The 62,550-nt window shown below is 38.4% G+C and overlaps 4 protein-coding genes across 12 annotated transcripts; 1 reads left to right on the top strand and 3 right to left on the bottom strand.

Annotated features, from left to right (window-relative positions):
• Positions 1 to 9,209: 9,209 nt before the first annotated feature.
• On the bottom strand, positions 9,210 to 12,819 carry LOC112451585 (vicilin-like seed storage protein At2g18540). Its single transcript, XM_025011283.1, has 5 exons — positions 12,028 to 12,819; positions 11,349 to 11,661; positions 10,863 to 11,272; positions 10,399 to 10,539; positions 9,210 to 9,985 (listed from the first exon to the last, which is right to left on the bottom strand). The coding sequence occupies exons 1-5, from the start codon at positions 12,230 to 12,232 to the stop codon at positions 9,825 to 9,827; spliced, it is 1,230 nt and encodes a 409-aa protein (XP_024867051.1). The 5' UTR covers positions 12,233 to 12,819; the 3' UTR covers positions 9,210 to 9,824.
• Positions 12,820 to 12,902: 83 nt separating this feature from the next.
• Positions 12,903 to 28,719, bottom strand: LOC112451584 (GATOR complex protein DEPDC5). Of its 8 annotated transcripts, none has more exons than XM_025011274.1 (25): positions 28,518 to 28,719; positions 28,005 to 28,376; positions 27,794 to 27,919; positions 27,244 to 27,715; positions 26,968 to 27,164; positions 26,585 to 26,868; positions 26,190 to 26,407; positions 25,889 to 26,107; positions 25,454 to 25,621; positions 25,220 to 25,363; positions 23,826 to 23,834; positions 22,081 to 22,298; positions 21,786 to 21,991; positions 21,195 to 21,369; positions 20,893 to 21,117; positions 19,462 to 19,557; positions 18,577 to 18,650; positions 16,567 to 16,677; positions 15,984 to 16,191; positions 15,506 to 15,611; positions 15,219 to 15,446; positions 14,869 to 15,029; positions 14,617 to 14,785; positions 14,213 to 14,526; positions 12,903 to 13,962 (listed from the first exon to the last, which is right to left on the bottom strand). In XM_025011274.1, the coding sequence occupies exons 2-25, from the start codon at positions 28,353 to 28,355 to the stop codon at positions 13,765 to 13,767; spliced, it is 4,677 nt and encodes a 1,558-aa protein (XP_024867042.1). In that variant the 5' UTR covers positions 28,356 to 28,376; positions 28,518 to 28,719; the 3' UTR covers positions 12,903 to 13,764. The 8 variants fall into 8 exon arrangements, with proteins under 8 accessions (XP_024867042.1, XP_024867044.1, XP_024867047.1 ...); XM_025011276.1 differs by lacking the exon at positions 18,577 to 18,650 and adding an exon at positions 17,459 to 17,529; XM_025011279.1 differs by having other exon boundaries at positions 20,893 to 21,093.
• Positions 28,720 to 29,536: 817 nt separating this feature from the next.
• On the bottom strand, positions 29,537 to 31,661 carry LOC112451587 (partner of Y14 and mago). The gene is made up of 3 exons (XM_025011286.1): positions 31,474 to 31,661; positions 30,986 to 31,079; positions 29,537 to 30,889 (listed from the first exon to the last, which is right to left on the bottom strand). Exons 1-3 carry the CDS (start codon positions 31,502 to 31,504, stop codon positions 30,367 to 30,369), a joined length of 648 nt encoding a protein of 215 aa, XP_024867054.1. The 5' UTR covers positions 31,505 to 31,661; the 3' UTR covers positions 29,537 to 30,366.
• A 2,027-nt stretch (positions 31,662 to 33,688) lies between these two features.
• Positions 33,689 to 57,673, top strand: LOC112451586. Of its 2 annotated transcripts, none has more exons than XM_025011285.1 (8): positions 33,689 to 33,952; positions 37,139 to 38,128; positions 38,841 to 38,919; positions 39,036 to 39,198; positions 54,653 to 54,850; positions 55,918 to 56,110; positions 56,183 to 56,481; positions 56,973 to 57,673. In XM_025011285.1, exons 2-8 carry the CDS (start codon positions 37,888 to 37,890, stop codon positions 57,528 to 57,530), a joined length of 1,731 nt encoding a protein of 576 aa, XP_024867053.1. In that variant the 5' UTR covers positions 33,689 to 33,952; positions 37,139 to 37,887; the 3' UTR covers positions 57,531 to 57,673. The 2 variants fall into 2 exon arrangements, with proteins under 2 accessions (XP_024867053.1, XP_024867052.1); XM_025011284.1 differs by having other exon boundaries at positions 38,820 to 38,919.
• Positions 57,674 to 62,550: the final 4,877 nt, after the last annotated feature.

Raw genomic sequence — 62,550 nt, 5'->3', positions numbered from 1 at the left:
CGAGAGATTGCACATACGATCGCAAAAGCCGAGCTCTAACGAAATGCAATTGGCGATCTGTCCGAATGATCTCGATGGATGCGCGTGTGTCGTGTTGCGTGCGTGTTGCGCGCGTGCGTGCGTGCGTGCGTGCGAAGAGAGATTTGCTAAGATGCGTTTGCCACTACGTTTATTTTTCTCAGATGTAACAACGGAACGCGCGAGGAAATCTTTTTATCTGCGCATTACATAATTTTGTTCAGATCCACAAAATTGCGTCGCGCTTCGTAATTTAAGCTTCAATAGCGTTAATTACGGCATCGAGTGCTATCTGTTACAAATTGTAATAACGCGTAATTAGCCTCGCGAATCTCCGTTGCAGTTATATTTTTTTTTTTTTTTATCGCTTGCGTTAGATAGTCCCGTTCAAGCGCGCTCGAGAGGACCGATGAAGGTGAATTGTCGTCAATTCGAGGAGAAAATTCGCTCGATAGTCGGTCGGAATGCTGCCTTCCGGACACCCCACATCCCGATAAAACATGCGTCGCGTAAATCGAAGCTCCATCCCCCTACATTCCGAGCAACTTGGAAACTCGAAAAAGAAAAAGAAAAAGCGCGGAGGAACGTGAGAGGAAAACGTCTCCGTTTCTCCCGTTTATCCTTCCGACTTCTTATTGCGTGCCTTTTTGTACACCGACCGACTTCTCGAGAATTAACGCGCGTGCTTGTTTAAGGGAACGCGAGCGATCCGCCGTGTCACACGCTCACGGAGCACACACGGAGGGAGAGAAAATATATGTGTGTGTGCGTATGTGTGCGTGTGCGTGATCGAAATTTACATTTTTATATCCGGCAAACATTTAAGAATACCGACGTATCGGCGATACCCCGTTCACGGTAATAACTCCCCGAAAATAAAAATGTCTCTAAGATGTTTAGCTCTATAAGTGCAGTCCACCCAACTCGGGGTGGACTCGATATGACTGTTGGATGAAAAAAATGCGAACGGGGGAAATTTAGCTATACGTTCGGCGTTCGAATGTGCGGTACATGAATACGGTTTCCTGCGAAGCAGCATCCCTATAAGCGCGTCGTGGACGCGCGGAGAGAACGAGCAAGCATGTAACGCGCGCTAGAACGTTTGTGTGCGTGTGCGTGTGGGGGTGTGTGTATGTGTCCACCTGCGATCCGCCGTTGTGTCGTGAAACGGCACGGTAATCTCGACGATTCCTCTCAGCATTGTCTTAATTTTAAATTCTCATTCTCTTATGTATACGCGCCTGTAACGAGAGATCGACGTTCTTTCGCAGGTTGACATGGCAATAACCAAATTTTATTTTTTCGTATTAAGGATTCTCGGAGGATCAATATTTATTTTTCGGAATTTTATTGGCAAGCCTTCGATCATGATATATAATACATATAACAATATTATATTATTATAGTTATATTATTATAGATTCATATAAAATTGTATAGTTATATATAAATATATGTAATTTACAATTACATAAATTTTTCTGTATAATTGTAAATTATTATGATATATATACATATATAATTCATTGGTCCATCGCTTAAAGTTTTCGTAAAACTGTGCTTGTTTCATAATCGATTAATTTTCGAAGGTTACATCGCTCACTCTTACTTTTTGCTCCATCTGCAAATATTGATCGTCCGAGCCCACCTCTTGAACTCGACGTAACTCGTCCGTGCTCTACCGCATATACGTAACGAACTATATACTATACTTTCTAGTAGTGTCTAGTTTCTAGTGTCATACGGGTCCTAACTTGTTGTCGCGTGTGCCGCGGGAAAGCGCCAGAATTCTATACTTACCCCACACAGAAATATCAAAAGTCTTGCAAAGGCGACAAGCGAGCGAGCGAGCGCGCTGAAGAAAGCCGCTGTTAATCCTTCCTAGATGCGTAAGAAGACATATCATTTTTTTTTTGTTCATTGCGCTAAGAACGATACGCTGTCTCGCGTACCTCGCTTTCTCTCCCTCTTTCTCTCTCTTTCTTTTCCTCTCCGTCGCGCCGCGAAGACAGGCGAGAGGCGAAAGGAAAAGTCCAAAGACAGCTCATTTTCAACTAGCTTATGCAAACCAGCAAGACCGCTGTAACGGGAATGAACGTTCGATGGGCAGAAGACAAGCTGTCGATCTTGCATAACGTAGAAAAAAATTCCGCAACTTTCGTTGATCTCGCGTTTAGGCGAACTTAAAAAAGCAAATCCCGCATAATTCATCGAACAAATCGAGTAAAATTGCTTTGTCGTTAATATTCTCTTATTTTAAAAAACCTCACGACGTGTTTCATCCACATATCTACGAATTTAGTTCAAATTGCGAGATTACGATCGTGCGAACGATCAATTTGCCGTGTAAAGAGAAACGAGGCGTTCTTGCGCGAATTTTTCGAAACTGAGAATAGCGACCGATGACAGAGATCGATGGGATTCCTTTAATTGCAGCAGGCCTGGTCCATTTACGCGACGTTTTTCAGTAATCCTAGATTAAGATGACGTAATTCGTCAGTAATTCTTAACCGCATCAGTCGCAGTGAAGATTATGATTAGTCCCAGGAAGTCTTACGAAACGAACTTGACGAAATTATTTATAATTACGCTCCGCGTATATTTTTCGGAAGAAGAATTTCGTCGTGTGTAAGGAGAGAAATTTTCTCGCAGAATTCTCTATTTAAAAAAAGGAAAAAAATTTTATTGTGGTTAAACTCGAGTCCACTAGTCATATAGCATGGAATTAATTTTCCGAGAAAAAAAAACTGCTTTCGCTTCCGTACTCCTGCACGTGCATACCGAAAATAACAGTGCATCCTCAACGCAAATATAGCCTTTGCGCGATACTGGAATTCGCCGGGCATGTCCGGAGACATGCGGGAAAGTCTCTGGACATGCCCGGCGAATTCCCGTATCGACGAAAGGCTATATTTGCCTTTCAGGATCCGCTGTTTTTTTTCGGTATGCACGTACAAGAGTACGGAAGTGAGTGCAGGTTTTTTTTCTCGGAAAATTAATTCCATGCTATATGGCTCTGGTGGAGTCGAACCTGGTTCCACAGATTGAAATATTTAACGTGCCGTCAACCATTGGACCGCTAGGGTCCTTAAGGCACTTAATTGAAAAAATGCCTCAATTTTTTTATCCTTTACGAATCTTAAGCCTTGCAGATTGTGAATCCTTTCCGATTCCCAATCGTGCAGACCATTAATCCATAAGGATCTTAATCGGGAAAAATTTCTTAACGAAGTATATATGGGACGAAGGCCGAGTCGGATTCGAACCACAGACCTTGGTGTTTCTAATTATTCGCGTAGGCACTGAGCCACGCGTCATCTCAAATATATTTATTTCAATTATTAGTGAGATAGAAGAAGCGCGGAAGTAACTCTCCGTCCCCGTTTGTAAAATCGATTGTTGAACAGTATTAAAGGCGATTATTCTGTTATCAGATTAACAAATTCGCGAGCCGGATTTAAAACACTCTAAGACTATATATATTTATATATATATATTCATATATATATATATATATATATATATATATATATATATATATATGAATAAATAGGGACACGTTTATACACTACGCGAACGATAAATTTGAATTTCTCACCTCTAACACGTTTTACGAAAATAATTTGACTCGAGGTTACACGGTTACTTGATATTCATTCCAAGAAAGGCTCGCCTTGGCAATAAGCAGGTAGGGCGTTTTCTTTCTTTTTGGAAACCTAGTCTTTTTCTCAAGTGGCTTTTATCCTGAAACATACATGCGTTATAAAAAGGATTATATGAATATTCGCGTTTTTCAGTCGTGTAAAATTCTTTTGTGCTGAATCAAAGAGAGAATCAGGGCGAGACCCCTTGGCCGCGCTGTGCTCGAACAAATCCATTGCCACCGGTATAATTATCGCAGTAACGCGTAGTGCAATTCCGTCACTTACAGCTAACGTCAACCTTACGAAGTTGAGAGAGAAAGGAAGAGAGGGGGGAAAGAGAGAGAGAGAGCGAGAGCGCGAAGGCTCGCAATTCGCCGCCCTTTCAACGATAATCATATCAAGTGACCTGACACGATAGAGGCTTATTTTTCATATTCCCGAAACAAAGACGTCGCACCGAGTTTTGGAGGATGCGGGAGCATTCAATTCAATCAAATTCGCTGCCCGTTTAGCGGAGGTAGAGGAGACACGACTGGGTTACCATATGTACTATACGTAGCTACACCACGCTTTAGTCGTTAAATATTACGGATTTATTCTTTTTTTCTTTTATCTCGCAATCGGAACAGAGAGTGGTTGTTTCCACGCTCTATTGTACCTTCTTAAAAATCGCAGATTCTTCGGCGGAGATATGTAATCGAGGATTATATTTAGGAACCGAAACCGAAAGATTGTGCGGCATGTTAAGTCTCAAGGCACAAATATACGACGTGTCATTTTTTCAATTAATGCTTGTACATATACACAAACACAAACACACACACACACCAATACATGTTTACACGCGACACAGTTGCGAGATTAATTTAATAAAATCTTAATGTGGCGTTTAATAATCAAAATGTAATGTTGCAAATTAAAAGCTTGTCAGTGATGATCTCGACAGGTTTTAGCCTGGAATTGAAAGTCTGACAATGAGATTCTTCTGAGAATCTTCATGTGAAAGAAAATGCGATAGTTCGGAGGTACGTCCCGCCGCGAAGACAGTTTGTTACATATCCGCGGAAAGTCGGTCTATCAATCCTTTCTGGAGCGTCGTAGACCGTTCGTCATTTTCTAGCATAAAAAAACTTGACTTAGGATTTTGTAAATACGTAAGCTATATCTTCCTATCGTTCATTTTTCTTTTTTTTTTTTTTCTTAATCGGAGATCGTTTCTAGTGTGAATATGATTCTCGATAGATCGTTTCGTTTTACGCTGTGGCGTTAGGGTTTTAGGACTTTGAGGAGGCGCCTCATCAAATTGCGTGATAAATCGTGCGTGAACGTTGTTAATTCGTATAATATCGTGTTGGCAGGGAGAGACGAAAAGCGATTGTGCAAAGTTGCGCAAGGGAAAGCGTGTCGTCGTCGCTTCTGGCACGCTGTCTGGCGAACGAGGGAATTGTTTCTCTCGGTTAACTAACGAGCGCTATAATATTTAGAGCAACGACATAGAGCGGTCGCTCGACGACGCTCGACTATCTTTATCATTCGCCGCAGCTGCACGATAATCGCCCGCCGTTATTACTGCGTTAGTTACACGATATTTAATTTGTTTACTATGTTATTGTTATCGCAGTTGCGTATTTTTTCTTGCTATCATTTTACCCCTTGCAATTGTCGATCGTCACACACGATCGTTATGACTATTACTTGCGTTATTATTAATTAATTAATTAATTTTGCAATCGCCGGTTTACCGTATTAATTATTATGCCGCATCCGCCAGCCGGACGAATAAGGCTTCACTCGCTAATCTACAGTATATTAATTTCGGTATGTATACGTGGGGCGGTTCACGATCCACGAAAAACTCGACAAAAAACACCGCAGAAAATAGACTATTGTACATACACAAACACACAACGATGCCAAACATTACATATTACTAGCATTACGTTTTATTATTATTATTATTATTATTATTATCATCTTTATAATTATATATATCATTATTATTCTTATTGAACGGATTACACATTTTTTCATATTAAACTAACATTGAGTTGACCCTCTTTCGTATTGTCATTTTTGTTTTTAACTTATTTGTACCCTGTTATTCCCTACCAACGTGTTCCATCTTTTTTTCACGCGTCACTGATCGTTTCTCGTGGAATTTTTCAAAAACGGAATATTCACGAAATATGTATACCGCGTGATTCTCATCTCGGGCAGTACGCGTTGGGGCTTAATTAAAGCCCCGGAACGCGTGTGTGAATTGTTATTATCTAGTCTGCAATATTTCCTGGGTCTTTAACTGTTTCGGTGTCGCTTTTATTGGCGTGAAAAATATCAACTTATTTATATCGGTGAACTATAACATCGGGCGTGTTCGTTCGGTCTCTCAAGCTCCCGACATTTCTAAAGCGGAAAGAAGGGGGTGTGCGGGGCGGGAGAGAGAATTGGCGCGCGAAAGCAAGAGGAATGAAAGCGAAAAAAGGGGGACGGCGAAAGCCGTCGGGGGTGTGGGAAGCGCGAGGGGTTGTTTCGCGCGCGAATGTGCTACGCGAGAGGGTGACGAGCGAGGAAGGGGGAGAAGGAGGGGTTCGAGAGAGAGAGAGAGAGAGAGACTCGGTCCGCGCTCCCGAGAGAATTTAAGACGGATATGCTCATATCTCTCGGGAGTGCGGGGCGGCGAATCACGGACCCCTTCATTCCCTTTAAAGAGACGCTCTCTCGCGTCGATAGCTCGGCTTTAACGAAGCGCCTCCCTCCAGCACGTAGAATTTATGGAGGGTGAAGCCACGGGGCTTTGGAGTATCGAGAATTTCTCCCCTTCGGGGGCTTTCTCCCCTACTGCACGTCGGCGCGCCTCGCTCCACCTTTTCCTTTCGTTTTCTCCTCACCCTTCGCGTGCCCGCAAAAAAAAAAAACACGTCGGTTTTTTCTCCTTTTTCCCGTTGTCTTCCCTTTTCCCTTCTGTTGTCCTTTTCGCCGCGAATGATTGCTGGCTAAAATCGAACGTGTTTTGAATAGCTCCACGTTTCGCTTTCCTTCCTTTCTTCCCCGGTTAGGGTGCATCTCTAGTGGCCTGTCGAATTTATTTAAGAGATTGTATCAATTCCTGCTTTTACTGTATATTTAGGATATCTATACAACCTGTGTTACCGAAAGATTCTTTTCTCGCGATCGTTCTTAAAACGTGTTATCCCCTGTCAATCTTTTTTTCCGTTTATGAAAGAATGTGAGACATTTATGAAGAACGTTAACTTTTGCCTCCAACTTTTCGGACCGTACCTAGTTCTTCACCCGCGATATTTTTCCACTCTATGCGTCGGTTTATACCTCCATTCTTTCTATACAGTATTTAGTTTTGCGTCATAATATTGATGCAACGAACGGCAACAAAAAGAGAAAGACAGTGGGAGAAATAGAGAGAGGGAGAGAGAGAGGAACAGCCTGGCCAAATTCAATCTCTACGGGATTAAAATATCCCTCAGAATTGTATCGCGTGGGTGGTGACGCAATCACGAGACACCTCTCTAGAGAACCGGTGAACTCTGAAGGAATAATTGAAATTTATCTTTTAAACTTTTGTGAATTTCTAATCCTTTCGCGATCGAGGACTTTCCACTCAAAGACTTTCGGATACATCCCAATTTTTTTGTACGTCACCCTCTCAAGTAGAACATAAAACTCATAATGACATCGTGATGACGTTGTCGTGACTTAAAAATCACTTTAACGCCACTTTGACCTCACTATGACTCTTTGCTCTGCTTGGGCTTCTTCCAAGGATTATAATTCAATTTAGGCTCGGGATTATAAAGTTTGAAAACGTACAGTTCTTGGAAAAAGGGTGACATATTAACTTTATAATCTAATTATATATTATTTATTTTTTACAGAGATTGTGTTAATTAACGATTTTTCCCTCTCACCCAATCGTAGAAAAATTCCGTAAAGAGTCGGAAATCAAACGCGAAAGATTAATTTATTTTGAGCCATATACACTTTTATAAATACCTATAAATTCAAACACACACACATATACTCATACATATTGTATATATAAATATATATATATATATGTATATATATATGTATTAAAATTCAAGACTTTTGTACGTTGATGCACCCTATAAAGCCGAAGATGTAAAGATTTACACAAATACATAGATCGAGAGAACATACACAGAACATACGCAGAGACGGATATATTATGCGGATATTTTTCTAGTGTCTCGTCAGTATTACGTCGAATTGAATTTCTTTCGTTTTTATGGAGAACATACCCAAATTTTGGTAATCATCTTTACGGAATTTTCGTCGTAACGTTCTGCCATAATGCATGGTGCTGCGAACACGGATACCAGAGAATCTCTATTAAATCTCCTGTAAATTACATTAGTTAGACGAATTAGAGAAATCTGAGAAATTCACTCTATGACGTCTTAATGTCTTAATGACGTCTTTAGACGTCAATTAGACGTCTTTAGACATTATTCTGCTACCTGGATAACGTCTACGACGAGTCTCCACCATCTTCGAGACTCTATACAGAATTTTTAATTTTTTTTTTCGCTACAAGATACTAATTGAAATATAATTAAAAAGCAACGTTTGTATACTTTCATAAAAAAAGGGATTGTATTCTAATGTTTATTAGGTACTAGAATGTACAGTCGTGTCTCTTTCTGAGTACTTATAAGTGTCGCTGTATTTTACTCTTCGAAGACACGCGAAAGGAAAATGTTGTATTTTTTAAAGTAATTTCGAAGACGTGGAATTTAATTCATTCTCGCAGAATGAATTCTTATATCATCGATTCCTTCTTAGCCACGTACTTTTTTTCAAAGGCATATAATTGGAGAGAAAAATATTATAAAACCGCAATAGAACTTCACGAAAGTAATGCAAAGCGCAATATTTATATTTTTCGTCATACGTAAGATCAATTTAACGCAGGTGACGTTGAATCGATCGACTTGGAATATTGCGTTTAGCAATGGGACAAAGGAAGGTACTATCGCCGCCCTTAAAAAAAATATATATATGTATACACATATGCGCATTATCTTCACAAATCGCTGCTTTATTGCCTTTCCCTCTTCGAAAACGGTCAGCGAGGCATTGCGTGAAGAATAAGGAGCGTTAGGCTATAAGTTACGTGTACATGTGTATACCAGAATACAATGTACAAAAAGCAATATTTACCGCATACCTACATATATGATTGTTACGTACACACTCGTACGCATATACGTAAAAACGATTATAATGCCCACCCTTCCCCCCTGCTCTTCTCGACTCGATATTGCTCGATTGTCGGAAATTTGCCATTTCGATTGTAAATTACACAGGTAGGATGCGCTTTGTAAGGATGCAAGTATTGTGTATATTGTATATAATCTGGTGAGAGACGAATATGTGTGAACGAAAGCGACTAAGACATTATTTAGAGAAAAGGTCGTTGTCCAAGGAAGATAATGTGTCTTACGTATGGCAAATAGACGATGAGAAAAGCTCTCACGCGATATTTCTCGTACTATACAATTAACGGTTTACGAAATAATAGGTGTGTTCTTCTCGCGTTAGAGGAGCTGAAGGTGTAATAGTTTGATAATTATTTGAGAGAGAAAGAGAGAGTGTGTGAATGAGAGAGAGAGAGAGAGAGAGAGAGAGAGAAAGAAAGAAAGATAGAGAGAAAGAGATACCGATTACAAAGTCACGAGGTCTGCTTTGTCTTGTTATAATCAAATACTTTGTATTATGTAGCACAGGTTGTCATTAAACGTGTGAACAAACCTATATCATTAAAAATCACTTCAATCAAATTGACATATATCAATCGAGATGTGATATCTTATCACCCTTTATATACCCTTATACTCGCTAGGGGAGAAAGTGGAATTGTGGGATCCGTACCAGTAGAAATGTATAATTCCAAAATTTTCTCTCGCGAATATAATACGGGAAGACATAATTTTGTCTTACCTTGTATTTTTGTAATCAAGTATTTTGACACAATTGAGGCCCCGAGTGAGACTTGTGATTAATTGACAACGGCGAGAAAATCTAGTGAAAGATTTTTTAAATTTATTTACGCTAATAAAACTACAAATTCTCCTGTATTCAAATCGTATTTCAGGTGTCCCGATTGGATTTTCTCGATCGCAGTTATTGATGGGCCGCGATCGTTTTTCTGCCGCTCATCTTCAATTGATTTATATTCCCCTTTTTCTCGTGTAACGTCTCCTCCTGCGCTTCATCGGGGTCGATCTCCACGATCGACTGCCAAGGAATTGGATTTACGTACGCTGGCTTCGCTTTCTGATGAGCTGGAAGACAACGCGTTAATTCATTTTAAAATATTTGTCAGTTATCCGTATGAAAAATTACACGGCATTGAAAACATATACAGAAAAGGGGTGATTTTACATTAAAAAAATAAGTCGAAATGTAGAAAAAACTTTTTTTTTATGAGACTTCGTTTTATAGACATTATCCACCTTCTTTTATGTAACGGAAATTAATCCGTTTAAATTACGGCGCTCGTTAGTCATAATTACAACACTAATTACGTAATTATTATCTCTAGCAGTGGCACGATGCGAGACATTCTGCAGAGAGTGATTTTTAATTATGTGCCACTATAATTGAAGATATAATAATAAAGAATCATCCTGCGCACATTTCATCTCTGCGCTCGCATCGATCGTTTTGTTATTTAGCTGCATTGTATTTTACATACGAAGCAACCCTTGCGTGGCGGGCTTGGGTTTGTTCTTAGAATTCTCTCGCCACTTCTCGTACGCTCTCGTGCTCTGCTCTAGTCTCCTCTCGCGCTCCTCGTTCATCTCCCTCTGCTTCGTCTCCTGCTCCTTACGTCGCGCTGCAAAACAGGATATATCAATTCTTATCATCGCGTCTCTTTACGAGCAGACAGGGCGCGGTACACTGTTAAATATTAAAAAATAAAAAGGAAACCAATACCTCGAGTTAAATAACATTTTGTTATTTTTAATTATTTTATTTATTTTTAATTACCACGTGTGTCGAAATTTATTATTTTATTAGTTTAGTTAAATGAACGACATATTGAATAGAAGTAATGACGACCTATATAGGCTTGATTAAAAATAACTCAAACTGATTATAATTTGACACTACGAATTTAACAGGGTAAGCCGCGCGCCGGAAGTACAACCGCCACACCCTTCTGCTCCTCTTTCTTCTTGTGAAACCACCGACGGAGATACGTGGTTTTCGCGCCGGCGAGATTGTCCTCGATCTCCTTCAGCCGCCTCTGCAATTCCAATTCGTTCTCGAGGATAGCTCTCCTGTCAAGCTCCTGCTGCCTCTTCCTCTCGACCCACTTGAGAAAGTTCTCCTTTTCTAGCCGCGTTCTCTCCTCCTTCTCCCGCGCTGCCCTCTCCTCCTCCTCTTGTCGCTTCTTCGCGGCGTGTTCCTCCTTCTCCCTCGCCTTCTGCGCGGCCTCGTGCTTCTTCCGCATCCACTCCGAATGGGCGAGCCTTCTGCTGAGGTCAGACCCGTTCGACCCGCTCGATTCGGTCGAGAACGACGTCGTGGAAATTCGCACGACCTGCCGACCGTCCAGGACGCACCTGCACATATTGTATTCTCGCTCGTACACTTTGACGTTTAATAAAAATCGTATGATGAAACGAGAAACAAATATACCTGTCCCGTTTCATCGCCTCGTTCTGATCAACGTTCGCCTCATTTCGATCGACGGAAACGCTATCAATCTTGCATCGTCGTTCCACTCGTGCGATGCTTTCGGATGAGATCGCGGACCGAGCCGTGGACGTTTCGAGGGGCAATGTAGCGTCCGGAAGGGATGTCGAGTAACATCTGTAGGTGCTTCGTCCCGGGTGCTCGTTCGCGTCATTAGCGCTCGTTGTATCCTTCGCGACGACAGACAGATCGATCGCCGAAGCGTTATTGGAATCATAACGTCGATTTGGGTCGATCACGTCTCCGTTGCGACGCCCTGCGAAAAACCAAACCCCATATTGCTCCCTCCGAATTCAATTTAGAAAAGCCTAGCTCTCAAAGACGGTTGAGAGGGTGTCCCTAATAAAATGATATACTAATTAGTATAATCGCTACGCTGCTAGTTCCGGCTTTACAATTGTCATTCTCTTATTCTTTTCTATATCTAGTCTATTCGATTCGATTGGGAATTATTTTAATCTTTCAAAATTCTAATTAAAAAAAGAATCTTTTTAAAGGATTTTTTTGAATTCTCTTAATTCTCTATTTTGGATTTGACAGCGACCTTCCCCAGCAAGTTGACGCTGTTATTAAAAACATCGTTTTGACGTTCAAATGACGATAAATAACGTCAGCTTGCTACCTGTGTCCTGCTCGCCGATGGATTCCGTATAAATGGCGGGGTTGATGTAACGAATCTCGGGGCCGGAACTCGAGTTTTTCACTCGCGTCAGAATCGCGTCTTTATCGGAATCGGCACGGTGATCGACGAGACCAAACCTCCTTCGAGTGAATCCATTAGAATCGGATCCCGTCTTCCAGCTGTCAATGCCGCTATCATTGATCATCGTTGCATGCCTTTGACGATGACTCAGTGATCGAGCCACTTATCGCTCGACGCATATTATCGCTTTGTTACGATTCAATTACGCGTAAATATTCTTACGGAAATGTCGTTGCTCGATCGAGAATCCGTTCACGTACGAGATTCATCCATGATGGATTCGATGCTGTATTTTTTGTTGAACAATGACGAATCCTTTTGAAGTATCGAGGACACCGCATGTATCGGGAATGTTTAGTAACGTTTAGTTAGGGCGAGGAGAATCTGATACAAATTCTCCCATTTACCAACGATTGCCGATTTTAATTTATAATTTTCTGGAATTCGTAATCTACTCGAAGAAGATATATAAAATAAATTTTTTACATATCCCGAAATTACGTTTACAATATTTGACTTCGAATGCTATATATAACATATGTTTCTTAAGTATCCAATATTTTAGATTTAGGAATTGATTCTTGATGTCATTTTATGAAAAGAAAAGTTTATATGAACGTATGATATCCTAAAATATTGGACAGTACTTAAGAAGCACTCTATATAACAATATAGTGCATCTTCTTACATTTCTCAAAATAACGATCATAAAGAATTATAAGTGTAAAGTAGGTTTTTAGACGAGGATTATAAAACAAAAAATGGGAAAAATAGCAAATAACAAATTTCCAAAATTTAATTCTCAGCTGCTTCAGGTTCTTTCTTCTTTTTCCAGTCATACACAGTCTTAAAAATATCCTACTTTTTCTCACTCTTGAATGACAATAACTGGTTCAGGGCACGTATTATGGAACTTTTCGGAATGGATTCGCGAGATTATTTCGTTTTCCCTAAAAGACATAACAGAAATCTAGGAATTAACTAAATGGTTCCGATATTCCGAATTATTAATTAACAGAATTATCCGTTTTCTCTAGAAAACACGTTATAAATCTAAAAAATAACTACAATTTCGATTGGAATCTATTCCAAAAAGTTTCATAATACGTGTCCTGATCTGCATTGCTTCGCTGAATCGTAAAGCTAACGCAGACCATGCGATTCATGATTCGCACCTCGTGATTCATTATTTGTATAGCATAGTAGTTCTATGTACGAGCAATATAAATTGACTGATTCGTGGTAATTTGCGCCCTTTGATTTTGTCAAAAAATTGCTCAGCTGGCATGAGTAATAAACAATGAATGGAAACTAGACGAATCTGCTTATTCATATTACTTACGAATCTCATAGCGAAATGCGAATTTCAAATCACGAATCGTTCATAGTATAGCATTAGCTTAAATAATATTGTATAATATTGTACAATTCATATTATAGTATTACATAATCATATTGTACAATTTATATACTTTCATCCTGCTTACAATGGCTATCAAATATACCTTAAAAACATTACTATTTGCTATATCGTATTTTTGATAAATTGAGATTAACAGTCGAATGATGATTTGACGAAATTTACATAAATGATCGATGATAACTTAATAAATCTTTAGACAAAAGATGTTTTAAAAAACGTTAAAAAACATCTTGCTACTTTGCTTTTGTACAAGTTTTTTCCTTTAACTCCCAACAAGATTCCCAAAACTCTTTAAGTCTATTATCTCCATTGGAACAAAAATGTCGAAAATCCTGTATGATTTTTTTCTGGAAAACTTCGTCGCCCGCCGAGAGAGATAATAATTTCCACTTGCGGCTGATCATATGATTCCAGGACCACAAAAAGCCCATCTAAAATTAATAACAATTATGATTTTTAATAGACAAAATTTGACATTAGTTTTTAAAAAATATATATGCATATATGTTGAGGAAGACTGTAATAGCTCTTAAACATTTTGCATCGTAACACCGAATATCTTTCTTCAAATTCAGAGATAACCTTTATTATTAAATCTTTACCAATTTATGCCAGTGTTATTAATTCATGAAAGTTTAAATAATCGCTTAAGCGGCTTAAGTATGCGATAAGATCACTCACTTTCCTATCTGTGCTATGATCGTCCTTCTTTCCCCCAACATGTCTGGTAATGTATGCTTCGTGCGGACTAGACTGGTCCGAATGAACTGGGTATCTTTTCTGTCCTGTATTTCGCCGTACGACGTTCGTACCGGTTCGTGGACGTGGCCGAGTATTCGTGGTGGATGGCACTAATATAAATGCGTTACCAGTGATGTGAACGTACTGACGGTCATTTTCGGTATTCTCGACTAAGCACGGCATGAAGCCGAATCTCTGTAGAATTGCTTCTTGGAATAAAAACAACCTTTGTGCGTAGGTATCTTCACGGAATTCTGTAAATTTGTATTCATTACTTTTATCAAATAGGACAGTGTTTTTTTTTTAATGAGGCTGGTAACACAATCAGATTAGTTAGGACAAACCTTCAAAGAGATGCCGCTTATTTGCCATTAAACATTCTGTATCGAGAGGTATGAAAATAGGACCTCTGAGAGGATCGCTCTTCAAGACATATGGTAGCGCTAACAGATCGCTAGGAATCGGTATCATCTGTATCCCGCACATTTGAGCCTTGCGTTGCCAAACGAATATCTTACAGACAGAGATTGATTATTAGCAACATTTCGACAGTGTAACGGAAGAAATCAGATAGGGGAAGGTAAACCGTTGCTTACCAGATCAGCCACTATGCTCCCAGATGACGCAACCCATTGTACTACGAGTTCATAAGAATTATCTACTTTGTAAATGGACTGGTATCTCAAGTGACCCCATTCGATCCTGTCACTTTTATTATTGATGTCGATATCAAGATGAGTATGTTTATACAATGGCACTAAAAGAAAACAAATTATATGTGACTCGTTTTATGTATCTCTACTTTATCGATACGAATCTTGATAGATGATTCTGTATATGATTTATATTCATTGTAAATTAAAGACTAACTTTTCTTGTATTTTAAAAGGATATTTGTAATGTCGTGATATGAAGGGCACACGCATAAATTGCGTGCTTTTAGTACCTGTCCAATTTCTATCATCCATCGGTTCGGTTAAATCGATGTCGTCTCTCAGAAAAGGTGGAACGTTGGATTCGTCAATAGTGTCGCAAGGTATTGTTATGGCAGGTACTGTCGACACTGTTGTCGAAGACGTTGGTTCACACCATCCTTTCGGCGGTCTCATTTCTACCTCCACCCACTCGTTCTCGAAACTTTGCAGATTCCCAAGCGGCGCGGAATAGTCTGCGGCTGTTACCAAAGAAAGCGATGGAATTGCGAATTGTTGAAAATTCGGTCGCATTATTTACCTTTTTGATTTTCATCCTGCACGATATGATACAAATAAAATCCCAGCACAAATGGTTGCGAGAAATCGCCGGACGCATGGCATATCAATTTGTCTTGAATCATTCCCTGTACAAAGATAAATTGTTATTATATAATTTTATTGCTGCAATAAAGCTTTAGATAAAACGTGTAATTAAAATCTTCTCTTTTTTTTTGTTTGAGTGCAATAAAATGTGCAAAATCTTTTTTAAAAAGTGCCATGAAGTTTCTGTTTTAAGCAGTACTCTACTTGACGGAGAAACTGACATATTTCTTGATATAAGATGAATTTCTGTTTTTACGTTTATTAACTATGCAAAAATATCTATAAAAATGCAATGTAAGCAATGTATGCAATATATGTAAGTTGAGATTAAATATACATGGATGATATACTTATTCAAACTCAAATTATATAATCTGCATCGAATAGATAACAAAATTTTTCTAAATCTTTACCTTCATGATATTAATACCCTGTTCGATCCCCATGCCGCCTTCTATGTGGTTGTTCAACCACTGGATCGCATCGGCGCTAACAAACGTTTGGCTGGGCAGCGAGGGATGTTGTGTTAAGAAGCCAACACCAGTTTGAGGATGTTTCATGGCCTCCAAAATTTCCACATTCGTCGCATTGCTTTTTATCTTGGTCAGCTCCTGATTTGCACTGTAATCAAGTTTATAATTACATCATTTATATATTTGATACCAGAACGATTATTCAGAAAGAATCCTTATTACTTATTTTCAATATCGAACAAGATGAGAATTTTTCCTTAAAATAAATTAAGGCGGAATCAATAACTCTTTGCTTCATAAATATCATAAACCTTATAATTGAAGGTTTGTCATAAATTGATAAGTCACCAGGTATTGATAATTGATGCGATTTAACACTGAATGTTTCGTAATTAACATACCGAATGAATTATCTTGTACATGAACATTGAGGCTCTTAAACAAAGTATCATTCAGCAAATTGATGCGTTTAGGTATTCTACTGCTAAAGTAAAAGTCATTGAAGCAAGTGACATCCTTGTACCTGTCGTCGTTAGCGTCGAAATGATCCTGCTGCTGTTGCTCGAGCGACAACGGCAAAACGGCTTCACTGGCAGGCGACACACGTCCTCTGTCCATCACTTTGGAACCGGATCTAAATCACGCATGAAAATGGAGAATATTCATTAAGTAATTGTTACTAGCATGCAGAAAGAAGATGCAGAATCTACGAAGCGATTTATATGTTAACGCTATCTAAGCAAAAATGTTTTATTCTATTTTATGTCACCTCCCCATAGCAAATTAGATAAAAACTTTACAGAAACAACGGCTCCAACACGCTTTTCTATCGCAAGATAATGTTATTCAAGTGAAAATAGATTCGTTGTTAATCTTATGAGTTTTATTTTCGCAAGATCTCAAGAATAAGAGATATACAAAATACCGCTGTTCTATTGAATATTTCTTTAGTCACAGACATAAGTTTAACTTTTATATCCTTTATGAAAAATAAATGAAGAAAAGAAATTTTTCTTGTTGGCAAAAAATGTTTATCGTTATCGTCTACCTTTTTGTCAATGATTCTTAATAAACTTCGATATATTCTTCTTATATACACATTCCGATTATCTTATAAAAAACAAGCCATTTTGTTCAAGTTAATCAAAAGTGAATTAAAATAAAAATTAATTTACTACAACAATTCTTCATTTAATATAAAATATTGCATGGCTTTGTGACTGTTTGCATACTTAGCGCATACGTGCGAGACTAAAAGAATACTCGACAGCATGAGTTTGAGATTAGAGAGCCCGTACCATTTACATATTATAAAGTAAAACGCGTATGTGTTTAATGCTCAACGTCGTATGCGAATAGTTTCGTATTCTTAATCTGACAATGAATTACGGAAGGAATAAGAGAGTGAGACCAACCTGTTTGGCACGTGGCGAGGAGTGTCGAGGCACGTGCGGGCAGCCGCAGCGGTATTCACTACATGCCTCTCCTGTACAGAGGACCAACAACCCCGTCACTCCCTCACTCACTACCAAAATGCTCACACAGAGCATACATACAAATGCCGTTAAACTTAAGCTTTTACATCTCGTTTGTCCTCGGCACGTCGTATGTATGCTCTCTAGGCTGGGCATTAATTGGAAGACAAACAGAAAAAAGATGAAAGAAGCTGAAAGATACAGAAACTATGTGGGGGGGGGGGGTCCCTCTTAGACTCTCTCGCTTTCCTCCTAATGCGTTGCACCTGCTCCACATTGAGTGACATCGAGAGGATATTAATCAAAGTGTCGCGACGGTTATTATCAAAGCCCACGATGAGCAAAAGTGCGGAGTAAGGATAATTTGTAGTATATGTAGTATGCAAAGACACTCAAGTGTGTTTTATATTTTAAAAAATCACAAAATCGCAAACAAACAAAAAAGACATGCACGATAATAGTGGAGTCGAAAAAGTGTTGTATGCACTCATGTCAGATGTATCGGTGCATCCTTTTTTTTTTTTTAATTGTGCTTCTGATCTTAGCAAGAGCAATCACCAAAAGCGTTAAACTGAAAAGAAACTGGATTTAATATAGCCATACATTAATATAAAACAATGTCAAATTCCAGGAAAGCGTCAAAGAATGGTTCACCGATTATGTTACGTTTATGCTTCATATCGTCATCACGCATTTCGGCATCAGATATTGTTCTCTGATTGTTCCTCCTTTATTTAAGTCAAATGCACTCTTGTACCGGACAAGTTGTATTTAACATAAAATGCACATGAAAATATGTAGCACTGATAAAATATAAGTGATAATATTCCGTAAAATCAATGAGCCAATTAAACACAATGTGATACAAAAGTCTCGCTCCAGTGATCAAACATTTGCCGTACATAATAAAAACCAAGCAATAATGAAAACCATCGACCACACCAATTTGGGATAGTCCACTGAAAAAAAAAGAACAAAAGAGGAGTCCGCAAAACTACGTAGTTAAAAATTGGCGCAAAGCAACAATGCTGAAATCATCAAGGTAGACATATTCAAACCTTGGTCTCGGTTTCTCTGGCAGGCGGTTGCTCCCGAGTCGCTCCCTGAAAGGAGAGCTGCCGACTAGATTGGTCTGGAAAGTATGATGACATGTATGGATAACTGCGAATGGTAATGATCAAGCTGATGATATCGTGAAAATGTATAGGTATAACTAGAATGCGATGTTCAAACATTAAAAAGTGTTGCTTAAAAGTCGCTCTCGTATAAGGCATAAGTCATATATATGTATGTATACATATATATACATATATTATACGTGTATATATACATATATATGTAACGAGAGAAGAGTGTAAATCAAACACATCATAACATCTGACGCATAACGGTTAAGCTCGCTAAAAATCATAGATGCACATTCAACGCAAAAATATATCAAGCACGGTCATAGTTATCGTGAGATTATATTGTATTGTGTAAGCTGGCCTGATCATTCCAGGTAACACGTATCAAAGAAGCGAGTCTATCGAGAAACTCGAATAGCCTTGAAAAAAATCGGGTAAAATTGCACCAGTTGGGACCATTCCACATCCAAGTAAAAAGAGGTTTTTGCAATTACAAGTTTCCAAAAGAGATGAATGTTAAATTTCTCTTGGCAGCCTGTGAGCGCTCTCTGAATATAATCTCGGAATCTTCTTTTCACTGTTGTGCAAAATTATCTTTCCTGCTGCAACTTTACTTCACTTGTATCAGTATTCTATATCGGGAATAATATATTGTGTATACAACAGTCTGTAGAGAATCGAAGATCTCTTTACAAGAAATTTTCTCTTATTGTACCGCTTGTAATTAACTAGTCGGAAGCTCGTACGAACGAGAATCCCAACAATTTGGACTCAGTGTATACAACCACTCAGTGGCTACAGGAGGGGAGGATGTACCTGGTTAGTGAGGAATATCAGGCTCGTGCTGTGCCTGCGTCTGGTCAAATGAGAGGCAGGATCTCTTGGAGGGACACCACCTAGAGCTGTGGGGCTCTGAAACATATCATGCTGAAATCCCCCTCCCCATACAAACATTCCAGCTACATGTCTCTACCTATCGCACATCTATACGTATGTAATATCGAATTTGTAAATCTTTATTTTGTAAGTAGAGACTTATTGTGACCTTGTTATCGTAATCTTAATCTGCTGTCAACGGATACGTCTAACAAATACTTTGATATGTATTTCGGAACGATCGTAATTTGTAGTATAGAGGTATAAGTATTATATCGTTAAGTAGTAAATTAATACTGCTGAGAGCCGATATCACAGTCTCCGATTAACGTGATCCTCCGATTAAACTCACTCTAACTATCCCCCTAGAAAGAGATGCAGAGTGAGTTTAATCGGAGGATCACGTTAATCGGAGACTGTGATATCGGCCCTGAATGTTGCTATTGTACATGTTATAGGCTGACGTTAACGCAAAGTGTCAAAAGAAGCTTTGTAAAAAGCCGTGCATTTCTTTTAGTTTTCTAATTGTATATCCTAGTGTATAGTCTTGTATAGTCTCTCCAGCATGTTATACAGCAATGTTTTATCTACAATTGATAGAATTAGGTTTGTCAGAGACCATTATTTCGCTAATAAGATTATATTTTATACTACAATAAATATGTTTACAGAAACTGCGTAATTCAAAAGTTAATAAGGTATAAAATAATTAACAGAAGCATTAAAATAAATCTGCGAAAATCAATCAAATATGAGCATGCAACATTCAAGTATAGAGGAGATAGTATAGAGGAGATATTCCAGAGAAAATGCAATTTTTGTACATTATTTTTTTTGTATATGTGCAAGAAAGAAAAAGAGATTGCCTTCAAGAATTGAATTTATATTTCATGTCACATATAAAATATGATCCTTATATGTTTATTTATTTTTTTAAATAATCGGAATAAAAAAAAGGGAATAAAATATATCTCCTCAAACAGCATAATTTACAACAAAACTATCAAGCAATTAAAATAAATATCACGTAGAATGAAATAACTGCAATTAAAATATGTATAAATATAACGGGATGTCCCAAAAAGATTTATATCAGCAAAATGTTCAAATATTACGCAACAAAGATTCGATAAAAAAAAATTAATGATCAAAACGAATTAAGATTGGAGAAATTTTTGTTAAAGATAATAAAAAATGTCTTCTGTATAAAGTTTTGTTACTAGTGACGCAATTATACTTTTTGGAACGTCTTCTATTATTTGTTAAACTATTATACATTTAAAATTTCTAATAAATAATTAATAATTTGGGATTAATTCATCTCTATACATATAAAATTCTATTTAAAAAATTAGAAAGGGAGTAATTTACCCAGTTTTTGTTGGGATTTGGCCGTCGTATTTTGTTCAACCACCCCTCGATAAAACGCAGGAAGCCGTCCATTAATGATGCCTGTTCAGCATTACTGAGCGGAGTGTATATGTCGCATCTTGGGGAACCTTCTAAAATTCTGCGGGTCGCAGGATTATTATATGGTAATAGAAATACTCGAAACCTCCAATATTTGAGAGCCTGAAAGAAAACATATTTAAGATCCTGAAATAAAAGGAAAATATCGAAGTTAGTAACTTTCTTAATAATGCGGGAAACCGGACTTTTGGAAATCCACTCACTTCCACTAAAGCAAAATCAGTGTGGCCCCGTGTGCAAATGTAATGGTCTAGATAATTCCAATTATAGGTCTCGAGTTTCTCTGTGGTGAAAGACACCCGCGAAACTTCGTACGTGTCGTGATGCGGAGCATGAAATCGATATTGATAGTGAATATTGAAGGGTGGGTAAGGATGCCTGCAAATTTAATTATTGCCAATATTTGTTATTTAAGTTTGCGTGTTTCTGTAACACGTTGCACTGGAGAAACACTAATTATAATAAAATTTATTCAAGTATATGTCTCATTATGTGTCAAATACAAGTTTTATATTCTTCTTATTATATACTACTTAGTATCAATTCATTCAAAAAGCTCTTGAAAGAGTTTAAAAAACTTTATATGCAAGTAAATAAAATAAACTACGTAGCTATGATAATTTAATTAAATCACGAAGTGAGATATTAACTGGTAATTAAAATTTTGGAAAAATTGACTTTTAAAAAATACGGCTAAAGACTAAGTGTGTAAAGAAGAGATCTATTAAGTTCCAACAGAATCAGTTGATTGGTACAAGATCCCAATATCAAATTATAAATTATGTAATATTTACCGTGGACGGTATCTCGTAACTGTTATAGAATTATCGAACAGTGATATTTTGTGAAAAATTCTTCCAATGCTAAGCAAATATTCCTCTTTAGGCTCGGACTCAGTCTGTCTGCCGCGTATTACCGTACTAATTGCGGGAACGGGATTGCTGCCAGTGGCGTTGCTCTGATTCTTGTTAAGTGACGGTAAAATAATTAGCTGGAAACCCTTAAATGCAATATTCGTGATTACTCCAGATACAATTACATAAAAGCGCATTAAAAAAAAAAAAACTGAGTGCTTTATTTATATAATACTTGGGCCAAGCGCTGCGAGACCAGCTCTTTAAACACTTCCACAGTTGTGAGCGGTTTCTTGTATATCGCTCGCTGTTGGGCAAAATCCGCGTTAACGTCGTCCGGGAGAAGATTGTAGTCCGACACGACGTAATCGTTTTGTAAGCTCCGCTTGTCTGGGAAGTAATCAGTAGTGATGGGCAGGCATGCAGGGATTGTTAAAGATTTCCAGTCAACCCCTGTTTCGAATAAAATTTTAAAGTGATTGAAGTGATTACAAACATCATTCTATATATGCAAGAAGAAACAGATAAGTTGCAATTTTACAATCGATATTCAAGAATATTATTTTCCAGCTTCAAAGCTTTTTAGCTCCTCTATTTTTATTTAATATCCATTTCTTCCTTATGTAGTCACAAAGAGTAGATGCTCGATGAGATGTCACTTGTTACAAATGAATAGAAATTATAGAAATCGAAGCACTGAATTATCATTTTATATTTTGATCAGGGTTGCAATAATTGTCACTACAGGAAAATGCATCAACTTTGATAGTTGAGAAATGTCAGATTTTCGAGAATCTACTGTATTGTCGATTCAATCTCCCTTTACCAGTAAAAATAATATTTAATTTGCCTTTCGGCAGAAACTACTGATATATAATTTTCATTATACAGAATGTTCTGTAGAATGTATATTAATATCAGCATAATGATGTCCAAGAAATATTTAGTAGACGTTTATTTCCGAAAAAAATTCTATTATAAAGTTTGTATGCATACATGACTTTATAATTAGTAATTCTTTGGAACATTCTGTATATTTAATTCAATCTTTATCATATACGTTCCCTATTGACAAGTTTAATTACGATAAGACACATTATTGTGTGTAGATTCCTTATCTCCCTTATCCCCCCACTCTGAAACATTTTCTAATAATACTCATGATTTGCGAGAGAATGCTGTTTACATATGATAAAGATTAAAAGTCTTCTCTCTCTCTAAATGCATGCTGTCTGACAATTATTAGTTATAATGTGCTTAATAACAAATATTCTATAGTGATATATCAATTTTGAGTTATTAAGTCACGTGTGTGTAACAAAATAGATAACTAACGGATCTAAAATAGATACACATTATCCTTTTTATACGCCGGTGCAATAAAGTTACTCGATTAGATCTACAGAAAAGAGAGAATATAATGTAATAAGCATCTCTAAACAGCTACGTATCGTAGGTATGCCTTAACTTATAAATGTGGAAAACCGAGGCTATATTGTAGCACATTTTGTCAGTGAGAGGAGACACATAAAATAGTATTTAAAAAAAAAAATAAAAATAAAAATAAAAATGCGGAAAAGTATAAGCTTTACATAAGGTAATATATATCTGACTGACGAAAACAGCAAAGGAGCAGTTTGCGAGATGCTCAGCAAAGAACAAGCGGCGATCTGTGCGGTAGATGAAAGCTGCTTACAGCGAAGATGTTAAGCTTCAACGTGGAGGAACAGGTTGAAAATATCAGGCGAAAGGATATGTGTTTTATATTATTTAAAAAATAAAAAAAAGATAATCGTTTGAAATTCTAGAAATCTGTTGTACATGCATCAGACACATAAGACAATTACGGCGAAGAAATGGTGAAGAATTGTGAAGAAACTATTTTAATAGTGACGCTTCTACTTCGGGCTAACGTCCCTAATATAGATAAACAAATGTATACCATAACCGGATCAATCCCTAATAGTATATGGCGCTAACCTATGATGGCTGTAAAACAGCATAAGTGACATCATAGTTGTACATCACACACGTATCAATGCGTCCAGCGTTGCATCCCAATTAGACGTACCATAGCATGGAAATAAACAACATTATTCGTATCGATGATCGATGGTCTTGTAAAAAAATTAATATTGGATATTTTCAAGAATGAAAATAGATTTCTTTCCTTGCGAAAACCTTTCGCGGATATATGAAATACATATATGTGGATGTAATCATCCGACGAGATACAGAGATGTGATTCTATGAGAACAGAGCGTAATTGCAAGATTGGGTTAAGCGAAGCTATTATAAAAAAAGGGAAAGAACTACTTTACTCATGTAAAATAAATGCAAAATTATAAATAAGTGAAAAAGAAAACGTATTATTGAAAAAAATGTGAAGATTTAACTTGTCATTGAAGTATATTCTGTATTACGCACAAAAAAACACATATTTCTGTACACGTATTAACAAGTTTTATAAATGTAAGAAATGACAATATTGGGATAGTATTTGCTTTCAAAATGTTTCCAAGTATTTTCATTCTTTCATAAATGTTATCAGTTGTAATGACTTATCAATCTTCTTTGATGCTGATATCTGATATGAAACAATAGCAACATGTAAGTTCAATTTTTCACTGTCACTATCTATAAACAGGAGCAAATCTGTAGTGATTTTCAACAAACCATATGTCCTAACTATTGTCTCTTTCTTTGCTGACTATATATTTTATTTAAAGATAACGTGGTATACATTTATGTGTAAATATGAAATTTATAATATAAAACACAAGAATAAAAAGGAAATTAATTTTGATTATTTAGAGCCATACTATTATAATTCGAAGCTAAAACCACAGGAGCACTCCTGCTTATTATACATATATCGATATTTATATTATATCAAAATTTCTGAGTAGGTAAAATATCGTACGTGATAAAGCACAATACATAAGAAGCATTATGTATAACTTATGGATATTGGATACTGGAATTATATGTGTGTTATGTGTAATGTAAATAACTTGTTACTGAATTGAATATTTTTAAATCTTATCATTCACAGGATTATTCAGGAATTCTCTCTTTTAGACTGTAAGCTTATTGATAATTACGCTAAGTCGATAACTTTGTTGCATTTTTTTAGGCCCTATAATGTATTACAGAATAATATTAAACTTTATAATATACATATATATATATATATATTTAAAATCATTCAAACTACTTTATATTATATTAAACCTTCCTAATTAATAATGTAGTAATTATAGAAAGAATAATGTTAAATAAATGTTTGGAGTAATAATATATAATATTTCTATTATTTCCCGCAAAATGTATAGATATAAATTCAGAGAATTATTAGAAATATTAAAGCAAACCTGTTGTTAAAGCAGGCGTCCATTCCTGCTCACCAGTAGCACCCCACAAGAGAGTAAGACTCTTATTCACCATAGCTGAAGGATTTGCAGCTTTATCTCCATTAGTTACAGAAGGATTAGGTCGCAGTAACTTTCCTTTTGTGTCTGTAAGACCATGAAGTTTATTATCTATTGTATCTCTCATATTTCATACCTTACATATGCTCTAATTTAATAATACTAAATACTAACGACCTTGGAATCCTATTTGAGATGCCGATCTTGAAATCTGATTTGAATTGCTTGCCCCAACTTCCATCGAGGGTCCACCTATAGTGGCTAATGTAGTCTCACTTTGTGACTCCAATGTTTGCATTGGAATAGCTTGATAGTGATGTTGCTGTATTAGAACTCCTGTAGGCCCTACGAAATTATATTAATATAACTTTGATAGATTTTACATATAAATTTATGTCATCAGTGGTTTAATATATTAAATAATATGTGCAAAATATGTGGTAATTGGAAAGTTAAAACTAAATAGTTATTTTCAACAACTGATTGTTGATTGTTACCACGTATGATTTACTATGTATATATGACATTCAGTACATTTATAATTACATATACATAAAACAAGATAAAGAAAATCAATTATATTTACCGATATAAAACGAGTGTAATAATTACCTTTTGGAAAGATGTGAGTCCACCGTCGTCTGTTGCTGGTAAGTTTAATGGTAACATGTGACGGATCGAAAGGATTGATTAATGCCCTACCAGGCCTAAGTATATTCGTCGGTTGAGAAATTGAGTTCGTTGGACTACCAGCGCTACCAACAATAGGTCTAAACGGCGGAGATATCTCGGAGTCTGTTAAGTCGTTTTTCACCGGCGTTCTGGATACACCTAATAAAATTATCACAGATATGTTGTAATAAATATCTCAATGATATAATCAAATTATTATCAAACATGTATATGTGCTTGCCAGTTTTATCTTCATTAGATTCAGTGTTATCGTCATCTGTTTTGTGCGGTATCGTTATTGCAGCACTCCGTAATGACGGTGAATGTGTTTCAGGTGGTGGATGATGTATATCAGGATCCGACATTTTACGTTTCAAAAGCTTTAACAAATGGCCATTATTATGAGTTTCAAGGCACACCACGCTCGTCTTTTTTCTCCTCGTATTTATCCTTTGTACACTGAAACGACAATAAAATATACGTATTAATTTAATAAAGTAACAATAAAAGACGATTGGATTTATCTATGCCGAATTTTACTATAATCTATATTTCTGTTACAAAAATAAAAAAAAAAAGAAAGAGAGAACATTGTTTTGTTGTAGTGCTAAAAGATATCGCATTTAGCTTATTTACCTTGAAGTATGAACTGTTGGTAGTTGGAACACTTGTGCATCATAAGCATCATAATCGAATAACGTATTATGTAAACATTCTCTTGGATCTTCTTGCAAAAGTCTAGTTTTGCAATGTAATTTTTCATTATCCGTCAGATGTTTCGACACCTTCTGCGGCAGCTTTATTCGTGGAATAAATGTGGAATAGGGAATCTTTTTGTTCGTGGAATAGAAACTGAGATTTATCCAGTGAGGCATGCTATAGTCATCTGGTGCATTTATAGAGGAATCTTTGTTGTGAAACTAGAATCAAATATTACACACATATTACTTGTATATAAATAAATTAGAAACACAATATCTATACATATATATATGTATATATTTGTACTTATATTTTACCTTCAATAACGGAACTGCATGAAGTGGCTGTTCCCCAACGCATACTAAATCACTTCCTACACCGTTGTCGATGATTCTCTGCTTTGTCACATTTGTCAGCTCTCTGTCAACCTCAAAGACTCCAACTCCAGGTGTAATGACTACAGATAACTGACCAGTCCTGTCAAAGCTGCGATCCAAGTAGTGTTTTTCAAAAACTGTAAAAATATCATGGATAGAATAAGATGCAAAATAGACAAATAAATTACTTAAATGATTTGGTCGTTCCTCACTTACCGTTTAAAGACATATTCAACACTTCCAAAAAGTTGCCTTGCGCAGCAGTGGAATTTACCGCCTTAGGCATATTAACACCTGGCTTCTGGTGATATTCCAAGACAATTTTTTGATAATCAGTAAACAATTTGCGCAGTTGCACCAATATATTACTCCAATCCTCAAATCTTTCATTCTGTACCGCAACTCTGTAAAAATCTTCATAAAATCTCCCTCTGTAATCGTGCTGCAAACACTCCCTCATATGATTTGGAAATTCCTCCAAACTGGTCGCATTGTAGAAAGTTCTCGAGAACAGTACTATAGTAACTTCATGATTGCTGCTATTCTTTTTCCACTTTTGAAATAGGTCCGCTAAGAATCCATTAACTGCCTTCTCAAAGTAAAGATCTCCGTGTATATCAAAATCCCACATTTCAGAGCTCATTTGAATGAACAAGTATACCATACTTGTAGAAGATCGAAACACTACCTAAGAAGAATCGGATCTTTTATAACAAAGATAAAGGGCAGACATTGGAATAATAAAGTACCATAATATTGCACAAACTTTAGTGTCATCAGTTATGACGCCGCAGGCAACACGATCGCCCTGTGACCACATCTCGTACACTTGACAACGTATACTACCGCTGCAAAACTCTATCTTCTTATTGATGTACACGCAAGTGTTTACCTAAGAAGAACATATATAGATTTTTTTTTTGCTCAGAGATACAGAAGAGATCAATTAGCAAATGTGAAATAAAGGAATAGGGTACCAAGCTGTTCTTCAAACGCCACATTTCACTGCGTCCCATATACTGATCCTTAAACGTCAATTCTATGGAATCTAGGGCCACGTCGTCCGGGTTTACTATGTTCATGTATACATCGGCGAACGTTCGCAGCTGAAACATCGACGCTACGTTATTCTCCACGCTGATGGTCTCGCGACCCTGTAGGTCCTCCTTGAAGGAGGTGACTTGTAACAGCAGGCGGCTGAACTCATCGTCGGGATGGTAAATCTCAACGACATCGCCGGTCTTTATGCCGGGATAATCCTTCGGGTTGATGATCAGGTCCTCCCCGCTGAAGTTCTTTTGATGCACTATCAGCTTGAAAAGCTTCATGCTTGATGCGGCATTCTGGATCTGCGGAATAAAATTTCGAGCCATATACCAATGGCGTATAAATGTAATAATTAACAGAGCGATTCGCCAGGTCAACTTCGCAAAGACGATTCAGTTATTTATGTTTGTTTTTCTTTTTTTTTTCCCTTTAAATTTACATACGCTTATGTCATTACAGTAATGGTCCTATTGGCGAACAATTGTGCCTGGCGACTGGCGAGGTGGCGAGACGTATAATTGATTGTCGGCAAGTAGAGGAGGAGCTGGAGAGATGAAGCTGATGAAGGGCATTGAAGGGCTCCTTCTCTCTGGCTCGAATCTCGAATAGGCTGCAAATCACCAAAAGTTTGGTTATTGGTTGCCCGTTGAAATCAGAAACAGTACACGAGGCGACATCTTTCGGATCACCGAGGAATCGCGTTTCTCACCCACAGTCGATAAAGAAGAGCGTCGTCGGTAAAACAGGTAGCTTCTTGTCCGGCAGGGTCCATTAATTGCTACTTTAGCGGCTCAGTGAGCGGTCGTGCTTCTGAATTCACCCAATGACAGCGTTTCGTCAGAGAGATTCGAAATTCGAAATGACGAAGTCTCCGGGTAGCCTAGGAGTCTCGATGATCGCGAGAATCGTCCTCGCGATCGCTCTTCTTTTCCCCTTTTTATTACGTCAGCCTTGCTTTTACGCTACGGGTGTGTATATGTGTATGTATGTACTACGTGTATTAGTTTTAATCTTTCCTTCCTTCCGATTTACGTTTCTATCTCAATCGTCAGTTGACTTAATTGTACACGATATAGCTATATTATACAAAATATGCACTTCAAAAACGGCGCGTGTGTATTTTTCGTTACGTTAATAATAGTAGCGGTATACTATAATTGCGTGCAGTTACGATACTAATTACGACCTAATAGTATTTGAATTATTAATTATTAAAACGATTTAAATTCAAGCGGCGCTCCGTCCGAGAACGCAAAGGGGCAAATGAAACTTATATTCGTACTTACAATTAGTGGTTAATTATTACTATTCTTGTAAAATCAATGAATGGGATAATCAGGCTCGATTATAAAAAGTATTCCAAGTAATGTATATTAATAGAACATGCATTTATAAATTGACAGGACTATTATCACAAACATTTCCTATAGAAAAATCAATTACACGAGATAATTTATAATTATGATACAATACTTTATTGATATAATAAAATTACTATTAACAAAAACTTATGGGATAATGATTCTGAGAATATTTATTTTTCTCACAAAAGCGCGACGATTTTTACTTTTATATAATTTCGGGTTTATTCGCTATAAATATTATAAATCGATAGTTTATCTTATCATATTAAATGCATTAATAATTCTCATTAAAACACTCACAGATGTCTACATGTATTTCAGATCATCGTGACCGCTAATATAAATTCATCTAAAACTGGTTGTTTAATTTTACTCTTTTAACCGTTTTGAATCATGACGTGATGCTGAGGATAATTCATTTAACGAAAACTCCATTCGTTTTTTTTATTAAAACTTTCACGTAAGTTCTCTTATATACATATAGATACGTGTATAAGTTTTTGCTCAAGTATCAGAATTCAGAATCATTGACAATTAAATAATCATCGCGGTATATATATATATATATATAAATGTATGTATCATTGGCCGCGTTCAGGAAACACAACTGTTGAGTGAGCGCTCATTATGATTGGTTCTTACACTTAGATCCGGAGTAGAACCAAAGGTAAGAACCAATCACATTAAAGAATCACTGACCGCTCACTCAACAGTTGTGTTTCCTGAATGCGGCCAATATTATCAATCTACACACTGTGAGTAAATAAAAAAATGATGAATACAAGATGCAATATTAAAACTGTAATGTAACCGTCAAAAGGAACAAAGATTTGCCTCTGTCATATAATAGGATTGTGAAAGTTTTACTGTCGCACCATTTTCCGATGGCACTGACAAATTCGTGTGAAAGTTTCAATTGGATATGGATCTATAAAGCAGCCTCTAATCTTTTTATCTCCCTAGAGATTTCCGTTTTCCGCGCGAGTTTGTCGAGTATCTCCTTATCAGGATTTTTCAGAGCACCAGTTTTGATTTTATCCTCTAACATTTCGATTTCCCTAATTTTCTTCCGAAGATTTTTCAATCTTTTCTGCGGATCGGCCGTCGTTTTTTGCGCGGCGTTCGAATTGTCCTTAGCTACATTGTTTGTCGTGGTTTGTTTCGCAGTAGACAGCGGCTTGTCGGTGTGGGGGGCTGGAACTTCTTTATGAAATTCGGGCTCTGAGATCGTGATTTTGGACAACCCTTCGACGACGGGCTCCACAGCTTTAGACTTGCTCTTCTTCTTCTTCTTCTTGGATCCCTCTTGGGTTTTCGCTTGCGTGCCGGGTATCACTTTGTTCTTCGCCGCTAAAGCCTCCATCTTAGCTTTATGTTCGGCTATAAATTCTGGACTCGCGCCCACAGGATACAAAGGCTTCTTTATCAATTGCTTTCCTTTGCTCTCGTATCTGCAAAGGGAATAACAAAACGATAAGAAATGTGATGTGAAACAAAGTCACCGTGTAATATCAAGATATTAAAGAACATATATCGCGATTACTTACAATGGGACCTCTTCCTGAGGAATATATCCATCTTTCACACGTCGTTGCTTGCGCCACGTGCCATCGGGTCGTTGACTCGCGGGGATAAACGTACCTGAAACAATAACAGAAAGTTTCAGTCGCAACGTTCTTGATCACATTTCTGCAAAATGTTGACGTTGGCCACTTATAAATTTCAAGAACATCTCGAGTGTTGTATTAAATTAAAAAAAAAAAAAATACATTATAGTTAACGCAAGTGCGAGAATTCTAGCAGGGTAATCACTGTAATCAGCCAAGGGAAAACACGCCGCGACGTTCCGGGACACGTGAAGACTCCCCGAGGTTGACCCGGCCTAACTATAGCGCGTGGAAAAAGGGAACGGTCTATTATTACACGGAAACCGATCGTTTTACACTTGTTTACAACGTCCGAGGTTAGAGCCGGCGCGGTAACGCGGCCGCGGAGTACGCCCGTTCGCGCGGCGCGGCGAGCGATCGGCGCTTACCCGTCTCGTCCTTGATGTACGTCGACGCCATCGCAATTGCTTCGCGGGGAGCGCGCGTCCGCGAAAATTGTAAATAAAATGTAAAAAGTCCTCGACTATCCGCGTGCCATTCTGCAGCCTCTTGTATGCGGAGCGGAACCCCTCCGGAGCGTGCTCCTGTCTCCTCCGCTCCGCTCCGCTCCGCTCCGGTGGCGTGCGGTGCGGGTCTCGGTCGCGAGGCGCGCCCGACAGGTGTCGCAAGCGGCCTCGTTTCCGAGTCGCGCGGCCCCGGCCCCGGCCCCCTCGCACGGATTTAATTAACGCGTCACCTCCGCCTGGGACCACTGGGACTGACTGGGACCGTGAGAGCAGCTAATTTGTATAGATGGTAGAGGATCCGAGTTTTTACAAATATTTTATGTATCTTTGTTTTTTCTAATTCTAATGGTCTTCTGTAACACAATGAATAAGCCTGTGTATATATACTTTATTTTACTATTATTATTATACTCAGATGCGAAATTTTGTTTGAAGTAGGTATCCCTACATTTTGGTATAATTTGGTTTAAACTTAGATATATATTATCTTTGAGAATTCCACCTTTGTAGATCTTACGGGGTGTGTATTTACACACGGTTCCTATTAACATTGTAAAAAAACGTAACTGTATATAAATATGCCAAATAGACCTGTTCCTCTATTGGCTGTATTATTTTTAATTAAAAAAGTCCAGAGATTTTTATGTTTGTACGTCTGAGAGATAGATGAGCCTTTTTCTACAATGATCTATAAGTTTACACCGATCTCTTGATACGCGTATCAAAGAATATATTTGAGCTGATCAGCCAATAATCGAACTAATTTACATAGTTATTTAATTACTATTTAATACGCGTATCAAGTGATCGGTGTAAACTAGGCCAGTGATTGAAGAAAATTATATTCGCGAGGATTAAATTTATACAAAGATTAAAGTTATAAAGGATGGTAAAAAAGATTTTCGTATTATCTTATATTTTTAAGAATTTTTTATATTTGAAATTTATAAAGATTAAAAAAAAATACCTTAAATTTCTTTAGATTTTATAAGTTTCCTTCGAAAATGTAGAATAAGAAATTTTCGAACATTTCAAAATTAAATATAAAGAATTGTATAAAAGATGTGGACTTTCTCAACATTGTTTAAGTGTTTCAATTTGTATCTAAGAAATTTTCTAAAAAGTTATAAAATTTATAAAGAAGTCGAAAAATTATGTGAGAAATTCTAAGAAATTTTTTTTATCAAAGTAGTTTAGGATTCTGTAAGCAAGTCAAGATCAATTAGGCTTCGTCCTAGGGTCTTTCATGTAATTTAAAATAAAAATTGAGATTCGATCTGCGAGTTGAATTTCGGACCTGCGTCACGTGTCATTGCGCCGGCTCAAAACGGGAGCTCTATTTTACTAATTGCACGATTGACGCCAGTACAGGATGTTTTTTAGAGTGTTGTGTGCACTTCCTCTCATTCGTTAATTGTCACGAAGACAGAGTTGACCTTCCCCACGATGAGTTTGAATGAGAAGCTTTAACTTTTTACACTTGGCTTTAGAAATATCTGGAGTGCACTAGCTTCTTTCAAGATACTCGAGAAAAATAAAAATAATATAGATACTTTCAACAAAATATTTTAAAATATATGTAAGAAATGTAAACATTTTCTTTTGCAGAGATTATGTTGCAAAATAGTTTAGTGTGTATATTGCCGTTTTTTTATTTATCACAATATAAAGAGATTAAAAAAAAACAAATATAAATAAATGAATTATTTAACATCGTTTTTTCTCAAAAAATACATACATATATTTGCTCTTATATGATTAAAAGTCGAAAAACGTTTTACAGCGTTAAGAGTTTATTTTGAATAACATTAATATTAATTTGACTAGCAATAATTATTTTAAATATTAATCATTAAAAAGCCTAAGCTATAAATTGTTTTTGAAGAAAATAAAAGATTAAATTTCACTTAAAAAATATAATAATATAAACAAGGAGAGTTTCAGGAATTTTATTTAGCAAACAATTTTGATCTTTGACTTTTTACGGGGCATTTAGAACAAGGGTCAAGGAAACAGGGCCGCGGATAAGAATATCTCGGCGTTGATTCGAGGAGTCGCGAGAAAACGTTCCCGAGGGCTACCCCTCGATCTAGCCGGGCTGCTTCCGGGGATGCTGCGCGCGCGCACCGGGGGTTGCGCTCCGCTTTCATCTCGCAGTTTCGCAGCCTCCCTTTCGCGACCCGTGTCAAGTCCACCGCGGCTCGATCGGAGGTGTGTGTGCAGTTTCCCCGTGTCTCGTTGTCCCCGGATACACCGGGACGTCCGGCCCGGTTACGATCGTTACTTTGTGCGGTCCCGGATCTCGGGATTCCTCACCGAATCCGCTCGTCCCTCGCTCCGTCTTCGGGTCGTGCACGATCCGAATGCATCGCCCCGCGCCGGAAAATGGAAACCGCAATTGGTACGTCTCAAACGAATCCTCGTCAACCAGTGCCTCGCCTTTGTGCGATAATCGAACACGGGTTTCGATTAGGGGAAGAGGTAGATTTATTGTACCCGATTTCTCGTATACGCGTTTCTCATACTCGTTCGCGACGTCTCTTTAAAGGTCACTGCATGTTAGATGAAAAAAAAATGGAACCGCGCGTCGCGTACCGTTCAATAGATATAAGTTCAAAGGCTGGTCACTTTCTAAGGTCACACACGGGAGCAATGCAGCGGATAGACTTAAAAAAGTCTCCTGATTGTGACGCCTGTACGGGGGGGTCCTGGCTTATGTAATCATTGTTAAGCAGCGAATGATTCTAAGAAGTTCACGGCGGTCAATTAATGCAAATATATTTTGTTGCATCGCATTTTGCATGAATTTACATATGATTTTGTTCCAGTTACGTACTTGATAGATGTGGAAACGCATGGATGAATTGGGGGAAGCATTAAAATTAATTTATAAATCTAAATTCCATAAAATCCTAGTTATTTGATTTTATTGTTATTAAGTTTAAATCACAGTACGAGCACGTGATTAAAATAAACGATAGAAGATGAAAAAGTAGCATATCCTAAAAAAATTATACAACGCAGCACTAAGCTAAAGATAAATTTGGGATAAATATTGAATAGGCACTTTATCAAAAATGAAAATGACGTAACTTTCTATTAATATTGCATTTCACTTCAAACTATAAAGTTTTTTGGAGAAAGGCAAAAATAAAGTCGAAAATACACAAGGCCGATCTTTCACAAAGCAATAATTTAGATAGAACATAAAAATATTTCTATTTTGTACAAATTTTTGCTTTGAAAAACTTGCTTTGCACATTTGTACAGTAACGTATAGGAAATTATATTTAATTTTTAATATATTATTACTTAGGAATTATAGTAAATTATAAGAATATTGTATGATTCTAAATTGAAAAAGCGCGGGCTAGTTTCAAGTTTTAAAAAGACAAAGTGAATATTAAAATTGTATGAAAATAGAATAATGCAAATATAATTCTCTAGTAAAATTTTGTATACATATTGTGCAATTTTGCGATTAAGATCTAATTAAAACATACCTGCACAATGAGAGAGAAGAAAGAGAAAGAGAGGGTCGGAGAAAAGAATAATGAACAAAAAAGTGTTTATTTTTCCATTTTTAATTTTACATTTTTCCGTCGTTCCGCTTGGCATCGAGATAAAAATTGTAATATCCAGCTGAGTTTTAATGCAAATTGCATAATAATACAGGGATAACGAATGTACATGCGAGCGTGAGGGTGCTGAATTTTCAACTAGTCGAGATAATTGTGTAAAGCAATTTGGATTCCGAAGTAAATATTTAAAATGATCGCGATCGCCTGTTGCGGATGCCTTGCAGCCGGTTGAGGGTTGTAAACAGGAGAATCTAGAAAAGAGCTGCCGTGACGCGTCGAACAGCTTCACCCAAACTGCGGTCCTGGACCTTGCAGCCTCCTCCTCCTCCTCTTCTTCCTTCTCCTCCTCCCCCCTCTCCCATTCCCCCATTTTTCATCGGACATTGCACCGATGCAGGCGAGGCGTATATGAGAAACGACTGCCTCGTCGCGCCAGAAGATGGGATCGTCATCCGCGGAAGGAGAAGCTGACTTATGATCCGGACTATTCGCCGTCCCTCCCATCTCCAGGAGTCCCGCAATCTGCCGCGAAAGAGTCCCGGAAAACTTACGTAATTGCTGCGGCATCCTCCGCTTCTCTACGACAGTTTCTTCTTACCGAAATGTCCGTATAAACTTGTAACGCTAAGCTAAACCATCACGAAGCCAGAAAATAGCGAAAGAACTCTACATAACAATGTTATTTATCCCAGAATGCATAATTATATCCATAGCAAAATTTATGTATATGTATTTTTACAGTAATATTTTTATTTTCCTACAGCATTTTATAATAGCATTCTCACATAGAATTTTCTTATATCAATTTTCTTATATTCTTATATTGGTTGATTTCGCACTTTGAAGACCGCTAAAGACGCGAAAATATCTAAATGCAGAAGCATAATATAAGTATTTTGACTGATAAAATGTATATTCCGCTAAGAATGTTGTTATAATTAAATAACCATGTGCAGTATAGAATACATTCTGCTAAGAATTTTGCAATGTTAATGCTCTCGTCGGTCAAAGTTGTTTACGCGTTATGATTTTATAATTAAATATATTCGCGTACAGAGAGTAGTTTACACCGGTGCCGGTGGGACGGAGTAGCGCAGAGGTTGCGAATATTCGCATCCCATCGAGTTAGCGAATACCGTATATACAAAGGCACTATACGGGGTGCGCGCGGGACCGCGGGATTACTTCGATTTTTACTTTATCGCCCCGCAGTCCCGAACAGGATAATCCGCGGTGTTACGAGAACCGCGATGCAGCGGGCACGTTTAACGCCAGATTGAACTTTATCCCCGCATATATACCCTTGCCCTCGTTGCATAGAATGCTGCCGGCGCGCGCGTTGCTACGGTGCACTTTGCGAGACCGAAGCCGAGGTCCGTCAAACAGGCCACGGCATGCATATATCGCAGCACGCAGCGGCATTATGCGCGCTACATAGCGTATCGAGTACATCGAATATCCATCGCCCGACGACGACGACGGCGCGCGGCGCCGGCGGCCCCATCGTCGTCGCCTGGATGATTTTCGCGGCGTGTCGCTTGCGTATGTATCGGCTGGCATAATCGCAGGCTTATAGCCTACATAAGGCGCTTACAGTACTGTGGAATCTTGAAGCGCCTATCTCCCCGTACAAGATGCTCCGAAATTTCCCGTAAACCGCGATGATGGCCTCTTTAGATTGTACGCGCTCGGTCTCTCTAGCAAGAGATTATTAAATCTTAACAGTTATCAAAATGTTAGCTCGATGATTAAACTTTAGCTAGAATTGAAGAGTTGGCTCAAAGTTAATTAAATGTTCTGTTATTTTTAAAACTTTTCAAACTTGATTCGATCGTCGACCTTTGAAGCTTTAATTTATTACTTATTGATTGTAGAGTATCTTAAAGGTAGGGCGAAGAAATCATGTCGTTTTGCGTTTAGAAAATTGAAAATAAAAGTATGTCACAAATATTATACAACTCTGAGATCGTACTTTTAATTAACCAGAGAAACAAAATTTGTTGCAGTGACGCATCCAGATTTGCCAGAAAGAGAAGAATAAATTTTACGACAGACGGCCATGCGAATAGTGAGAAGGCAAACGATAAGGACGAGAAAAAGAGGATCAAGTGAATGCAGATGAAGAAGATCGTTATTCTGTAAATTTTTTCCCAATGTAATTTGTAAGCCGCTATTTTTTCAACGTATTATTTGACAGCTGAAGCGCGAGATAGAGCGGCAAAAAGTACGTTTAATAATGTAAGGAAAGAGTCGGGACAGAGAGGTTTTTATCTCTTTATCACCATGTTTTTAACATTGCATTTGATATCGTTACCATTTAAAGTAAAGGTGACAGAACGACGATCTCGTACCGCATTAATAGTCTAGTTCGACGTGAAAGCTCACAAAGATGAAATGACGTGCGTGGGCGATTGCATGTATATGTACATATATATATACGCACGCACGTGAAAATGTAAGGCTCCTACGCGTTTCCGATGCATTAATCTATCAGCGAGCAATTTCTGCGTATCTTTTTGAAGCGAGAGAGGGAAAACCGAATTAAATGCGATAGATTGACTCGCAATTGGATTAGTCGTGGTAGCGAAATGTCAAAGGGAGACAGAGAGGCGGGATGATCGCGGAAACAAAAGATCAAACGCACGCGTAATCACCCGTGCGTTAGCTTTGCCCTTGGGCCCCTTGCCGCTCATCATTCTACGCGATCGACGCGGATTCGCTTGGACCGATTGGATCTCTTGGGTGATGCATCGGGATGGCGGAAACGATAGCACAGAATCGTACAGCGTACGACAGAACGACGACGGCGGAAAAGCTGAATCTCACGTCGATGACATTCCTTCCTTCCAACGTGGTCGCGGCCGCGTTCAACGCCGAGACGACTAATCCGTCCGCAGCGATGACGGGCGACCCTGCGGTCGTCACCACTATCAAACCTCACCATCGCGTCCACAACGTGACGGAGTATCTCGTCGAGCAAGACGAGCTCGATCACAGTAAGTAGCACGGTGTACCGCGAAGAAAGCTATATATAAAAGTGTTTGATAAAGACAGCGAAGTGTGGGTGGCGTCGCCTCTTCACGGTCCGAATTTTAATTAATTATGCATTCGAAAGGTTTAAGACGTTGGATTTTCAACGAAGCCGTCTTGACGCATCTCTTGACTGTATTTCAAAGTCGGCCGACTTAAAGTCACTTGGGAAATGTCGTCTAGCGAGGGCCGGGAAGATTCAGGAGGATGTCTGTTTTCAGATAAACTTATCACGACAAAAATTCAATTCTACCCGGCAAAAGCTTAATCCTGAAAAATGTGATGGAAACTAATAAAGAAAACGATATTTCTATTTTATGAAGTTTACTCATTTGTTTATGAGAAGTTTGCGTTTTTAACTCTTCCGTTTATAAATACTGAAAACAGATTTTTGAAGGAATCGTTTTTTTTTTTTATTCAGTTGTGCCTCGAAAAGGATTCGAAATAAACCGAGACATTAGTGTGTAGTACCACCAGCGTCGTTGTGAGATAATCGCCACAGATTTATTTATTTGTACATATCCGTTTCTGTCGATACGCCGTGCGCGATACGAATAAGCTCTGACAGGATAATCATACGAAAGGATCAGCTAGTAAAAGATTCAAGTTATTATCGTATACTTTCGCTTCAAGAATTTTATGATTATTGTATTTCAGGTATCCTTGCCAACTTTTCAGACATACAGACCGTTTTGCTTGCATGCATATCGACGTTATTACCGCTGATCATCGCCTTGGGGATCGCCTTCGGCGTCAGGTATGCTAATTTTTGCTTATTGCGAAAGAGATACGCCATCCGCGGAGTGCCGGGCCGGTCGGTTATTTTTTTTGACACGCACAGCCAGCTATATGTTTTTCTAATATGCGTATCAGGCACGTGTGGCGAAAGTATCGGAACGACAGGGACAGCGGGAACGGTTTACCCTGGTACAAGAACGTCTGCAACCGCGATAATGCAGTCGAGTCGCAGCATCATCATCCGCATTCCGGAAATGTTCCCGTTGAGGCTGCCACGAGGGTTCTCTCCGCACAAGACGTAAGTTAACGATATTTTAACAACCTTCCCAAGCGGGCAAGAAAAATCTTGTACGAATAGAATATTGCTACCAACGGGGATCATCGATCAGCATACTTTTGGTCGGACGAAAGTCGCGCGCGACGTAGAATTTGATAGAATTTAATCAGATATAAATTTCTCTTCATCGATAAAATTACGAGGTAATTGTATTAAGAATGTGGACCATGTTGTAATAAAAAAAGACTTACTTAGAATAATGATAAAACCGCACGCGAGACCCCTTTGCTAATTGGGGCAAGATTTTTCGTAAGTCGCGAGAGGGAAGACCGGCGAGTAGCTTGAGAGGAAATCTAGGGAGAAGTGCTTAACACGGCTAGCGCGACATGAATACGTTATGAACTTTAATGGAATCGATACTAGCCCGTTTGATCCTCGTATGTGCATGCTCGATTAGCTTACATAATACGGTAACCACGCAAATACCGTCGGCCTTGGTTTAAATCTTGATGCTGTGCCGTAATAGGACATGCGGCAAACATTTACGGAACTTGCCCCAGATTGCACGATGGGGACGTAAGGATGTACGTACTGTACGTATACAATTGTCACGGTTGTTGCGCCGAACCGAGTCCGCGCGGCTCCCTACCGATCGCACGTGCAAAGCAGACATTATATAGCGACCGCGAGGAGCCGAAATCTATGGCTACGGATGTACCGTTATAACGCTTTGCATTTAATAGCGATGCATCGCCGCGCTGTGTTGCGCCCATTCGTCTCGCTTGACCCTTTCGGTTGGCGGATTCCTTCCGGCTAAAAACCTCCTCGTAAAATATCAACGCGCACACGCTTGTCTATATATACAATTCTCGCGTAATTGAGTCCATGCTCGATAAATTCAGAATTCAAATTCGACCGAGATTTCGTTACATTTTACAGTACCGCATATTGAGATTGAGTTAGAATTTTAGATTGATGTTGAAATAAGAAGATATTACTTTAAAGATGAACAACTTTATTTTGAAGAAAATTTAAGATTGAAACGTTATTTTTTCGCATCATTACCGAACGAGTGTAGATTGAGTCCTGCCTATTTAAAATTAACGTAACTCGTCTTCGTATGACTCACTATTTGCAAACTTTGAACAATATTTTTTGATTATTCGAAAACTTTAACGGTGCAGAAAGAATTAAAGTTATCAATTCTTTATATACAATTAAGTTATTTATCATTTCCCTCTTCTTTGAAATATACCCTTGGAAATTTTAATTTTAGTAAAGTTAAAAATATCTTCTTGTTTATTAAAAACTCTAAACTTGATTTATAATCACCATTATTTTAAAATAATAGAATTCTAATTATGGGTGATTAGACTTTTTAAGTTGGAACATACAGAATATTTAGGAGCTCATTAATCTACACGGATATAATTAGATCCCGAATAAATTCTAAATTTCAGAGATTTATAATTACCTTACATTATATTTTAAAATAATAGAATTGTTATTGCGGGTAGCTGTCTTAGATTTTTCGAGTTGGAACATACAGAATATTCAGAAATTCATAGAGCTCATTAATCAACACCAGATATAATTAGATCCTGAATAAACCACGATACCGAGCGGCAAAAGTTGATTTAAATTAAAAATGTTAACGATAGCCGGAGGATTCGCGAAATTTGATCAAGTTGTTTCATAAATATCCGAGTTTCTCCAATTTCTCCAATCATATAGCTGCAGTTCCAACTTTTATTTTCGTATCCGCAACAGTCCTTCGCAGACAGAGTTATAACAGATCGCGTTCACGCATTGTGCACGTGGCCAATAAATTCGCGTTTGCTGAGCCTACGTAGAGGAATCCATTAACTTTGCCTACCAATTGACGACGCATGCGGTGCATATTGTTCGAGCTGCGTGTGTTATACGCGCCCCGGGCGAGCGTGCAATCGCTCTCTTGTGTGTAGGCGAGCACAACGTTGCAAACGCACAACGCACGCACGTGTACATATACATCACGCACACATTATTGTTTACGTATGTGCGTATGACTCAGCCAAAAATACCGTACGTCTGCTTGGCGCGGAGGAACGATGGGATTGACCTGATTTTAATTTCGCGTATATGCGATCGCGATAACTGGCGCTTAGCTGAATTTTTCAGCGTTTCTGCCGACGCGTGTTTACCGCAAATTGTTTTCGTTCTATCCGCGCTCGGTTTCGTCGTGCCCACCGGTCGCGGTCGTGGCGGTGCAGATGCAAATGTCGGTGCGAGCGAAGGTCAAGAAAAGTGCACTCCAAGTACGCTGCTAACTTTAACTCCCAATGCAGCAACATGCGCGATATAACTATATTGTATATAAATAATTTATTATATAAATATCTTATCATCGATTACATAAACGTGAAACTTGAAAACGAGTTTAGAAAAAAAAAAGAAGTAAAGGGAGTAAAAAGGAGTAAACACCGTTTATATATCAGCGTTTCTTTTTTCCAAAATCAAGTTTCAAGATATTGATCTTCTTGATTACAAATATTTATCTTACTCGCCAAAAATGATTAGGTATCTTAATTATTCTTATTAACAATAATAAATTTTCCCGGTACAAATAGCGCGATTACGTAGTCGTACACAGTCATTCGATTTTCAGTAAAGTCTGAAACGATAAGATTCTAGTAAAATTAAGTCTCTCTCAAAATTGAAATGTTTCAAGTAGAAAAAGATTTCTTTCGTTGCAAAGTTAACGGCGACGCCGCGTAGCGTATGTCGAATAATGGCGAAGAAAGCTTCGCCCACTAATGAAATATATTATACGCCTTCCTTTACCACCGTGTTCGACTGCCCCCTCGACCGTGGTCTGCGGAGCAAAAGGGCATATAATGCATAAACACAGACGTCGGTGAAAGTTGCATACGATGTTTGACTTCTGCAATTAAACCGGGCCAGCTTTCCATGCGACGCGATTCGTTTCATTTCGAACGACGCGACGGTTTCATTATTAGTACCGGTAATCCGCCTCTCTAATTTCGCCTCTCGCGTCGTCGCCTTCGCGTACTTTCTAATAAAATTGCGGTCAATCATTTCCAGTTTTCTGCGCGGCGGCGCGCAAAATATCTCTCTTTTGCAACTCTGTTGCAACAACATTGAGCGCTGTAATCCAATTATAGAAATTTTTGAGAAGCATTATTATTAATAGATTAAATTATAACTTTCATTACCGTCATGTATATTTTGCGAAATGAATTATTTTCAACCGACCACAAATACGTCGAACCATCTTAAACAAACACCCTCGATACTGGAGTCCGAATAAATATCCGTGGAAGAGCTGAATTCGAACGAAAACGCAAAACGTACACGTGGCTAACAGTTTTTGTCGTGCGAGAGAGAATTTATCGCGCGAATCAGGACCGAAGCGGAGCAAAGCAGCGACCGAGCAGCGCCAACTTTCATTGATCACACATGTCCCTACAGAATTAAATGCACTTGGGAACGACCAGAAGCGAGGCTGTACAGCGAACGAACAATTCAAAATAATTCAGGACGAACAGTCCTTCCGCGAAAGTGGAAAAGTAAATTTCGCCGATGTGAACACACGATATATACGCGACAAAGCAGTATGTTTGTCGAATGCCCACATCGTTTGCATTATTCTAAATTCATTTCTCTTTATAGAAAAGAGAGGGAAAGAGAGAATATTCTACACTATTTTGGAAGCAAGCTTTCACTTGGAAATATATCCGACTTCTTCAAGTTTGCAAAATTGGTTGCAACTCGGCGAACGTACACATATACACATATACCGATATTAATTCACATTCACACAATTATCACAGACTGACGTCAACATTTTAAGTTTCTTTTTTTAGTGTTTTATCACTACTTTGTCAATTTTCCATCATCACTGAAGCTCATCGATTGCATTGTCAATACATATCACAAAATTGTACAGCAGGTCTTTTCTATTCATGGTCTATTTCCGCGATTTTTCGATCGAAAGACGAAAAAGATGGAACGCTAATGTCTTTCAAATGTATATTAGTAAAATACGAGAGAAATGAAAATGTTTCAAACAAAATATAAAATAAAAGTGAGAGTCAAATGTATATTAGTAAAATACGAGAGAAATGAAAATGTTTCAAACAAAATATAAAATAAAAGTGAGAGTCAAGAATTGGTGTCTCGATATATAAAACAGACGCGATTTGTAATGCACGTGAATTATATAACGTGCTTTCTCTACGAATGCGCTCGTTCTTTCACTTCTGTAACGTGCACCAGAAGCAAGTATGTCAGCAACAAGCATAAAGAAAGCTGCACTTTTCATATATATTCGTATCTTTATATCTGATATCTCGAATTAGAGCAACAACTATGCCTCCTCTCCCCCCCCCCCCTCAAAAAGGTGATATTCGAAATAACACTTAGAAACGTCCGATTTCTTCCAGCTGCAGTTCTATCGAGCAACCAAGATTAGTCGTAAACTCGGCAAACACGTATCGGCATTCATTCACATTTGCATATCCTAAATGTTAGATTCCGGTTCACGTGCGTTTCCAGGGAAAAAAAAACTCTGTAGGAGAATGCACTTCTCACTAGTTCGAGTTGCGGAGAACGGAGGAGTTTTCACGACGGTCGGCGGGCCCCCGATGTCGCACCCGCACTATTTTCCGGTAATAGAGCAAGCGCGACGACGGCTTGTCTATGTCGGCCGCTAGTTGCCCGCGTAGTACTCGGTGGTGGGGGGTACTGCGCGCCTTCTTAAAGCCTTGCGCTTTTTTCAAAAACGGCGCGCTACCCCCGCCACGCTTGCTCTAGCCCCCCACCTAGTCCCCGCAAACGCATATGCGTTGCATGCCGCGGAACTCGCCCCCCTCCGCGCCAGCCCCCCTTCCGCCGCCCCCTCTAAATCACACTTTCCCGCCCCACCCCCTATCCGTAGAGCCGTTGCTCTTTCGTACCATCGCTGCACCTCTCGACACGCATACATGCACACGCACACAAATACATGTGCTGCAGTACTTCGCTGCTCTGCACGTCTCTCGCGCTCTTCGGCTACGTCGTAGAGTGCCCGCATCTCTGTACGCACATTTACACGCACAATACTCTTGCCTCTTCCTCCGCCTCCTCGCCTTTTCTTGATCGCGAACGTATTTTTTTCACAACGAGAATTTTTGCGGACTCGATTCAAGGAGCTTTATAGTTGCGAAGAATTTGAAGCAACTTTTCCTTTTTCCTCTCTCCTTAAAAAAAAAAAAAAATTGGGGAACCTATTCAAAATGTTCAAGTAAAATTACATACGCACGAGCGATCAATCGCACTGAAATATTCTTCGAAATCGCCGGCATTATTTAATAATGCACTGATGTGCATTTCAGCCTTTTCACCCCGTACATCCTTTTATTTTATCTGTTTTATTCCACGACACGAACACACAGCGCCTGTTTCATATGACGAGCAAAGGGAAGAGCAGCTACCAAAAAGAAAAGGCCTTTTGTTCCAATGCATTCTGAATACGGGCCTTGGATTTCAATAATCGCTATGTACTACATATGCAACGCGAACGGACGTAGCGATAGCGACAGACCGAGCGCCGAGAAAGTGTGTCATTGTTTACGCATAGTCGGTTTACTCTGCGACTCGTGCGCCGATACTTAGCTTCCACTCGTCGGCTGGCTTAGTTTCCGTCGCGATATTTTGAGATACGCGTTAAGCAGAGACGCGATAAAGTGTTAGATTAGACTGAAAAATGATTCATCCTAACTGAACATCGCGACGAACGTCGTATTGTCTTTTCCCTCCTCATTGAACATCGTTCTAGCTTGGAGAATCCAAATTGTTGTATTCTATGAGTTCGAAACCTTTTATTTCCAGAGAGAAATACCTTTGTACGGTTCAATGTTCTGCGAAGCGTACACTTAACGATATAAAAAAGACACGGTCTTTTACATATTTACTATGCATGAAGTGAATCATGCAATTTTCTTTTATAACGAGTTCAATGTTTGAAGTTCGATATTTCTTGACATTTGATACTTCTTGGCATTTTTGCTACATTAACTATATTCACAAACAACAAGGAAAAAATGAGAGGCAAACGCGATTAGTCGCGCGTGAATTAACCATACGTAACATTTAATTAACAATTCAAAGTTATAAATCGTACGTTTCGGCTTTATTTAGAACCGTCTTCAGCTGAAGCACTCTTTTTCCCTATTTCTTGTTAATTTCAAAATCGAGTCTTTGGTTACTCATCCATTTATTCATACACTATTAATACTAATCTAATAGTATGTATTATTAATATTAAATAATATTGTTAATAATAATATAATTATTAAACTATATATACCTTATATCGTTAATATAACATAATTTAATAGTTAATATATAACTATTAATAATATAACGTTAATATTTTCTCCACAAGAAATTAAGTGGAAAATATATTGCCCAGTTTAACGTGACGGTGGCGGGCTTGATTCGAGTGCCACGCCTTGACATCGAAAGTGATTTCGAATGCAAAGAGGCGTTCGCACTCGAGAGCGATCAAACTCATTCTTAGACGCGATTAAGTGCCGCCGCACATGGCCATTTATTTTTATCCAAAGCAGACACCACGAAATTTCTTAGCCGCGGCACCGAGTCCGGCGCATTGCGATAACCCGAACGACTTGGAAAAAAAAGAGAAGAAAAGTAATGTACGTGCTACATACTTTCCCCGTGAGTCACCCTATTTATCCATACCGGACTTCAATGGCCGATCGCATCTTGCAATCGCGAGGACGAAACTTCGTTTTGAGCGCGGGCTATATGCATATTAAATCGTCGTTTCTGCCGAGCGTGCATATTGTATATACATAAATACATGCGCGCGGGGATAGCGTGAGAGAAAGCGATCCGCGCTTCGAAAAATCGCTCGCTTGCTTCGCGAAGACTTCGCGAAGACATTATAGCTCGCTCCGAAACCGGTGAAAACTAGTCCCCTCTCCCCCCTTCCTTCTGGCTCCCCTGCCGACGCCGGTCGTCCTCCCGGTCGCTCGCCGTGCGATTGCAGCGTCCGGTGCTAAAATAAAAATCGGAATAGGAGCGAGGGGGGAATGCCGCGCCGATCGAGCGCGAGGAGGTAAGTTAGGTCACTGGGCGCGTTAATGCGCCGGCTAACCTTACTTTCGCATTGCTAGATTCAATTCATGCCAAGGCTGACCGGGTGCGTTGCCCTCGATTGCCCCTATGCCGCCGCCGCCGCCGACGTCGTCGTCGTCGTTGCCGCTGATCTCCCCCTCGCTCTTCGGCAACCGGCCGGCCGGTCGGCCGCGCGGCGTTCGCCGCCGCTAGACGCTCTCGCTCTATGCACCCGAAGCGTGGCCGATACGACGCACTGCACACGCGTCATTCCCCCGCAAAAAATAGAACGGACCGCGTGGCTAGCGGCTATTTAAGGGATGTTTAGAAAGTTAAAAAGAACGCGAGTGACAGTGGATTTTCTAAGACTCCGCTCCTTGCCGCGGACAGCTTTATCGAGGCCGCCGGCGACGCTCTATTTGCTTACGAATCGTAAAACCGACGTCGGAGAATATTTTCCCTGTACTCTTCTCAGATACGCGGAATGTTATTTTTATATGCGGTTTTAGGGGGAATTGACAGGGGATTAACGTGCGAAATTGGGAATTCCATGTTGATGTTGCAATCGTCGAGCTTCTTTTTTCCTAATCCTCTCGAGATCTCTGTTCTGGATTCGTTTTATTATTACAAGGCTCCCTGCGAGCACTCAGGCGAATACGTTTGCTGCATTCTTCCGTAGACAGACAACGACCTGTTCGTGATTTATATAATTCGAATATAAATAGCATATGCGGAAATGCACATTGTCCTAAAATCTCATTTATCTCATAGAACATTTTTGTGAATATATACACGACGAACTTCGAAGCGTTGTGTAATTAAAAAATGGGGTATAATATCCGAGATTAGAATTAAAAGTACACGAAAAATTAACTAACAATAAGGTAAACTAAAGTTGAGGAAACGAGCGGTTTATGAAATTAAATATCGCAATTCTAGATACGGACACAAGTCGCTCATCGCCCATCAATGACGAGTGCAGAGCCGCTTCACGGTCGAGCATTATACGGAATTCAATCGATTTCTCGGTCGTATTGCACGACAATTCTTCGATATATCGTCGCGTATCGTGTATCATTTTCTCAATAGAGTTTGCCACAGCCATTCATTGCGTTACGTATTGATCCCGGCTACTCTTCAATGCATTCAATATGTAACGTGCGTCAAGTTTGAAATAAATCTCCGATCAATTAATAGCCGCGCGTGGATTTCTCCCGGCATCAGATTTCTCTCATACTTATTTCCGTCTCTTATGTTCATTTCCCATAAATGTTTATTATCAGGAGGGTAACGTGTATCTCACATTAAAAATAGAATTTAATAAAGTTAAAGCATTTACGCACATATATTGTCCTGATTAATCGATAATCGGATTGGCTAAGATAGTCTTTAAACAATGTATAAATAATTAAATTCCTAGTACACTCCTAGCATTTATTTTAATCAGTTTGACCATTTTTAAATAATTATTGAAATTCAAAATCAAACCCTCAATATTTGAATTAATGCGAATAAGATATCACATTTAAATGTGTATCGCATTACATTCTCACTAAAATATAAGTTGCAAAATTAAAATACGACCAGTTTTTATATAAAATTAAATTAAATGGCATTTATATTCACTGTAAAATTCGTAGTGTCAAATTATACTCAATTTGAGTCATTTTTAACCATTCCTGCAGGTCGCTACTGTTCCAATTCAGTATATCGTTAACTTAATTAAAACAATGTTAATTTCACTAAACCAATGGAGTTAAAATAATACTGTTTCATGTTAAAATAAATTTCGACACACATGGTAGCTAAAAATAACAAAATGTTATTTAACTCATTGGTTTAAATTCATCCTTTGATATTTAACAGTGTTCTCTCGAAGATTAATGTATATATATGTTAAGTTTAAAGCCTAATGCGACGTATCAACGCGTGGAAAACAAAACCATGGAAGATCTTTTTATCAGCAAAGAGCTTCATCCGAACAAACAATTCTTTACCGACATACTTCTGATAGCTATAGACAAATACGTGCCACCTGTCCGCTTTTCCTTATTAATCTTTTTTAAGTGATCAATCTCATATATCTGACTCGAATCGTTCTTCTATCTATCATCATCGTCGCCGTCGTCGTCGTCATCATCATCTCGCTGGTCGACTCACGATTACAATGTTACGCGGGTACGTATCTCGCGCGCGAGATCCACTCGGCTCGCGCGATTCCCCGGGCCTCTTTATCCGCGCCGATCGCGCCCGTACGGCGCGCGGCGGTTTGGCGGTTCGGCCGTACATTTGTCCATCGGTGCGCCTCGCTTTAACCACCCGTTTATTCGGCCGCACGTCCATGCACCCGTCTTTCTGACCATGCGCGCGGCGCGGGCCCGCTCGGTCCGTCGGACCGGACCCGCTCTCGCCGCGTTGTATCGTGTCCGCGGGGTGGCTGACCTAACCGAAGGGGTCGTTGCACCCGTGCGCCTGGGTCCGCTTTCACCCCACCACCGTCTTCCTCTCTTTCTCTATACTTCTTCTGATCAGCTTCGCGTGCGCGCGAGCGCAGCCAGACCTATCCTCCCGTCAACGTCTTGCTTCCACCATCGCACTGTGTGTGACGGCGGCTCTTCCTCCTTTCTCCCTCTCTTCTCTTCTTTCGTCCTCGTTTTCTTATTATTATTCTCTTTCTTCCATTTCCCCTCGCTTCCCCCTTCCTCCCTCCCTCCCTCCTCCCGCCCGCATCCTGGTCTTCTTCGCTCTTATCCTACGTATTGTCCATTTCGCTCAAACCCCGGCTGTGTAGCCGGGTCCAAAAGAAATTATAGTTATTTGCCACCGACCCTTTCGGATAGTCGATTATTTCGCGGCAGTCGCCCATCCCATCACCCTTCCCCTCTCTCGCTCTCCCCCCCTCCTATTCTCCATCTTCCCTTGCATATCCACTCTTTCCTCCATCTTTGATTGTGATTAAATTATTTCAACTAATGTTGAAAAGAGAAGCATTAACTATTAAAATAATCAAGTGCTACAAATAGATATTGATTATTTTATATTATTTCACAATGGTCCAACAGGATAATTGTTTACTAGAAATATTTAATTCTTTGTAGAAAACTCAGAAATGTGATGTGCAATTAGCAAAAAAATATTTATTGCCCTTCCCCACTTATTCTCTTCTCCTTTCATCTTCTTCTTGCTTCTTTCTTTTACTACTTCTCCTTCCCCTGCCTCTTATCACTGATTACGGAATTTCTTCATCGCAGAACAATTAACTCTATTATTTATGGCATTGCATTTCAATTTTATTTTTTAAAATAGAACGTTTTTTTATAATATTGCTAAAAAATACTATCAAAGATTTTAGTATTAATAATAGAAGGTCTAAATAAATCTCATATGAAAATAATCTCATAAAATAAATCTCATATGAAAAGTTTAAATTTCATTATATTGTAATATTACATTTTTCAATATCTCGTAAGCAATATTAAAAATTAAATTAGTTTTTATAATCGATAATACAAATGACAAAATAAGAAACATTGAAAAATGGAGCTTTAGGAGGTAAGATATACGGTTCAAACCTAATAAACGTGCACCTATATGTACGTAACGTCATAATATTGAAAGTCAACGTTATTAATACGAACGCAACAATCAGATTTTTCTGAGAGCTACATGCTAAGAATAATCAAAACGCTACATCACAAGGCAAATTTAGGTTTTTAGCACGGAACAACGAAGCGCAGTTATCGAATGACGTCGGTGTAAAGTGATAAGGCTCGTTGTTTGCTATATTCGCGAGGCGTACCAGACTATGATAGAGATTAGCTTATCTCGACTACGAACCACAAGGAGGTCTCTGTTCATTTGCCAGCACTATGTCAATATTATTTCGCTGACCGCCGTCACAGCCCGAACTCCGAAACTACTTTTATTCGCTCTCTTCTCTCCCTCTCTCCCTCCCCCCTCTCTCTCTCTCCCTCTCTCTCTCACTCACTCACTCACTCACTCACATATATTTCTGATAAAAAGAGATCAGAAATGTTAAGATTAGTTTTTCAAAGATAACAATGTTAATATATAAGAAAAAAAGGGGAATAATAATTCACTTTGGGGAAACGTTTTCTAATTTTCTAGAGCGATACATCTTTAGATAATTAGTTTTAGTCGACAGATCGATTTATTAAAGCACAGTTAAAAATTTGAATTAATATACTGAAATCTTACGACAATGTTATTTTTGGGAGATAAAATTCTATCTTATAAATTTGCAAGCAGAATTCATAAATTTTTGCCTCTCACTACGAGACGCAATCAAATATTTAGTTCGATTCTCGCCAATGTCAAAATTCCAAGTCTGCGCATATTTGCTTGCCATTAAAATAGAAAGATGAAACTCAAAGCCGTGGTATGTACCGTTCGCTGAAGTTGCCACTACTTTTTATCCCCTTCTCTCTCTCGCTTTTATTATAAAGGTCAAATAAATTCGAGTAGCCATTTCGTATCTTCTATGGCTGTCTTTTCTGAAACTGCCGTCGGCCATAAATGTTGCATGAGCATCCAAAGTGATTGACATTAATATTTAAGCGGCACAAGGGAAATGAAACGCGAACTGTTTCAAAATATGATAAACGCTACCGACTTTAATAATTTCGTTTCGTTCAACGTTTTCTCCTATTCGCAATATTTCTTATTATTCTTTTCTAATAAATAAAGAACGCGTTATGAAAAAGCTACGGTACAAAGAAACGAAATTTAAATACGCACACGTAAGCTATTTCAAATAACATTTATTTATCTCAGAGGAGGAAAGAAAAACTTTTTTCACATTTATTTTGCATTTGCATCATAAATATTCTCACAACTTGACGGTCTTAGCTTTTGTCATGTAGTGCTGTCAATGTAAAAGATCAATGTGGCATTTGCAACTTTTTGTGTTAAATCTGGAATTGTAAGAATAAAGTAAAATATGCAATTCTTTCTTTAAATTTAAAGATAAAATAGCTTGCTTTTAATGTAAATAATAATTATTTAATGTGAATAATAACGCAGACAGCCTACGGAAATAATGTGAGATGTGCAGATTACGTCGGAGAAGCTTAAAAATCCTTCAAGGTCATTTTTTTATTTTTCGGTGCATCAAGCATTCAACAATCAATTATCAACGACACATTAGAGCCTGACCTCGGCGACGAAATATCGCGCATCACCATTGGCTAGCCTTTCACATTTAACTTCTACTAATCACAAATGCAAATGTAATTTTATATGAATTTTTCAATCCTCTAAAGGAAGAGAGCTCGATAATATAATATTGCATTAAGAGTTAAGTAGTTATGACTATTTTCTGTTCTATGAAAGGAAATTGACGGCAAATTTGCAAAGATATACTGTAAAATTATGTGATACTTTTCGACACATCTTATTATTTATTTGTGTCTATATCATACTGTTTAAATGAGTTTAATTTTATATTGATATGCTTCGCCTCTTTTATTTCTCTTTCTCTCTAATTTAATACTACACTTTAATGAACTTACATAATGTTTTTAGACGATTTGATTAGACGACGGCAATTTATTATTCTATACGATTTTAATCAGCTCAGACACCGTGATGATATGTAATCAGATTTCAGACTGCTTTAGATGACGAAATAATTCAAGGCCGCTTTTATCCAGTTCGTGGCTATCTATTCGTATAGCCGAGGTGTGGTATAGAAAGACTAGACATTTTGACCGTCTGGGACCTCTAACGGTATTGTCAAAAGATGCGTCACGAATTGAATATCCACGCTACTTTTGGGCACCTCAACTAACGCACGTTCCGTTCGCTATACTCTTCCGCTCAATCCACCTATCTTGTTCTTCTCTCGCCGTCGTTTCTTTTATTAAACAAGAAAATTCTGAACTAGATGATAATTGCAACTTACATAATTAGAAGAATGTAGTATTATATTGCTTGCACATATTTTTTGTCATATTGTTGTAAACTGACATATTTTTCGCAAACGATATAATTTTAATATATCACGTATTTACAAGAACTCTTGCTTATCACTAATGTGCGGTACTTAAATTAGATTAATTTTAAACAATCAAACTTTTTTAAAATTAATTACGCTAATTGATCTCATCTAAACAAATTTAGCTCTTGTCAAAAATCAGTAAGTATTTTCGTAAACTAATCACAAATTAAGTTAGCATTATTTTGAAACCAATGATAGTCGTTTAATACAGTTTAATGCTTAAATTTTTTCAGTATTATATAAAAACCGGTTAAAATATATCCCATGTATTATACGCTGATTATTCATCAATGTATTCAAGAAATACAATTAAGCAACTCTGTAGCGCAGTCATTGGGAAATTATAATGGTCTACGCTGTAATGTATTCTGTCATTGTATATAGAACGTTCGCCTATAAATGTCCTCCATCCGTCGTGACCGTCTGCAACCTCTAACGGTGTTAGCAAAAAAACCAGACGCAAAGTGGCGAATGTCCTTGAGTGCTTAGTGCTTGGATGTCCGCTAGAAGCGACGGTATTGACTACGACTCAATACGAACGCGTATTATAGTCTATGTATGTATGCAACGCACAAGTACGCGCGGATTTACATCTACAGCATGGTCGTGATATGTGCCAATTTTCTGTAATTTGTTGGCTATATTTTGGAACGATTGGTCTCCATTACAAAGGCGCGCACGCGGATCGGAAATTCAATTAATTCCACGGTTATTTAATTGAACAAATTAACGTTGATTAACTTATTTATCGAATATGTTGTCTAATATCGGCCCTGTTCGATATTAATGAATTGTTACGGTTGTGTTCTCAAAATTGCGTTAACATTTTTATAACGCTTCTTATTTTTGTTGATATTACCCGCCTCAATTATTTGTTAATTGGCGACGTAATTTTTCTCTAAAGACTAAAAAAGGCAAAAACTATTGATTGAACTAGTATGTCTTCACGATTCTATTTAGTATTCGGGTGACTGATTCATGGCAAAGGTAAAAGGCCACGTGTATGACCAACGTAACAGCCGGCCAAAACTCATCTATGTTCTCTTTTCTGCGACACGTGATGCCGCTGGGCTTCAAATATATGTAAATAAAAACGATAGATGTATCAATCTTTAGAAATCGAATGAGTTTTTCGAAAACTTGTTAAAACTTTTCAATTACCATATGTTACAGCAGTAGTTTAAGAAGAAGATTGGGGTCAATCGAGAGCGTGGGAAAATAGTTTCCTAGTTTTCTTGATAAAATTTATCGAGTTTGATAAAATTGCTCGTACTTAGAAATATAGCGATTCTGCATCGAACTTTTTGCAAGAAGAAAAATCCGTTGTTTAACGGTCGGTAAGCGCTTTGAATAAAATTTTCACACGGCCTACGTGACGAGGGCACAATCTGGGACAGGTGGCTGCGTAATCTGTGAACGTGTATTAAAGTGTAGCGTTTTCATCGAACCGATTTTAGAGGACAAGTACACGCGCGCGCGCGCGCGCGTTCGCTCGCCGACGATAATAACTCGCGCGTGTATTCTACGCTCCGTGTTTCGGCGCGTATTTTCGACTGCCACTCAGCCGAAGTACCGAGGCCTGGGCCACGCAATGATACCTGCTCGCTTTGGCTAACGTGACGACCGGTGTGTGTAGCGATCTAACAGAAAAGGAACGCAGAGACGCAGCGCAAGAGCAATGCCCCTTGGGTCAGGTTCAGTACCCTTTGGCACAAGGCACTCGGAGAACGACGTAACCGGCATGCATCTGCGCGCGTATAGGTGAACGCCGTGTACACGCGAACACCTACTTGCATGCGAGATGGCCTTTTCGCGACGCGATAGATAAAAAACTGAACGAGAGACGTTGCCTTCTTCTTTTCCTCCTCCCTTCTTCCCCACCCCCCGTCCTCTTCTCACGCGCGTTTCATAAATTGGGACAGCCTCGCTCGCGTATCGACTGTAACTAAATCTCCCGTATCCTGCGCGAAGCATTCTTCGGACATCGCCAAAAAATCACCGCCGTCCTGCGAGCGTTTACGCCGCCGAGATTTTCGAATTGTTTTACGACGCCGCAGATTTTTCTATTTTAGAAAGAAAAAAAAAAAGAAAAATTAACGTAGAGTATCTCTTTAAATTTCTGATTTAATTTTTCATAAACTGATGCTTTGTATTTTAATAATCGACGAAGGGAAAAAATGTTCTCTCTTACCCTTTTTTCGCACGTTTTTACGCTCTCGTCGAGATTTCACTCCGCCGCGCGGCAGTGACGAATGAAACGGATTTCTGGATTCCTGTTCTGGATTTCCTCGCGCGTGCCTCATCGCGCGCGAATGTATTTCTATGGATTTTCAGTTGGTGAATGGCCTAGACGTACCCCGATACATGTGCGAGACCGAGGTGATGGAGGACGTAAACGTTGCCCCGGCGGCGGCGGCCGTGATGGAGTACACCACCACTTCCGGCAATCATACCAGCAAGAACGCGAACGGGAACATCATCACCCTCACGCTCAAGAACAATCATCTTATCGTGGAAACGGAGGAACGTGCGGTACGTACGGCTTACGGAAAATTTCCGGCGTTGCGACGAAAACGCGTCGCTTGTAATGAATCCCTTTCCTTTCTCCCTATATTCATCGCCTAAATGAGACGACGCGACGTGAATCACCGTAGCGAGACTCGTCGGTAACCGCGGTAACCGGGTCAGAGACTGGGCTCGTTTTCGGGCCGGGGAGTAGATTCGTAATTATCGAACTTGGCCGACCCTGGTAAGGTCGGAGGTTGTGCCGGGCAATTTCGCCCCACCTATCCGTCCTACTTACGAGCCTCGTCTCATTCGCGGCGAGGCTCGTTCGCGTCGAAGATTCTCGAAATCGTCCGTCGAGCCGCTCGCCGCCTCTGCCGACACCTACGTTTCCTCTTCCTCTCTGACCGCGGCACATCCTCCTTCTCCCTCTTTCTCTTCCTCCTTCTATCGTCTGTCTGACTGTCTCGCACGCTTCCTCATTTTCCACCCCGATCTCTCTAAATGCTCTACTCGCGCTCTGATTCAATCCGTTCTTCTCGCACCTATATAAAGTGCCCCAAACTTTCGAACAAGGAAAAGGCGTGGAGCCGATTCGGGTCCGTAACTCGGGCCTGCATTAAAAAAGGGGGAAAAAAATAATGGACTGAGTAGATACGCACGAATTCCCGTGGGAGAATTGGAAGGTTTGCCCAGAATAATGAATTTCCTCGAGTATCATCCTGATTTTAGGAAAGAAATTTGCGTTACACTTTATTTTTAATTTTTTTTTGAACTATTATTTTGTCACTACTGCATAAATTATTCGACATTAAGTAACTAGTGCTTACTGCACGTATTACTTTTGTGTATATAAATATTTAATTTCGAGATTGTAGCAGAATTTTGTTTTAACTTGTGATTGTTGCTCAAAAAAATATTTAAAACGTACTTGTTAAAACAAATATAATACAGTAGATCAATCCTTTGTTTCAAAAAAGAGAGCTGTAGACTATACTTTACGTATAGTTCGAATACTTTATATTAATTTTTAACAGAAGAGAAAACAGTATAATTATAATTCGTAATTTATGAATATATTTTATTATATTCAGGTAACGATGGAAGATAACAAACCCACGTCAATATACAAAGACAGCGGGTGTTCATTTGTGGTAGAGGTGCAGCCAGATTATGACAAGGAAGAGACGAAGGGTAACAAAGGGTCGTCCGATGATGTGACTACTGGTGTCACCGATCAACAAGCTCTGGTGCACAGGGAGGAAATACCGGACGACAGATCTTCAGGTGATTATTCTCCGTGATGGCGTAACATCTCGTTTTTGTGATTTATCATCTATTTTGTCGTGTCTTATGCAGCTTTCGAAAATACGCGACTGTTCGGGAGCACCAACACCGGTCTGTCACAGTCAGATCTATCGATATCCAGCCAAGGTTCGGCTAATCCAAGCTATCGCTACGGCAATCAAGTCGAATACGATTCCGGCCATCTTGGTTACCCCATGTACGGTGGTAGTTACGAGTCCGATGTGCCGTCGAGGAAACTGGAGGGACGATCGAAATGGGTGGAGTTCGACAAATCGCCGGATATAGACAAGATACTGTTAGACGACTCCAGAAATTTTACTAGTGAAGAAGAGGAGGAGGAGAACAAAAGTGTAAGTAAAGAGAGTAGTTAATTTATCTGAATCCTTTCCCGTGTGCAATTATCGTTTCGTTTCATTTTGATAGAAATTAAGGAAGAGTAGAGCCCCCGCAACACTGTATCGACTCTAGCTTAAGCTAATAAAATTTATTCCTTCAACCATGGATTATTCATTAATGTATTTTTTTTATGTTAAAATAAGTTTAATTAAGATTTAAAAAGTGTTTTGTTACCAATTTATATTTTACAATTTACAATTTACATTTTGTTACCAATTTACATTTTACATTTTACAATTTGCATTTTACATTTTACATTTTTAATTTTACAATTTACAATTTACATTTTTGGAGATTTAATTCGCTAAATCATTTAAATTATTAATGTTGAAAAATTTCTTTGATATTGATATTAATCTATACTTGAAATCTCACACTATTATATACATATGTAGATCGATCAGAAAAGATCCTTATAACACGGAAGATGTTCGTTTCCTTTCAGCCGCAGTTCTTCGGAAAATCAAAAGATATGTCGTCTCTGCAAGATGTTGTGAACGCGGTGGTACGGGAGGACTCGTTGGATATCGACAGTTTCCCAGATGCCGTGCGATCGAATCCGAATCTCCAAGTGAACGGCACGACGCCGAACAAGCTCGAGATTATGGAGCAGAAGGCTCTAAGCAACGACTTCGCCAGCAAGGCGGAGAACAACAAGCCCGTGATAACCGGCGTGCTGCTGAAGGACGACGTTCAGGAGGACGCGTTCCAGGAGCAGCAGCGTAAACTGGGTAACGGCACGCTTACGCCGGAACACAAGGGGGACAGGACGGCGGCACGCAAGCCGGAAGGCAGTGTCTTCGTGCCGAGTCACAAACGAGCGGGCAGCATCCCGCCGCGACTGATCGAGGAGACGCTCGAGATGGATCGCAAGAAATCGCTCGACATCTACAATAAGTACAGTCAAATCAAAACGAGTACCAGGGGCATGCTGCCGAGCTTGAGTCCGAAATTCGAGCTGCTGCAGAACGAGGTGAGTCCGATCGAGGAGAAAGAGAGTTAATGTGCGCGCCAATCAAGGAAGGATCTCCCATCCCCCGCCGTCCCGCTCCCCTCGTCGTCGCCATCGGTTTCTCGACTGTGTGTCGTCGGGACGCAACATCCTCGGGATAAATTGCAACGAAAGATACTAGTCAGGGATTATTGGAAAAAAAAAAAAAAAAAAAATGCAGCGAACACACGGTTAATGGTGTACTAATGGTGTAGGAATTATGTTATTCTCTAATGTATGTAGCGAATATTATATAACGGAGTCGGCATCGTAATGGTCGGTTACTACTATCTATTTCAGCAGATGGCAACGATCTCGTAGATTTGAGTCGAATAGACGAGTACCTTCGCGAGTACCTACGCAAATTCTATGCGACGAGGAGGATTTAACGTAAGAAGTTAGCGCGTAATATGTATAAGCAATTTAATCAAAGAAGGAGAGATGCGGTCGCCGTGAAAACACTCCACGCATAATTGCAATTAAAATTTTTTTCTTTCGTGCATGTAACGAAAAGTGTAACACATGGATCGGCAGTTACGTTTTTTAAATTCCTAATTCACAAAAACCGCTTATTTCATATGTAACTTAAAATATGAAAGAAATATGTCTTTTATATGGACCGTGCTATTTAGTTCAAGCTGATTGGAGAACTTTTCACGGCCGAAACAAACGAGCGATAATGATTAATGTTAAGTGTAACGTACGTCGATCAGGAGCTAATCAAAAAAGCATTGCAAGTAAGAACCCTTTTTCATCGTAATTTCACGTAGACGTAACAGTTCATCACTCGACTTGTGATAGTGACGTAGTCATATATTTCGTGAAATTAACATTAATGATATTAGAAAATATACATATGCGATACTCAATCTTTATCTAAGTTCTATTTCTTCATCAAGAGTGCATAGTCACATTTTGAATTTCTTTCACAAAATATTAACATTTTTCACTTTTTGATGGTAAAATTAATTACTCATAAATCAAAATTTTAATTACTTTTTAAATATTTTTCAGATATTTAAAATTCGTAATTTAAAAGAGAAAAGTTTTAATAATAGATAAGTCGGTTCTTTAAAATTCGTGTAGTTTTAATGCCGTAAAAGCGTTAATAAATTAAATAAAATTCGTTTCCTATATAGATACGCGCGCGCGCGCGTGCGCGTGGTTAAAATTCGTACATGCCTGGAGTCTCGGTTCGTAGCTGCTATGAGTTCATTAACATTTTCGATCCAGGATAAGCCACTCGAGAATCGCTACTATAACGATATTATGCATTGTAGTAATCGTAAGTTCCTTAGAGCGTGAGACATTACATTTCTAAACATCCGTATTTAGTAAACAAGTCGGTGTATACATATACACATCGAATGTATATACATATAACGAGGCTCATGCGTAATATAAAAAGCACATACACGTTTAGGTACGGAACACGTGTACATTTAAGCGCGCACACGATGTTAAAGATTTTTTATTAGCTTCATAGGCGTTTCAGGATGTCGAAATCGACGCTTAGAAACCTAACACGTGAATTATAGTGCCAAAATAGTTTAAGAACGAATCGAATCGACCTACGAGTCGACGAGCGTCGTTTATCTGTGTATAACTACGTTGAGAGGGTAACATTACGTTATTGACATTTCAGATTTTATATGATTACGTTGAATGTTATAAAACGTTATCGAATGTTGACGATGCTTTGCGATGCTTTGCCGTGAGTTTTCACGATGTGAAATTGAATTGTTCTTAACCTGTATATACCCGGAAAATATCCCCCCCCTCCCCCTCGTATCAGATATCCTCTTGACTTTCGCAAATACTCTGTTCCTACTACCGCCGTTATATTTACACACTTTGCTCCATAAGAAAATCAAAACGATCTACTTCGATGTCCTACAAAACGATCTACTTCGGATCACCCGGTTTTCACGCTAAGCGCGAGCAACGTAGAATTTTTCAACAGATGGGTATAAATGGGTCGAGACGGTGGAAATTTTTCCTGTCTATAATTAAATGTTTAATCATCCTTTTGACAGAACTCTGTCGATTGAGATCATGTTCGAAGCGCTTAGCTGATGACATTACAGAAACGCGGCGCGGCCGTACGTTTCGATAACCCCTCCAGCCTATAATTACGCGAGGAACGTGTATCTCGGTATTTAAATAAAACGTGGCTCTTAGCGCGCGATTATCTTCAGTTTCCTGCGAGTTGGAAATATTGTTCTTCATCTCTATCATTCGATACTGATTATTGCTGTTTCTCATCCACGTATAGGCGTGGTCGGAAATGCGATCTAGAGCCAAGTCTTCGAACGTGATCATTATTGCATGCTGGAGAGGAAGCTTTTATTTTCCCTAAATATATTTAAAAGTCTCTATTGCGATCTAAGATAATTGCCGATAGAGCATGTTTTAGAGGATTATCGTAGATCTAGAACTCGAAACGTATTACAACTGCGAAAGTAGAAGTCGTCCGAATGCATAATGCAAAATCGAGGAGGAACGAGGAGCAGGAAATGTTACGGTAGTGATCGATTTATAATTGCGCGTTATATTTTATCTCTCCACAAGATTATTATCTTATCTTATTACCGTTAAACATGCGTCGCCGTGCTCTTTAAAAATATGGAATATGAGCTTTCACATGATCGGAATGGTACGATCGTACGATTGTTTGTTTATACAAATTTTAAAGAAAACACATGTTATCTTAGTGCAATATGTAATTTTGACTTCCATAAATCAAAAATCATATATTTTATATGCCATTTTTGTTCTACGTTTATATATTACTTATGTAATATAAACATGAGGAGTTGTTTTCTTCATTAATCGCTAAATATGTGATCGCGTTGCGTACTTGTTAAATATTATCTTGTTAAATAGAGTTTAACCTTTTGTTAGAGTTTATGCAGGATGATTTATGCAATCGCGATGAGTTGCAATTCTTGTTAATTGCAAACGAATCAATTGTAAAGGAAACATATAGTTATAACATTTGAAATAATATGTAATTGCAAATTATACATTTATATTTTTAAAAGCAACTATGTGCTTTCTCTATACTAGTTAATTAATTTTATTATTTGATAGAAATATTAAGGTGAGATAATTAAAATATGAATACTTTACGAGGTATTATTAAAATATAGTATAAATATTTCGTAAACTATTAATTCTTAATAATTTTATCTCAATACTTTTTTATACGCAAAATGTTTATCAGATTCGATTTATGTAAAAATCATTTCATTAAAAAAAAATAATTGCATTTTTCTGATGCATCCTTAAGCTTATAAAAGATATATAAAGATAGACCTTATTATACTATTCAATTTTTTCCTTTGTCAGTTTTTCCTATCTTTAACGAAATAAGAACTACAACTCGTTCCAGTTGTATGACTCATCCTGCAAATCGCAGATATTTTTAGATAGGTTAATATACAGATTTAATAGAAGCTTCATTAGTGCTTAACGATGATATTGTTATATTAATTTTATGAAATATGCGAAAAATATTTTGCGAAATATACGCACAATTTTTTCTGCAGGGAAGGATAATATGATGTCTGGTTTGTTCATGTGAAAGTACAGGACGACACTCGATTGTAGAAATCTACAAGCTATATATTCGAGGTTGCGTTGACGGTGCTAAAATAATGACATGAACTGCGGTCTTTCTTATGTAATTAATAAATGCAATTTGGACCCGCTAAGACATGCGTCCGTCCTTCTATGTCGTGTATTCGCGAATGATTACAGAAATTAACTCTTTCATGCGCAAATCAATCGGACTACAGTTCACGAAATGCACTCATGTTAACAATCTTCTTCAGAAAGTTAGTTTTAAGCTGAACATTTTTGGACTGAAAATTCCATACAATTTTTTTTACGAGGCACAAAATTTTTGGGGAATTATTTCCATTGTCGTAATATTTTCTATTTAATTATAATTATTAAAAGAGTCGATATTGCGCATGGGAGGGTTAATGCAAAGATTTTAACGTAATGCATAAGAGAGAAATTGATAAGGATACTGATGAGGGAGCGTTAAATACGCTTCAACATCCGAGACTGTTTTAATATTTTATAAGGTGCAAGCTACGTCAGAAACTGCAATTTCCTACTAAACATCTCTTTCTTTCAACACAAAAAAGTAATACTAGTTATTGCGCGCTCATTAGATGTAATGCGAAGACAACACATGCGGAGGATTTTTCTTACTGACATTTATTTCTAACGATCGCTAAGCTATCTCATTGTACATGTCAACTTATTTTGCAAAAATAAACTATTGGGCACAAAGAAAGCGTTTGGTTGTTATCACAATTGCGGAGTTCTTCGGCTTGTATCGCATATGGTTATTAATTAAAGTTAGTGCGTAAATCTGATAAATTTTATTTAATTCCCTTAATTTTACAGCTATATATAATCAGACATATTATGTTCTAATGTACGAGAAGTTTGATCTAATGACATGCCGAGCCATCAAATTTTGCACAAAAACTAACAAACTTTTCCTATTAATAAAATTCAACATTCTTCTCTGCATCTTTTAAAATTAATCCTTAATGTATTGTTATTTAAAAAATCGCGATATTTCTATTGGGACCATAATCGAACACGTAGATAAATCAAGAGAGAGCTCTTCTCTCTCTCTCTCTCTTTCTCTCGCTCTCTCTCTCTTTCATACTTGGCATGTTATTACGCCAAACTTTTCATTTCAGTTTCCACAAAATGTGAAACTGTACATGCGCTTTATTGTATTTGTATTAAACAATGCATACTCTGTTTATATCAAATTGTTATATAAAATTATTAAAAGACATGCGTGAACACTTCTATCTATTTCACGAACCAATGCGAGAAATAAAAATTTTGTTCCTTCTACACCGAGGATTTATTCATTTTTCATTGAAATATCAGCTCCCACAGCGTAACGGAATGGAACAAAGTCGAGCAACGAAACAATTTTTTAAATACCGTAGTGAAGTCACTCAGCGCGGAGAACTACTTTATCATCTCAACCCGA

Source organism: Temnothorax curvispinosus, unplaced genomic scaffold, assembly GCF_003070985.1.
Source record: "Temnothorax curvispinosus isolate PA1 unplaced genomic scaffold, ASM307098v1 QBEX01002391.1, whole genome shotgun sequence".
Taxonomy (NCBI): domain Eukaryota; kingdom Metazoa; phylum Arthropoda; class Insecta; order Hymenoptera; family Formicidae; genus Temnothorax; species Temnothorax curvispinosus.
The sequence above is the reverse complement of the archived record's forward strand: the minus strand, read 5'-3'. Positions and strand labels throughout refer to the sequence as shown.

Bases quoted from the DNA above. Each gene is read 5' to 3' on its own strand.
- LOC112451587 (XM_025011286.1), bottom strand. From the start codon at position 31,504: ATGGCGTCGACGTACATCAAGGACGAGACGG. The intron at 31,080-31,473 runs GTAAGCGCCGAT...TTATTGTTTCAG, and splicing joins GTACATCAAGGACGAGACGG to GTACGTTTATCCCCGCGAGT. The intron at 30,890-30,985 runs GTAAGTAATCGC...TTCCCTTTGCAG, and splicing joins CCTCAGGAAGAGGTCCCATT to ATACGAGAGCAAAGGAAAGC.
- LOC112451585 (XM_025011283.1), bottom strand. From the start codon at position 12,232: ATGATCAATGATAGCGGCATTGACAGCTGGAAGACGGGATCCGATTCT. The intron at 11,662-12,027 runs GTAGCAAGCTGA...GGTTTTTCGCAG, and splicing joins CATCGGCGAGCAGGACACAG to GGCGTCGCAACGGAGACGTG. The intron at 10,540-10,862 runs GTGTGGCGGTTG...CCTGTTTTGCAG, and splicing joins GAAGAAAGAGGAGCAGAAGG to CGCGACGTAAGGAGCAGGAG.
- LOC112451584 (XM_025011274.1), bottom strand. From the start codon at position 28,355: ATGAAGCTTTTCAAGCTGATAGTGCATCAAAAGAACTTCAGCGGGGAG. The intron at 25,364-25,453 runs GTCGTTAGTATT...ATGGTCTTACAG, and splicing joins ATCTCAAATAGGATTCCAAG to ACACAAAAGGAAAGTTACTG. The intron at 18,651-19,461 runs GTACATCCTCCC...CATACTTTCCAG, and splicing joins TGATATTCCTCACTAACCAG to ACCAATCTAGTCGGCAGCTC.
- LOC112451586 (XM_025011284.1), top strand. From the start codon at position 37,888: ATGGCGGAAACGATAGCACAGAATCGTACAGCGTACGACAGAACGACG. The intron at 54,851-55,917 runs GTACGTACGGCT...TATTATATTCAG, and splicing joins TGGAAACGGAGGAACGTGCG to GTAACGATGGAAGATAACAA. The intron at 56,482-56,972 runs GTAAGTAAAGAG...GTTTCCTTTCAG, and splicing joins AGGAGGAGGAGAACAAAAGT to CCGCAGTTCTTCGGAAAATC.